This window comes from Ranitomeya variabilis, chromosome 4 (assembly GCF_051348905.1).
Source record: "Ranitomeya variabilis isolate aRanVar5 chromosome 4, aRanVar5.hap1, whole genome shotgun sequence".
Classification (NCBI taxonomy): Eukaryota; Metazoa; Chordata; class Amphibia; order Anura; family Dendrobatidae; genus Ranitomeya; species Ranitomeya variabilis.
The window spans coordinates 672,498,058-672,570,146 of record NC_135235.1 but is presented as its reverse complement, the minus strand read 5'-3'; the positions used below and the strand labels follow the sequence as shown (position 1 = coordinate 672,570,146).

At 44.9% G+C, this 72,089-nt stretch overlaps 1 protein-coding gene across 2 annotated transcripts; it reads right to left on the bottom strand.

Moving 5' to 3' along the window:
- Positions 1-43,307: 43,307 nt before the first annotated feature.
- On the bottom strand, positions 43,308-71,057 carry LOC143766301 (uncharacterized). Of its 2 annotated transcripts, none has more exons than XM_077253869.1 (10): positions 71,002-71,057; positions 68,902-69,078; positions 65,663-65,811; positions 65,354-65,533; positions 65,147-65,270; positions 64,966-65,063; positions 64,677-64,767; positions 49,630-49,727; positions 49,380-49,431; positions 43,308-44,415 (listed from the first exon to the last, which is right to left on the bottom strand). In XM_077253869.1, the coding sequence occupies exons 3-10, from the start codon at positions 65,732-65,734 to the stop codon at positions 43,646-43,648; spliced, it is 1,485 nt and encodes a 494-aa protein (XP_077109984.1). In that variant the 5' UTR covers positions 65,735-65,811; positions 68,902-69,078; positions 71,002-71,057; the 3' UTR covers positions 43,308-43,645. The 2 variants fall into 2 exon arrangements, with proteins under 2 accessions (XP_077109984.1, XP_077109985.1); XM_077253870.1 differs by having other exon boundaries at positions 68,980-69,078.
- Between the last annotated feature and the right edge of the window lie 1,032 nt (positions 71,058-72,089).

Below are 72,089 nucleotides of genomic sequence, written 5' to 3'. Positions count from 1 at the left end.
CACATTGGCGAGGTGTTTGGCTCTGTGCAGCCAGCACTTCCGGACAGCAACTAGCGTTGTTGGAGCCCGGGCTCTGCAGGTGGAGCAGAGTGTAGGCCGAAGCCTAATTGAACCGATTTCAAAAGTCACCTTTAACCCCCCCTCAGGGGTTACAAAGTAGAAGAGCCACAGCTTATGCAGCAGCAGTGCTGCGCAAGTCAAAGGTTGCTCTTGTAATTTTTCTCCTTGCACACGCTGAATGGAACACGTATAACATTCAGCCCTTTATACAGTCAAACTGTGTAATGGAGGCGAGAGTTCCCTTTGTAATGAGACGCAGCACAGGTGTCAAGAATCCCACCTTGGTGCTGGGTGCAGCCTCCCGAGCGTTGTTATTTGCTGTACAGGAGTCTGCGCTGTCGTGTTATCCCCTGGCCTAGCGCCGTTAGCGCTGCCCATCTTCTGGCATCATGTAATGTCGGCCGGTGCGGTTCGCGATGCCCATGAATCCCAGCCCCGCAGTGTCTTAACATTGTTAAAACACTGCGGGGCTGGGATTCAGGGCCTGGCGCAGCACATATGTTGGCCTCTCACACTCGGGTCCTTACACCCGCTTCAGACTGTGCGGCGTCATCTGATCCCTTATCGCATGCCACGGCCATGAAGCCGCACAGTCCGAAGAAGGCGGAAGGAGAGGAGGGACAGGCGAACTGATGCACTGATCCTGCCCATCAATCACACCCTCGCAGTCCCAATAAATAAGACACCGAGGGGCGTTGTGTGGGTCAGGGCGGCCGCAGAGGCGCAGGCAGCCAAACAATGATGCCAGAAGACGGGCCGCGCTACCAAGGGGGTTGCAGCGTGTCATTACAAAGGAAAGTCACACCACCGGGACGGTTAAATGGTCACACAGAGGACACCTTTCAGACGTGTTTTCAGTTCCACATGTGCGAGGAGAATACGTTTCTGAGCCACCTTGCACACATGCAGCATTACCGCTGTACAAGGTGGCTGGATAACGTAAAAACGCCTGGGGGAGGGGGGACAGGTTCCCTTCAATTTCAGTTCTTGTGTCTGCGTGGCGGTCGCAGGACACGTTGCCGGCTGCACAGCAGGGGAACAGCTGGCGGTGCTGGACCCCACTGACACATTGGCTGGTGTTTTTCTCTGTGCAGCTAGCACATCTGGGCCCCAACTGGCGGTGTGTTAGAGCCCAGGGACAGCAGGAGGAGGAGCAGGAGGAGGAGGAGCAGGGGGAGGGGAGTGTAGGCCGAAGCCTGCACTGGCGGCAGCTTTGGGTCTGTTGTGTCTGCGTGGCTTTTGCAGGACACGTTGCCGGCTACACAGCAGGGGAACAGCTGGCGGTGCTGGACCCCACTGACACATTGGCGAGGTGTTTGGCTCTGTGCAGCCAGCACTTCCGGACAGCAACTAGCGTTGTTGGAGCCCGGGCTCTGCAGGTGGAGCAGAGTGTAGGCCGAAGCCTAATTGAACCGATTTCAAAAGTCACCTTTAACCCCCCCTCAGGGGTTACAAAGTAGAAGAGCCACAGCTTATGCAGCAGCAGTGCTGCGCAAGTCAAAGGTTGCTCTTGTAATTTTTCTCCTTGCACACGCTGAATGGAACACGTATAACATTCAGCCCTTTATACAGTCAAACTGTGTAATGGAGGCGAGAGTTCCCTTTGTAATGAGACGCAGCACAGGTGTCAAGAATCCCACCTTGGTGCTGGGTGCAGCCTCCCGAGCGTTGTTATTTGCTGTACAGGAGTCTGCGCTGTCGTGTTATCCCCTGGCCTAGCGCCGTTAGCGCTGCCCATCTTCTGGCATCATGTAATGTCGGCCGGTGCGGTTCGCGATGCCCATGAATCCCAGCCCCGCAGTGTCTTAACATTGTTAAAACACTGCGGGGCTGGGATTCAGGGCCTGGCGCAGCACATATGTTGGCCTCTCACACTCGGGTCCTTACACCCGCTTCAGACTGTGCGGCGTCATCTGATCCCTTATCGCATGCCACGGCCATGAAGCCGCACAGTCCGAAGAAGGCGGAAGGAGAGGAGGGACAGGCGAACTGATGCACTGATCCTGCCCATCAATCACACCCTCGCAGTCCCAATAAATAAGACACCGAGGGGCGTTGTGTGGGTCAGGGCGGCCGCAGAGGCGCAGGCAGCCAAACAATGATGCCAGAAGACGGGCCGCGCTACCAAGGGGGTTGCAGCGTGTCATTACAAAGGAAAGTCACACCACCGGGACGGTTAAATGGTCACACAGAGGACACCTTTCAGACGTGTTTTCAGTTCCACATGTGCGAGGAGAATACGTTTCTGAGCCACCTTGCACACATGCAGCATTACCGCTGTACAAGGTGGCTGGATAACGTAAAAACGCCTGGGGGAGGGGGGACAGGTTCCCTTCAATTTCAGTTCTTGTGTCTGCGTGGCGGTCGCAGGACACGTTGCCGGCTACACAGCAGGGGAACAGCTGGCGGTGCTGAACCCCACTGACACATTGGCTGGTGTTTTTCTCTGTGCAGCTAGCACATCTGGGCAAAAACTGGCGGTGTTAGAGCCCAGGGTCAGCAGGAGGAGCAGGGGGAGCGGAGTGTAGGCCGAAGCCTGCACTCGAGCAAGTTGAAAGGAAACCTTTAAACCCCCCCCCCCCCCAGGCGTTTGTAGCTGAAAGAGCCATTGTGTACAGCACTAATGCTGGAAAAGGTAAACTTAGCTCTTTTAATTATGGTCCTTGTACATGCGGAACCAAACATTTATGAAATGTGTCTCCTCACAGCGTTAAACCGTCCGGTAGGTGGAACTTTCCTTTGTCGTGTGACGCAGCACAGCCATCATTTTTACCCCCTTGGCGCCGTGCGCCCCCTCCTCAGCGTTGTTTGAATCTGTCCCGGAGCCTGCGCTGTTAGGTTAGCCCTTGGCCATGCACACATGTTGCGCTGCCCGTCTTCTGACCTCATTTGGTGTCAGGCTGGCTGCGCCTGTGCGGGTGCGCTGGCCGAGATCCCGCCTCGCAGTGTCGTCTAATGTAATCCCACCGCGGGCCTGTGATCCGTGCCCGTGCGCAGTGCATATCCTCTCCTCTCACTCCCCTCCCTACGGCTTTTTCAGACTGTGCGGTGTCACGGCCGTGGCATGCTATTAGGGACCAGCTGACATCGCACAGTCTGAAGAAGCCGTAGGGAGGGGAGTGAGAGGAGAGGATATGCACTGCGCACGGGCACGGATCACAGGCCCGCGGTGGGATTACATTAGACGACACTGCGAGGCGGGATCTCGACCAGCGCACCCGCACAGGCGCAGCCAGCCTGACACCAAATGAGGTCAGAAGACGGGCAGCGCAACATGTGTGCATGGCCAAGGGCTAACCTAACAGCGCAGGCTCCGGGACAGATTAAAACAACGCTGAGGAGGCGGCGCACGGCGCCAAGGGGGTAAAAATGATGGCTGTGCTGCGTCACACGACAAAGGAAAGTTCCACCTACCGGACGGTTTAACGCTGTGTGGGGACACATTTCATAAGTGTTTGGTTCAGCATGTGCAAGGAGCATCACGAAAAGAGGCACTTTTTCCCTTTGCATCATTACTGCTGCACAAGGTGGCTCCTTCAGTAACAAACGCCTGGGGGGGGGGGGGTCAGGTTCCCTTACATTTAACTTGTTGTGTCTGCGTGGCGGTCGCAGTACACGTTGCCGTATACACAGCAGGGGAACAGCTGGCGGTGCTGAACCCCACTAACACATTGGCGAGGTGTTTGGCTCTGTGCATACAGCACTTCTGGACGGCAACTAGCGGTGTTGGAGCCCAGGGACAGGTGGAGGAGGAGGAGGTTGGAGGAGGTTGGAGGAGGTAGGAGGGATTGCCACACACACAGCAGGGGAACAGCTGACGTTACTGAACCCCAATAACAGAGGAGGGACTGTTGACTGTGCGTACAGCACTTCTGGACGGCAACTGGCGGTGTTGGAGCCCAGGGACAGGTGGAGGAGGAGGAGGTTGGAGGAGGTTGGAGGAGGTAGGAGGGATTGCCACACACACAGCAGGGGAACAGCTGACGTTACTGAACCCCAATAACAGAGGAGGGACTGTTGACTGTGCGTACAGCACTTCTGGACGGCAACTGGCGGTGTTGGAGCCCAGGGACAGGTGGAGGAGGAGGAGGTTGGAGGAGGTAGGAGGGATTGCCACACACACAGCAGGGGAACAGCTGACGTTACTGAACCCCAATAACAGAGGAGCGACTGTTGACTGTGCGTACAGCACTTCTGGACGGCAACTGGCGGTGTTGGAGCCCAGGGACAGGTGGAGGAGGAGGAGGTTGGAGGAGGTAGGAGGGATTGCCACACACACAGCAGGGGAACAGCTGACGTTACTGAACCCCAATAACAGAGGAGGGACTGTTGACTGTGCGTACAGCACTTCTGGACGGCAACTGGCGGTGTTGGAGCCCAGGGACAGGTGGAGGAGGAGGAGGTTGGAGGAGGTAGGAGGGATTGCCACACACACAGCAGGGGAACAGCTGACGTTACTGAACCCCAATAACAGAGGAGCGACTGTTGACTGTGCGTACAGCACTTCTGGACGGCAACTGGCGGTGTTGGAGCCCAGGGACAGGTGGAGGAGGAGGAGGTTGGAGGAGGTAGGAGGGATTGCCACACACACAGCAGGGGAACAGCTGACGTTACTGAACCCCAATAACAGAGGAGGGACTGTTGACTGTGCGTACAGCACTTCTGGACGGCAACTGGCGGTGTTGGAGCCCAGGGACAGGTGGAGGAGGAGGAGGTTGGAGGAGGTTGGAGGAGGTAGGAGGGATTGCCACACACACAGCAGGGGAACAGCTGACGTTACTGAACCCCAATAACAGAGGAGGGACTGTTGACTGTGCGTACAGCACTTCTGGACGGCAACTGGCGGTGTTGGAGCCCAGGGACAGGTGGAGGAGGAGGAGGTTGGAGGAGGTAGGAGGGATTGCCACACACACAGCAGGGGAACAGCTGACGTTACTGAACCCCAATAACAGAGGAGGGACTGTTGACTGTGCGTACAGCACTTCTGGACGGCAACTGGCGGTGTTGGAGCCCAGGGACAGGTGGAGGAGGAGGAGGTTGGAGGAGGTAGGAGGGATTGCCACACACACAGCAGGGGAACAGCTGACGTTACTGAACCCCAATAACAGAGGAGCGACTGTTGACTGTGCGTACAGCACTTCTGGACGGCAACTGGCGGTGTTGGAGCCCAGGGACAGGTGGAGGAGGAGGAGGTTGGAGGAGGTAGGAGGGATTGCCACACACACAGCAGGGGAACAGCTGACGTTACTGAACCCCAATAACAGAGGAGGGACTGTTGACTGTGCGTACAGCACTTCTGGACGGCAACTGGCGGTGTTGGAGCCCAGGGACAGGTGGAGGAGGAGGAGGTTGGAGGAGGTTGGAGGAGGTAGGAGGGATTGCCACACACACAGCAGGGGAACAGCTGACGTTACTGAACCCCAATAACAGAGGAGGGACTGTTGACTGTGCGTACAGCACTTCTGGACGGCAACTGGCGGTGTTGGAGCCCAGGGACAGGTGGAGGAGGAGGAGGTTGGAGGAGGTTGGAGGAGGTAGGAGGGATTGCCACACACACAGCAGGGGAACAGCTGACGTTACTGAACCCCAATAACAGAGGAGGGACTGTTGACTGTGCGTACAGCACTTCTGGACGGCAACTGGCGGTGTTGGAGCCCAGGGACAGGTGGAGGAGGAGGAGGTTGGAGGAGGTAGGAGGGATTGCCACACACACAGCAGGGGAACAGCTGACGTTACTGAACCCCAATAACAGAGGAGGGACTGTTGACTGTGCGTACAGCACTTCTGGACGGCAACTGGCGGTGTTGGAGCCCAGGGACAGGTGGAGGAGGAGGAGGTTGGAGGAGGTTGGAGGAGGTAGGAGGGATTGCCACACACACAGCAGGGGAACAGCTGACGTTACTGAACCCCAATAACAGAGGAGGGACTGTTGACTGTGCGTACAGCACTTCTGGACGGCAACTGGCGGTGTTGGAGCCCAGGGACAGGTGGAGGAGGAGGAGGTTGGAGGAGGTAGGAGGGATTGCCACACACACAGCAGGGGAACAGCTGACGTTACTGAACCCCAATAACAGAGGAGGGACTGTTGACTGTGCGTACAGCACTTCTGGACGGCAACTGGCGGTGTTGGAGCCCAGGGACAGGTGGAGGAGGAGGAGGTTGGAGGAGGTTGGAGGAGGTAGGAGGGATTGCCACACACACAGCAGGGGAACAGCTGACGTTACTGAACCCCAATAACAGAGGAGGGACTGTTGACTGTGCGTACAGCACTTCTGGACGGCAACTGGCGGTGTTGGAGCCCAGGGACAGGTGGAGGAGGAGGAGGTTGGAGGAGGTAGGAGGGATTGCCACACACACAGCAGGGGAACAGCTGACGTTACTGAACCCCAATAACAGAGGAGGGACTGTTGACTGTGCGTACAGCACTTCTGGACGGCAACTGGCGGTGTTGGAGCCCAGGGACAGGTGGAGGAGGAGGAGGTTGGAGGAGGTTGGAGGAGGTAGGAGGGATTGCCACACACACAGCAGGGGAACAGCTGACGTTACTGAACCCCAATAACAGAGGAGGGACTGTTGACTGTGCGTACAGCACTTCTGGACGGCAACTGGCGGTGTTGGAGCCCAGGGACAGGTGGAGGAGGAGGAGGTTGGAGGAGGTTGGAGGAGGTAGGAGGGATTGCCACACACACAGCAGGGGAACAGCTGACGTTACTGAACCCCAATAACAGAGGAGGGACTGTTGACTGTGCGTACAGCACTTCTGGACGGCAACTGGCGGTGTTGGAGCCCAGGGACAGGTGGAGGAGGAGGAGGTTGGAGGAGGTAGGAGGGATTGCCACACACACAGCAGGGGAACAGCTGACGTTACTGAACCCCAATAACAGAGGAGCGACTGTTGACTGTGCGTACAGCACTTCTGGACAGCAACTGGCGGTGTTGGAGCCCAGGGACAGGTGGAGGAGGAGGAGGTTGGAGGAGGTAGGAGGGATTGCCACACACACAGCAGGGGAACAGCTGACGTTACTGAACCCCAATAACAGAGGAGGGACTGTTGACTGTGCGTACAGCACTTCTGGACGGCAACTGGCGGTGTTGGAGCCCAGGGACAGGTGGAGGAGGAGGAGGTTGGAGGAGGTAGGAGGGATTGCCACACACACAGCAGGGGAACAGCTGACGTTACTGAACCCCAATAACAGAGGAGCGACTGTTGACTGTGCGTACAGCACTTCTGGACGGCAACTAGCGGTGTTGGAGCCCAGGGGCAGGTGGAAAAGCAGAGGAACACAATGTAGGCCGAAGCCTGAGAAAGTCGAAAGGGAACCTTTAACCCCCCCCCCCAAGGCGTTTGTAGCTGAAAGAGCCAGCTTGTGCAGCACAAAAGATGCAAAAGGAAAAGGTGGCTCTTTTCATCATGCTCCTTGCAAACACAGAACTAAACACTTATAAAATGTGTCCCCTGAAGCCGTGAAACCGTCCCGGAGGTGGGACTTTCCTTCGTAATATGACGCAGCACAGCCATCATTACTACCCCCACGCCGCCGTGCCCCGGCTCCTCAGCGTTGTTTGATTCCGTCCCGGAGCCTGCGCTGTTATGTTATCCCGTGGCCAGGCACACTTAGCGCTGCCCATCTTCTGACATCATTTGGTGTCAGGCTGGCTGCGCCTGTGCGGCCGCGCTGGCCGAGAGCCCGCCTCACAGTGTCTTCTGATGTAATCCCACTGGGGGCCTGGGATCCATGGCCATGCGCAGTGCATATCCTCGCCTCTCACTCCCCTCCCTACGGCTTCTTTTCCAGACTGTGCGGTGTCACGGCCGTGGCATGCTATTAGGGACCAGCTGACACCGAGCAGTCTGAAGAAGCCATAGGGAGATGAGTGAGAGGTGGAGGTTCAGATATGCACTGCGCATGTCCATAGATCCCAGGCCCCCAGTGGGATTAAATCAGAAGACACTGCGAGGCGGGCTCTCGGCCAGCGTGGCCGCACAGGCGCAGCCAGCCTGACACCAAATGATGCCAGAAGACGGGCAGCGCTAAGTGTGCCTGGCCACGGGATAACATAACAGCGCAGGCTCCGGGACGGAATCAAACAACGCTGAGGAGCCGGGGCGCGGCGCCGGGGGGGTAGGAATGACGGCTGTGCTGCGTCATATTACGAAGGAAAGTCCCACCTCCGGGACGGTTTTACGGTATCAGTGGACACATTTTATAAGTGTTAAGTTTTGCGTGTGCAAGGAGCAAAACCAAAATAGCTACCTTTTTCCTTGTGCAGCATTACTGCTGCACAAGGTGGCTCTTTCAGTAACAAACGCCTTGGGGGGGGGGGGGACAGATTCCCTTACATTTCAGTTGTTGTGTCAGCGTGGCGGTCGCATGACACATTGCCGGCTACACAGCTGGGGATCAGCTGACGTTACTGAAACCCAATAACACTGGGTCGTATGTTTTGACTGTGCAGACGGCACGTCTGAGCCTCAACTGGCGGTGTTGGAGCCCAGGAATTTAAGTTCAGGTGGTAGAAAGATGAACACAACAGGAGACCTGGATAACGTATACAGTGACCTAATTATTTAATCAGGAGGAGGAGTGGCAAATTCCTGCGAGATCCAGGCCTTGTTCATTTTCAGGAAAGTAAGCCGGTCAACGTTATCGGAGGATAGTCGCATGCGACGGTCAGTTAGTACACCACCTGCAGCACTAAAGACACGTTCCGATAATACACTGGCCGCAGGGCAAGACAGCACCTCCAATGCATACTGGCTTAGCTCTGGCCATGTATCCAGCTTTGAGACCCAAAACTTGAAAGGGGAAGAGCCGTCTGGGAGTACAGCAAGAGGGCAAGACATGTAGTCTGTCACCATCTGACGGAACCGTTGCCTCCTGCTGACTGGAGCCGTCTGTGATGGTGTAGACTTTTGTGGGGGGCACACAAAACTGTGCCACAGTTGGGCCATACTGGTCTTGCCTTGGGCAGAGGCACTGCTTCTGCTCCCTCTTTGTGCAGAGCCTCCACCACTGCCTGGACGCACTGAGCTGCTTTGGAATGCAGTAGCAGCACTTCTCTCAGTTGGAATGGAGAAGATGATGGAACTGACCAGTGTGTCTTGGTACTCCCGCATTTTTCGCTCCCGGTTCAACGGTGTGATGAGGCTTTCTACGTTGTCCCGGTAGCGAGGATCGAGGAGGGTGAACACCCAATAATCAGACATGTTGAGAATGTGGTCGATGCGGCGGTCGTTTCTCAGGCACTGCAGCATGTAATCCACCATGTGCTGCAGACTGCCAACTGCCCAAGAAACGCTGTCCCCAGCTGGAGGCGTGATCTCTGCCCGCTCGTCATCACCCCACCCTCGCTGTACACACTGAGTACTGGACAATTCGGGAACTCCCTCCTCTGGACGGATGTCTTCCTCCTCCATTGACTCCTCCTCATCCTCCTCACAAACTGTCCCCTGCCTACGCGTTTGTGAGGAACCACGTGGCGCTGACTGTCCAGAAGATGATGGAAGTGGTGAATCCTCATCCTCCACCTCTTCCACAACATCATCCCTTAGCGCTTGCAGTGATTTTTCAAGCAGGCAGATAAGGGGGACAGTCATGCTGACTAGTGCATCATCTGCACTCGCCATCCGCGTGGAATAATCAAAGGGACGCAAAACCTGGCAGACATCCTTCATAGTGGCCCACTCTGTGGTTGTGAAGTCTGTACGGCGCTGACTGCGACTTTTTTGCGCCTGATACAGCTGGTACTCCATTACAGCTTGCTGCTGCTCACACAACCGCTCCAACATATGTAACGTGGAATTCCACCTGGTAGGTAGGTCACATATGATGCGATGTTCCGGCAGGCGGTGTCGGCGCTGCAGAGCCGCAATGCGCGCTTTTGCCGTGCTGGAACGCCGCAAGTGAGCACACTCTAGGCGGACCTTGTGCAGCAGTGCATCAAGATCCGGATAGTCCCTCAAAAAACTCTGCACGACCAAATTGAGCACATGTGCCAGACATGGGATGTGAGTGAGGTTGCCGAGGCCCAGGGCTGCCACCAGATTTCGGCCATTATCACACACTACCATGCCTGGCTGGAGATTCGCTGGCTCAAACCACACATCGCTCTCCTGCTTGATGGCATTCCAGAGCTCCTGCGCTGTGTGGCTACGATTCCCCAAAAAAATTAATTTCAAGACGGCCTGTTGACGTTTGGCCACGGCTGTGCTCATGTCGGTCGTAACAGGTACACGTTCATCACGGGTCCATGTGGAGGTGGACTGTGACGGCTCCTGCAGCGATGATTCTGAGGAACTGGTGTAAGAGGAGGAGTCAATGCGTACAGAATGGATTCCTGCAATCCTTGGAGTGGGCAGGACACGTCCTGCGCCACTCGCACGGTCTGTACCCGGCTCAACTACATTAACCCAATGGGCAGTGAGGGAAAGGTATCGCCCCTGTCCATGTTGACTGGTCCACGCATCGGTGGTGAGGTGGACCTTGCTACTGACGGCGTTCAGTAGCGCGTGTTTTATGTGTCCCTCAACATGCTTGTGCAGGGCAGGGATGGCTTGCCTGCTGAAGTAAAAGCGGCTGGGCACACTGTACTGTGGGACTGCCAATGACATCAAGTCACGGAAGCTGTCAGTCTCCACCAGCCTGAATGACAGCATTTCCAGTGACAGAAGTTTGGCAATGCCTGCAGTCAGAGCCTGTGCTCGTGGGTGGTTTGACGAGAAAGGCCGCCTTTTCTCCCATGCCTGTACTACCGATGGCTGTAGACTGGGCTGGGAGTGTGTGGTTGACTGGGAAAGTGGTGCTGCGGGTGGAATGACAGCGGGTCTCTGGACAACAGGGCCAGAGGTTCTTCCACGGCGATCCTGGGAGGAAGCCGAACCAGCTGCGTGTGAGCTAGAGGAAGAGGCAACACGAGCTGAAGAGGTGGTAGCTGCCGCTGTTGGTTGGCCTAGCTCTTCAGTGTGTTTGTCTAACTCCGCCGGGTGCCTGTTGCGCACATGTTTCCACATGTTGGAGGTATTGAGGTTGGCGACTTTTTGACCTCTTTTGATTTTTTGATGACACACCTTGCATCTGACATAGCAAATGTCATCTGCAACTGTGTCAAAAAAGGACCAGGCACTGCAAGTCTTGGGAGCCCCCCTTTTGACTTTTGGAAGAGACATGCTCCTTACGGGTGCCAAAGCGGAGGCTGCAGGATCCGCAGTCTTCCCCCTCCCTCTCCCTCTTTGGGCCGTACGGGGAATCTCTTCCTCAGAGCTGCTCCCACCACCTTCCTGTCCCTGACGCCAAGATGGGTCAAGGACCTCATCATCTACACTACCCTCTGCCCCCAACTGCTCCTCCTGGGTAGTCTCAGCAGCAGAGCACGCACCAGTAAGTGGCACCTGAGTGTCATCATCAGCTGATGCGGCCTGCGAGGTGGTGACCGGAGCCACTGGCCCACCCGCCTCTTCAGAGGAAGACAGAAAAAGCGGTTGGGCATCACTGCACCCTGCCTCTTCTTCCATTTCTCCAATGCTGCTTGGCTGGCCCCCTGTTTCCAAGCCAAGAGATGATTCAGAGAACAGAAGTAGAGACTGCTCCTGTCCTGGGATCTCTGTCTGCCTGGGCAATTTTGCAGGTGGTGAAGAGACAGATGGCTGCTCTCCAGTGCTCTGTGTCTGAGAGGATGTGGCACTAATGGAAGTTGATGCATTAGCTGCCATCCATCCCACAACGGCTTCAATTTGGTCTTGACGCAGCAGCGGTGTACGGCGCTCGGCGACAAAGCTGCGCATGAACGACTGTTCCCTTGTGAAAGTGGGTGCTGATGACTCACCGGTGCCCGCAGCAGGCACAGAATCCCCACGTCCCCTCCCTGCTCCGCGCCCACGCCCACGCCCACGTGCCTTACTCACTGCCTTCTTCATCTTGGTTGACTGATAAAGATAAGCAGAAAAGTACTAACGGCTTTGTGTGCTTATTCCTGAGCAACTCCTCCTAACAGGTATAAGACACACTAATTTTCTAAAGTGTGGACTAGACTTGAATATGAGCTAATGTGGCCTACACAAATGTAAAGTGGTGTAACTGGTGTGTTTGGTGAACTTTATTATTTATTTATTTTTTTGGGGCTGAACTGACAACGGATAGAGCTGCAGTCACACGGAGACCGTGCAGACAGACGTAAACGGCGCTGCAAGGCCCAAAAACCCTCCTCTACTTTATCCTATGTAGTGTTTTTCCACAAATTAGCTGGAGACAGGTGGAAAGACACTAATAGGATTTTTTTAAATTAATTAGCAGCAGACTACACTACTTGAAAACAAAATGAAAATTGATTTGGCGGTATGACGCAGTGAACAACCCTGAGCTGGAGACAACCAAGCTACGGCTGCTCACAGACTACAGGGCGAGCTGCAGTCACACGGAGACCGTGCAGACAGCCGTAAACGGCGCTGCAAGGCCCAAAAACCCTCCTCTACTTTATCCTATGTAGTGTTTTTCCACAAATTAGCTGGAGACGGGTGGAAAGACACTAATAGGATTTTTTTAAATTAATTAGCAGCAGACTACACTACTTGAAAACAAAATGAAAATTGATTTGGCGGTATGACGCAGTGAACAACCCTGAGCTGGAGACAACCAAGCTACGGCTGCTCACAGACTACAGGGCGAGCTGCAGTCACACGGAGACCGTGCAGACAGCCGTAAACGGCGCTGCAAGGCCAAAAAACCCTCCTCTACTTTATCCTATGTAGTGTTTTTCCACAAATTAGCTGGAGACGGGTGGAAAGACACTAATAGGATTTTTTTAAATTAATTAGCAGCAGACTACACTACTTGAAAACAAAATGAAAATTGATTTGGCGGTATGACGCAGTGAACAACCCTGAGCTGGAGACAACCAAGCTACGGCTGCTCACAGACTACAGGGCGAGCTGCAGTCACACGGAGACCGTGCAGACAGCCGTAAACGGCGCTGCAAGGCCCAAAAACCCTCCTCTACTTTATCCTATGTAGTGTTTTTCCACAAATTAGCTGGAGACGGGTGGAAAGACACTAATAGGAATTTTTGGAAAAAATGTGCAGCAGCCTGCACTACTTCAAAAAAAAAAAAAAAAAGGACAGTATGAGGCAATGAACCACCCTCCCTGAACTGAATACAACCAGCTATGGATGGCCTATGTGGCTGCACTCAGACTAGAGAGTGGGCTGCACTCACACACACACACAGAGAGACCTTGCAGATCGCTGTGAAAACAGCGCTACAAGGCAAAAGGAAGGTGATTAGTAGGTGAACACAGCGGTTGCTAAATTAGCCTTTGGAAAGCACAAAGAAGCAAATCGCTATCTCTAAACTGTCCCTCAGTCAGCAAACAGCGTCCTGTCACTAACTGAATTCACAGCAGAGTGATCGCAAAATGGCGCCAGCGACTTTTAAACTGCATCATGACATCATTTAAGCAGCCAATCACAGCCTTGCCAGTAGTTTCATGCCCTCCATGCTAAACAGGATGTGCCCACACTTGGAATCTTTCTCATTGGCTGAATTTCTGAATTTTGAATCATGGAACTTCCGATTCCGGTATCCGATACGCGCCAAGTATCGGAATCCCGGTATCGGAATTCCGATACCGCAAGTATCGGCCGATACCCGATACTTGCGGTATCGGAATGCTCAACACTAGTGGTGAGCTATTTCTCCTGAGTACAGCAATTCCCCATATGTGGTCAAAATCTACTTTTGAGGCACAGTGCAAAGCTCAAAACTGGAGTTCAGATTTTGCTGGAATGGTTTGAGGGTGCCATGTTACATTGGCAGAGGCCCTGAGGTGCCAGAACAGCAGAAACCCTCCATATATGACCTCATTTTGGAAACTACACTCTCCAATAAATTAATCTAGAGATGCCGTGATTCTATTAAAACCCACATGTGCCTCACAGAATTTTACTATTTAATATTGGGCAGTGAAGAAAGAATATATAATTTTCTACCACTAAAATGTCTTAGCCCCAAATTTTAAATTTTTCTTAGGTCTAATAGGAAAAAATGGACCTCAGTTTGTTGTAAAAACTTTCTCCTGGAAAGCTCAGAAGGGAAGGAGTGCCATATTTTAGTGTAAATTTTACTGCTATGGTTTGCAGGTTCAATGACCCACTGGGAGAGCCCTTGAGGTGCCAGAACAGCAGAACTACTCATAATTGACCCCATTTTACAAAATACCCCCTTGATGAATTAAAATATAAGAAAAAAAGTTCATCAGCTCACCCTTGAATTGTCCACAGCAGGTGCAGTTATCCACGAAGGTGCATGGAATAGCGTTCAAGCCCGCATGCAAAGTTAATCCATAATGATCCAGCACATCTTCTTGATAATAAAAAACTTAACTTTATTCAAATCTTCTTAAAAACATTGATGGAGATCAAGACAGAATGGGATAGCTAGTCCCGCATGAGAATAAAACTTCACACATGGGTCGAAATGCGTAACGTTTTATTCTCATGTGGGACTAGCTATTCCATTCTGTCTTCATCTCCATCAATGTTTTTAAGAAGATTTGAATAAAGCTAAAAGTTTTTTTATTATCAAGAAGATGTGCTGGATCATTATGGATTAACCCTCTTGACGAATTAGTCTAGAGGTGCAGTGATTATATTGACATCACAGGTGTGTCACAGAATGTTATACCATTGGGCAGTAAAGAAAAAATAATTGCATTTTTATAACAAAAAAAAAATATTTTAGCCCCAGATTTTACATTTTCACAAAGAGAAATGGGCAAAAATGGCACCAAAATGTGTCCCAGAATTTATGCTTAATGTGGAAATACCCCATATATGGCTGTACAGTACTGCTTAGCCACACTGTAAGGGTATGTGCACACGTTGCGGATTCTGCTGCGGATTTTACATGGTACTGTAAACTTTAGGAAAACTGCTGCGGATCCGCAGCAAAATCCACAGCGTGTGCACATACCCTGAGACTCAGCAGGGACAGTGCACTATTTGCCTCTTGGAGGCAGATTTTCCTAAAATAGTTTGCGGATGTCAAGAGTGAGTCATATCCTCCTGGGAGATCTGGGGTTAGGCGATCTTTACATACTGTGATTTGCAGGTCTTCCATTTAGCCTGTGTGTTTTGTTCCTCATATTAAATGGGCTTTGTTTCCTTTGAAGGTGAAGAGGTTAATGCTTCTTTGTATGCAGGTTAGGCTACTTTCACACTAGCGTCGTGCACTGCACGTCGCTATGCGACGTTGCAGCGCACCGACGCATAGTGTGGAAGCGCCGCATAACGGGGGCAGCGGATGCTGTTTTTCCACGCATCCGCTGCCCCATTCTGAGCTCCGGAGACGAGGGGGCGGAGTTCCGGCCGCGCATGCGCGGTCGGAAATGCTGCACACAACGCACAAAAAAACGTTACATTTAACTTTTTTTGTGCCGACGGTCCGACGCAACCGTTGCACGACGGTTGCGACGTGTGGCAATGCGTCGCTAATTCATGTCTATGGAGAAAAAACGCATCCTGCAAGCAATTTTGCAGGATGCGTTTTTTCTACAGAACGACGCATAGCGATGTGCAGTGCTCGTGCAATGTAAAAGAGGCCTTAGAGACATGCAGCTCCAACTCCCAGCAGCTCCTGACCAGCGCTTTTCCTCTTTCTATAAAACCTAGCCAGACCGTCTCATCTCTGCCTATGGAGTTCGTAGTTGTTGCTGGAGATTGTTGTTTGCTGGTTTTGGGTGTATGCTTTCTCCATTATCCTATTCCCATTTGGTTTATGCCTTCCTATTCTTCCGTTTATTACTCTCTACCCTTGGTGAGTATTTTTGAATGTAAGTTGCTTTTTGTTATTCCTGTTTGTCTTAGGCTACTTTCACACTAGCGTCGTGCACTGCACGTCGCTACCGACGCATAGTGTGGAAGCGCCGCACAACGGGGGCAGCGGATGCTGTTTTTCAACGCATCCGCTGCCCCATTGTGAGGTGCGGGGAGGCGGGGGCGGAGTTCCGGCCGTGCATGCACGGTCGGAAATGCTGCAGACGACGCACCAAAAAACGTTACATGCAACGTTTTTTGGTGGCGACGGTCCGACGCAACACAATGCAACCGACAGTTGTGACGTGTTGCAATGCATCGCACTGCGTCGCTAATGCAAGTCAATGGAGAAAAAACGCATCCTGCAAGCACTTTTGCAGGATGCGTTTTTTCTTCAAAACGACGCATAGTGACGTGCAGTGCACGACGCTAGTGTGAAAGTAGCCTAACATGTATATCTGTCCCAGGCCTCCTGGGACAGCTTACGACTTTATCAAGAGCATAGTAAGGTCGGAGACTCGAGCCTCTCTACCTTTAAGAGTACCCCCCCGGATCAGGGTTAGTTATGGTCCCATTTCCAAGGACAGTTTGAGGCCCCCCTTCCTTACCAAAGACTATCACAGCGTGACAGCGGACTTCATGTACAGAGCCCCTAAATGATAGAAGAACAGAATTCCCCCTTCAAGTGACCCCATTTCGGAAATTATACCCCTTTGGGAATTTATCTACAGGTGTAGTAATGATTTTGACTCCATGTATGTTTTCCAGAAACAGACAGCAAAGTATGTTACTAAGTAAATTGCAAACTGCTGCTATAGTGACCAGTATATTATGCCCAGCTCTTGCATCTGGAGGCATGCATCCATAAGTTAGGTGGGCTTTCATCGCTAGAGAAATGCCAAACATGTGGACGTTAAATGTGGTTTAGGCACACTGTGGGGCTCAGAGGGGAGGCATTTGAATTTGGGAGCGCAGAATTTGCAGAATTTCTTTTGGAGTGTGAAGAGTCATTTCACTTTCCAGAGCCTTTGTTCTACCAGTAACGTGGAAGCCCCCTATATTTCCATTATCAGATGACAGACCTGAGTCAGGGTTTGCTTTTTATCGTGAATTGAGTTGAAGCTTTTACTAGGAACATTTTACATAAAGTTTGGGATCACATTTATCCGGCGCTCTATGCTGAGCACTTACCGAACTTTGGAATTTCCATCAAAATCTATGAGTGATGTGATTCAGATGAAAGCCCCGAGGGATCCATTCACAATAATGAGGCAGCAGAGTTACTGTGGACTCCGTCTGGCATCTGTTCAGCAGTTTCCTTCTTTAGAGAAGTGCACAAAACTGTGGTGGAAGAAGCTTTTATGCATGCCTAAAAATACAGACACTGTCGGATCATAAACGGCCAGACAATGTCCACAGTGCCTCCATCTGACTCATTATAGGGAATCTTACACTGTGGTTCCACCTGATTCACGTATTTCAGAGATTTACATGGATACCCCGAGCAAGTACTCAGCACAAAGTGCAGGATAAAAGTGCGCCGAGCCTTATTGCAATCTTTGGGAGGCTGAATGAACAAACAGTAGAAGAATTGGTTTTATTTATTTTTTATGAAGGTCCTCGTGCGGTATAAATGATTAGCGATGCCAGATTTATATTGGGTTTTTATGTTTGGCTGCTGTCCAGTAGCATAGCTACCGGGGGGGCAGAGGGTAATTTATATATATTATAATATTTATATTTTACCTTTTTACTTTTTCCCACGATGGGACTTTCACTTTCAGCAGCCTGATCGCAGATATAATCCATTGCAATGCAGGAGCATTGCAATGGATTACAACTGTCAGTGCTGCATTGACACAAGTCCCGGAGACCGTGATCCGGGGCTTGCAGTAGCCTGGTGATCCGGATGTTGTCATCACGACCCTTTCCTGCTTTCTATAGCACCATAAACATTAGTCCATAAAGGGGTTTTCCCGCGAACAAAGTTCATTTTAATCACTTGATCTTGGAATAATAATAATTTCCACAATTGGATGTGTTTAAATAAATTGTTCCTTGTGCTGAGATAATCTTATAAATGTGCCCCTGCTGTGTAGTGTGTAATGGCTGTGTCTGACCATGCAGGAACATAGTCTGATCATACCACAGCTCCTGGGCAGGGGAGGAAGCAAAAGAGCATACAGGGAGCATAGCAGGTGATCGCTGCTGATTCTTTCTATGAGACAAAACATTTCCCTGCTTGTTTTAAAAAAATGTTTTATCTCACCAAAAGAATCAGCTGCGATCCCTTGCTGTAATGTCTGTATACTCTCTTTTGCTTCCTCCTCTGCCCAGGAGCTGTGGTATGATCAGACCTTGTTCCTGTAAGGTCAGACACGGCCATTGCAAGTACACACCAGGGGCACATTTATAAGATTCTCAGCACAGAAACATTATTTTAAGCACTTTTAATAGTGGTAATTATTTTTATTCCAAGATCTAGTGCTTAAAATCAACTTTAAAATTACCTTTGTTTGTGGGAAAACCTCTTTAACCCAATTACCCCCAAGGGTGATTTACACGTTAATGAGCGGGCCAATTTTTACAATTCAGACCACTGTCACTTTATGAGGTAATAACTCTGGAACGCTTCAACGGATCCCAGTGATTCTGAGACTGTTGTTTCGTGAGATATTGGACCTCGTGATTGTGGTAACATTTCTTCGGTATGACTTGTGTTTGCGGAAAAAATGGAAATTTGGCGAAAATTTCGCAATTTTCCAACTTTGAATTGTCATGCTCTTAACCCCTTCATGACCTTGGGATTTTCCGTTTTTCCGTGTTCGTTTTTCGCTCCCCTCCTTCACAGGGCCATAACTTTTTTATTTTTCCGTCAATATGGCCATATGAGGGCTTATTTTTTGCAGGACGGGTTGTACTTTTGAACAGCATCATTGGTTTTACCATGTCGTGTACTAGAAAACGGGAAAAAAATTCCAAGTGCAGTGAAATTGCAAAAAAAGTGCAGTCCCTCACTTGTTTTTTGTTTGGCTTTTTTGCTAGGTTCACTAAATGCTAAAACTGACCTGCCATTATGATTCTCCAGGTCATTACGAGTTCATAGACACCAAAGATGTCTAGGTTATTTTTTAATCTAAATGGTGAAAAAAAAATTCCAAACATTGCTAAAAAATTTTTTTTTTAAATTGCGCTATTTTCCGATACTCGTAGCGTCTCCATTTTTCATGACCTGGGGTCGGTTAAGGGCTTATTTTTTGCGTGCCGAGGTGGCGTATTAATGATACCATTTTGGTGCAGACATGTTTTTTTGATCGCCTGTTATTGCATTTTAATGCAATGTCGCGGTGACCAAAAAAAGGTAATTGTGGCGTTTTGATTTTTTTTCTCGTTACGCTGTTTAGCGATCAGGTCAATGCTTTTTTTTATTGATAGATCGGGTGATTCTCAACGCAGCGATACCAAATATGTGTAGGTTTGATTTTTTTTTTATTGATTTATTTTGAATGGGGCGAAAGGGGGGTGATTTAAACTTTTATATTTTTTTAATTTTTTTCACTTTTTTTTTTTTTACTTTTCCCATGCTTCAATAGCCTCCATAGGAGGCTAGAAGCTGGCACAACTGGATCGGCTCTGCTACATAGCAGCGATCATCAGATCGCTGCTATGCAGCAGAAATGCAGGTGTGCTATGAGCGCCAACCACAGGGTGGCGCTCACAGCTACCGGCGATCAGTAACCATAGAGGCCTCAAGGACTTCTATGGTTACTGTTCAGAAGCATCGCTGACCCCCGATCATGTGACGGGGGTCAGCGATGCGCTCATTTTCGGCCGCCCGGCCGGAAGCGCCGGTTAAATGCCACTGTCTGCGGCATTTAACTAGTTAATAGGCGAGGGCGGATCGCGATTTCATCCGCCGCTATTGCGGGCACATGTCAGCTGTTCAAAACAGCTGACATGTCCCGGCTTTGATGCGGGCTCACCGCCGGAGCCCGCATCAAAGCGGGGCTTCTGACCTCGGACGTACTATCCCGTCATTTCTTATTGTCACTTTTGAGAATCACTTGAATTTAGAAATAGCAAAAGTCGTCATTTAAATATTAAACAGTCTTTTGTCATAATCCTGGGGTCTTGATTGTAGACTTCATTCTCTAATCCAATACCAAATCTAGCAATTTTTCTAACCTCTAAAATCACAGCGTGCCATAGCAGTCAGTAATATCCCTAAAATTATTATCAGAGTATTAATATGATTGCTATTTAGAATAATAAAACACATATCAGATAATAATACATTATTAACCATGTCCTTCCTGTGATTTGACATCTTTTTGCATAGGGGTAAATATTTTTTCAACCCATAGGTGTCAGTGTGTTTTTGTTAGATTCTGTTTTGTTTTGACCATCCGCCATCTTGTTGTGGTTTTCTGGCTGCTGGTCTTTTTCCCTTGGTGCTGGGTTGTCTTAGGTCAGGTGATTGTATCACCCTTTATTACCCAGCACCTGCCTCCCATTCCTTGCTGGACAACAGTGTTAATCCAGTTCTGGCCAGGTGCTTTGATAGCTTTCTGTCTTGGATTTTTAGCGGTTCTGGGACCTCTGGTTCTGCTATCCTTAGTTTCTGTTTTTCAGTTGGTTTCTGCAGCCTTCTCTGTGTTTCCTACTAGAAGGTGACCTGTTTTTCATACCCAGTCCTTAGATCTTTTAGGGACCTCCTTCCCCCTATTTATAGGTCTTCGCTGAGATTATACTAGGATCGTCGGTGGGTCTATTCGCAAGGAATGGGTCACCCACTCCATCGTAGGGTTTCAGCCTAGTCTTAGTGCAGGATCAGCTTTCCCCCGTCTCTCCTAGTTCTGTGCTGCAGTTTCGTAACAGTTTTTAATGTAAAAAGTGTTTCCATCTTTATTATTCAAATTTTATTTAACCAATAATACCAAAATATAACCATGAATCAGAATTAATGAATACATGAGTGGATGAATGTTTGTATTTATTCGGGGATTTGAAACAATTTTTTTTTTTATAGTGGAATCACACCATAACTATATTTAAAGAAGAAATATTATTGTACTAAACATTACTTTATTAAGTTATTGATGTATTTCCTCAATTGAGATATTTAAAAAAAAAATTGGAATAAAAGAATAACCCCCCCCCCAAAAAAAAAAAGAATAATAAAAAAAAATTATTAAGGCCCTTGTGTTGGTGACAGATGCAAATTAGTAAGTAATGTTCTCAGTAACACATACCATTAATATTTCCATATTCTTTATGATTTAACCCCTTAATCCCATATGACGTACTATACCGTCGAGGTGGGGTGGGCCTTAATTCCCGGTGACGGGATAGTACGTCATACGCGATCGGCCGCGCTCACGGGGGGAGCGCGGCCGATCGCGGCCGGGTGTCGGCTGCATATCGCAGCTGACATCCGGCACTATGTGCCAGGAGCGGTCACGGACCGCCCCCGGCACATTAACCCCCGGCACACCGCGATCAAACATGATCGCGGTGTACCGGCGGTACAGGGAAGCATCGCGCAGGGAGGGGGCTCCCTGCGGGCTTCCCTGAGACGATCGGTACAAGGTGATGTACTCACCTCGTACCGAACGTCTTCTCCCTGCAGGCCCCGGATCCAAAATGGCCGAGGGGCTGTATCCGGGTCCTGCAGGGAGCACTTCCGGGTCGGAGCAGGCTGCAGATGAAAGCTGCAGCCTGCTCCGATGAAAGTATGATCGCGGATCTGAGTGCTGTACACACTATCAGATCTGCGATCTGTGATGTCCCCCCCTGGGACAAAGTAAAAAAGTAAAAAAAAAAATTTCCACATGTGTAAAAAAAAATAATAATAATTCCTAAATAAATAATAATAAAAAAAAAAATATTATTCCCATAAATACATTTCTTTATCTAAAAAAACAAACAAAAACAATAAAAGTACACATATTTAGTATCGCCGCGTCCGTAACGACCCAACCTATAAAACTGGCCCACTAGTTAACCCCTTCAGTAAACACCGTAAGAAAAAAAAAAAAAAAACGAGGCAAAAAACAACGCTTTATTACCATACCGCCGAACAAAAAGTGGAATAACACGCGATCAAAAAGACGGATATAAATAACCATGTTACCGCTGAAAACGTCATCTTGTCCCGCAAAAAACGAGCCGCCATACAGCATCATCAGCAAAAAAATAAAAAAGTTATAGTCCTCAGAATAAAGCGATGCCAAAATAATTATTTTTTCTATAAAATAGTTTTTATCGTATAAAAGCGTCAAAACATAAAAAATGATATAAATGAGGTATCGCTGTAATCGTACTGACCCGACGAATAAAACTGCTTTATCAATTTTACCAAGCGCAGAACGGTATAAACGCCTCTCCCAAAAGAAATTCATGAATAGCTGGTTTTTGGTTATTCTGCCTCACAAAAATCGGAATAAAAAGTGATAAAGAATGGTCACGTGTCCGAAAATGTTACCAATAAAAACGTCAACTCGTCCCGCAAAAAACAAGACCTCACATGACTCTGTGGACCAAAATGTGGAAAAATTATAGGTCTCAAAATGTGGAGACGCAAAAACTTTTTTGCTATAAAAAGCGTCTTTTAGTCTGGTTTCACACTTGCGTTTTTATCTGCATGCGTTTTTTAAAAAAACCGCATGTGTGAAAAAATGCATGTAAACGCGGTAAAACGCATGCGTTTTTATAGAAAAACACAAGAAAACAAGAAAAAAACAAAAAACCCTAACCCTACCCCTAACCCTACCCCTAACCTGAAATACGTGGCACTGAAATACGTGGCACTGAAATATACGTTTATATACGTATATACGTATATAAGTGCCACGATATTTCAGTGGCCACGTATATAAGTGCCACGTATTTAAGTGCCACGTATTTAAGTGCCACGTATTTACGTGCCACGTATTTACGTGCCACGTATTTTTCAGTGCCTGAAATACGTGGCACTGAAATACGTGGCACTGAAATATCGTGGCACTGAAATATCGTGGCACTGAAGTATTTACGTGCCACGTATTTTTCAGTGCCTGAAATACGTGGCACTGAAATACGTGGCACTGAAATATCGTGGCACTGAAATATCGTGGCACTGAAGTATTTACGTGCCACGTATTTTTCAGTGCCTGAAATACGTGGCACTGAAATATGTGGCACTGAAATACGTGGCACTGAAATATCGTGGCACTTAAATACGTGGCACTTAAATACGTGGCACTTAAATACGTGGCACTTAAATACGTGGCACTTATATACGTGGCACTTATATACGTGGCACTTATATACGTGGCACTTATGACTGTCAGAAAATGTTCAGTAAACGGTTAGGGGTAGGGTTTCAGGTAGAATTGGGGAGTTTCCACTGTTCAGGCACATCAGGGGCTCTCCAAACGCGACATGGCGTCCAATCTCAATTCTAGCCAATTCTGCGTTGAAAAAGTAAAACAGTGCTCCTTCCCTTCCGAGCTCTCCCGTGCGTCCAAAAAGGGGTTTACCCCAACATATGGGGTATCAGCGTACTAGGGACAAATTGAACAACAACTTCTGGGGTCCAAGTTCTCTTGTTATCCTTGGGAAAATAAAAATTTGGGGGGCTAAAAATCATTTTTGTGGGAAAAAAAATGTTTTATTTTCACGGCTCTGCGTTGTAAACTGTAGTGAAACACTTGGGGGTTCAAAGTTCTCACAACACATCTAGATAAGTTCCTTGGGAGGTCTAGTTTCCAATATGAGGTCACTTGTGGGGGGTTTGTACTATTTGGGTACATCAGGGGCTCTGCAAATGCAACGTGACGCCTGCAGACCAATCCATTTAAGTCTGCATTCCAAATGGCGCTCCTTCCCTTCCGAGCTCTGTCATGCGCCCAAACAGTGGTTCCCCCCCACATAGGGGGTATCAGCGTACTCAGGACAAATTGGACAACAACTTTTAGGGTCCAATTTATCCTGATACCCTTGTGAAAATACAAAACTGGGGGCTAAAAAATCATTTTTGTGAAAAAGAAAAATAATTTTTATTTTCACGGCTCTGCGTTGTAAACTGTAGTGAAACACTTGGGGGTTCAAAGTTCTCACAACACATCTAGATAAGTTCCTTGGGGGTCTAGTTTCCAATATGGGGTCACTTGTGGGGGGTTTGTACTGTTTGGGTACATCAGGGGCTCTGCAAATGCAACGTGACGCCTGCAGACCAATCCATTTAAGTCTGAATTCCAAATGGCGCTCCTTCCCTTCCGAGCTCTGTCATGCGCCCAAACAGTGGTTCCCCCCCACATAGGGGGTATCAGCGTACTCAGGACAAATTGGACAACAACTTTTAGGGTCCAATTTATCCTGATACCCTTGTGAAAATACAAAACTGGGGGCTAAATTTCATTTTTGTGAAAAAAAAAAATTATTTTCACGGCTCTGCGTTATAAACTGTAGTGAAACACTTGGGGGTTCAAAGTTCTCACAACACATCTAGATAAGTTCCTTGGGGGGTCTAGTTTCCAATATGGGGTCACTTGTGGGGGGTTTGTACTGTTTGGGTACATCAGGGGCTCTGCAAATGCAACGTGATGCCTGCAGACCAATCCATTTAAGTCTGCATTCCAAATGGCGCTCCTTCCCTTCCGAGCTCTGTCATGTGCCCAAACAGTGGTCCCTCCCCACAAATGGGGTATCAGCGTACTCCAGACAAATTGGACAACAACTTTTGGGGTCCAATTTATCCTGATACCCTTGTGAAAATACAAAACTGGGGGCTAAAAAATCATTTTTGTGAAAAAAAAAAATAATTTTTATTTTCACGGCTCTGCGTTATAAACTGTAGTGAAACACTTGGGGGTTCAAAGCTCTCAAAACACATCTAGATAAGTTCCTTAGGGGGTCTACTTTCCAAAATGGTGTCACTTGTGGGGGGGTTTAATGTTTAGGCACATCAGGGGCTCTCCAAACGCAACATGGCATCCCATCTTAATTCCAGTCAATTTTGCATTGAAAAGTAAAATAGCGCTTCTTCCCTTCTGAGCTCTGCTATGCACCCAAACAATGGTTTACACCCACATATGGGGTATCGTCGTACTCAGGACAAATTGCACAACAACTTTTGTGGTCTAATTTCTTCTCTTACCCTTGGGGAAATAAAAAAATGGGGGTGAAAAGATCATTTTTGTGAAAAAATATGATTTTTTATTTTTACGGCTCTGCATTATAAACTTCTGTGAAGCACTTGTTGGGTCAAAGTGCTCAACACACATCTAGATAAGTTCCTTAAGGGGTCTACTTTCCAAAATGGTGTCACTCGTGGGGGGTTTCAATGTTTAGGCACATTAGGGGCTCTCCAAACGCAACATGGCGTCCCATCTCAATTCCAGTCAATTTTGCATTGAAAAGTCAAATGGCGCTCCTTCCCTTCCGAGCTCTGCCCTGCGCCCAAACAATGGTTTACACCCACATATGGGGTATCAACGTACTCAGGACAAATTGCACAACAATTTTTGGGGTCCAATTTCTTCTCTCACCCTTGGGAAAATAAAAAATTGGGGGTGAAAAAATAATTTTTGTGAAAAAATATGATTTTTTATTTTTACGGCTCTGCATTATAAACTTCTGTAAAGCACTTGTTGGGTCAAAGTGCTCACCACACATCTAGATAAGTTCCTTAGGGGGTCTACTTTCCAAAATGGTGTCACTTGTGGGGGGTTTCAATGTTTAGGCACATCAGGGGCTCTCCAAATGCAACATGGCGTCCCATCTCAATTCCAGTCAATTTTGCATTGAAAAGTCAAATGGCGCTCCTTTGCTTCCAAGCTCTGCCATGCGCCCAAACTGTGGTTTACCCCCACATATGGGGTATCAGCATACTCAGGACAAATTGTACAACAACTTTTGGGGTCTATTTTCTCCTGTTACCCTTGGTAAAATAAAACAAATTGGAGCTGAAATAAATTTTGTGTGAAAAAAAGTTAAATGTTCATTTTTATTTAAACATTCCAAAAATTCCTGTGAAACACCTGAAGGGTTAATAAACTTCTTGAAAGTGGTTTTGAGTACCTTGAGGGGTGCAGTTTTTAGAATGGTGTCACACTTGGGTATTTTCTATCATATAGACCCGTCAAAATGACTTCAAATGAGATGTGGTCCCTAAAAAAAAATGGTGTTGTAAAAATGAGAAATTGCTGGTCAACTTTTAACCCTTATAACTCCGTCACAAAAAAAAATTTTGGTTCCAAAATTGTGCTGATGTAAAGTAGACATGTGGGAAATGTTATTTATTAAGTATTTTGTGTGACATATGTCTGTGATTTAAGGGCATAAAAATTCAAAGTTGGAAAATTGCGAAATTTTCAAAATTTTCGCCAAATATTCGTTTTTTTCACAAATAAACGCAAGTTATATCGAAGAAATTTTACCACTAACATGAAGTACAATATGTCACGAGAAAACAATGTCAGAATCGCCAAGATCCGTTGAAGCGTTCCAGAGTTATAACCTCATAAAGGGACAGTGGTCAGAATTGTAAAAATTGGCCCGGTCATTAACGTGCAAACCACCCTCGGGGCTTAAGGGGTTAATATCTGTCGTCCCCTGGTATTACCAAACTGATAAAGTTATGCAACTTTGTATGTGATACCCTTTAGTATAAATAATGACTATTATAATATAGAATTTGATTATACCCGATTATCTTGTCAATGTACATTATAAATGTTTCTTCTTTACCAAAATGTGTGAAGAATAAGTGTTGATCAAATGTGATTATGTGATCAGGACCGTGAAAAGGGAAAAGCAATAACTTCCGCGGCAGCACATTTTCTTGACGTCCATAAGAGCAGCATTAAAGGTCTAAAAATTATGGGACTTGAAGGCATCAATGTCAATATCAGAGGTGGTAATGTCGCGAACCAATTATTGAGATGTGATTCCAAGTGGATCTATGACTAACGGAGTCTTGCTCCTTTGGGATTCACAGGCTATTATAAGCAACTTTGACAACATGATCCAGTGATCTCACTTCCCTATCAGAAACAAATTCCTTTGGATTGGATTTAATAATTTATCTGAGACTACTTTTGTCATTTTGTCTCATCTTTCATGTGTAGGCCATCGGTACCTAATCGACCTATGGAATCAAGTGTTACGCAATATCTCTATGGCTATATGTATTGTGCTGTATTCTGGCAATTAAGGGATTATGTGACTTTGAGATGACAAAAAATGCCTTACCAGAGTTTAATAGAAATTAAAATCTTTAACTATAATAGTAGAATTTATTTCCAATATTCCTAGTTTGACTGGTACCCAATATATAATAAGGCGGTCCTTTGGACCTGTAAGGTATCTTAGAGTGTTGTAATCATGTTACTACTGAATCAGGCATTATTCAAGGCCTTATGTGATTTACATTATATTTACAATTTTTGTAGGATGTGTTATAGTTTGATAATTGCCAGGACTTTGTGCCCTTTGATGTAATAACAAAAAATGCCATACTTGAATCTAATAATAAAAATGAAAATTGTTTTGGATTGAAATAGCCGATTGGGTCTACACTATATTAAGGTAGAATGCTGCCCAATATGAGAAATTGTTCCATAAGGTATCTTGAAGCTTGGTACAGGAGATAGGGGACAAAAAATGGGAAAATATTAGTTGCTTGATCATTGTGCACATAAAATCCTCTTTTTTTCTGAATCTATAATGTATATTTCTTTGTGGCGCAAGAAAAACATAGCGGTGGTTTATAGGCTTCATTATACTCTTGATTCCTTCCCCCCTCCCCTCTTTGTCTGGACTAATGTAATTAGTGAGTCTCTGCCTTTACCCAATTGCTGTGATGCAAAAAGATCTGTTACCCCCTTAAAGGGGTAACAAATCCCTCAAATTGGCAGGACATTTAAATGACTTTTTACCGGTCCGATGGGCGGCGTTTCTTCTTCATTTCTCCACCCCATCCTTCCCGGTTGTCTGCAATATGTTAGTGAATTAGAGTACGTGTGCTCCATAGTTGGCGCGTGCGCAATGCAATCTTCGGTGGCGCACTCGCAGTATGCTTTGCCCAACTCTGGACAAAGCCGAAAAGCATTACTTCGCATGCGCCTGCGCACTATGTCCCGGAAGTATTTTGCTGTGTTGCGGGACATAGTGCGCATGCGCCCACGCAGTAATGCTTTTTGGCTTTGCCTGCAGTTGGGCAAAGTATACTGCGCGTGCGCCACCGAAGATTGCATTGCGCATGTGCCAACTATGGAGCACAAGTACTCTAATTCACTAACATATTGCGGACAACAGGGACGGACAGGGTGGAGAAATGAAGATGAAACACCACCCATATGACAGATAAAAAGTTATTTAAATATCCCAACAATTTGAGTCCCTTTAAGCAGCATACAGCTTGGAGCTGCGCTCTGTTAGGCGTAAGTAAGGTAAGTATAAATTGCTTGGGACTTGTTCAATGGAGCGCTTGTCTCGATTGCGCATGCGCAGCTGCTCGGCTGTGCTCATTATCTTGACAACATGCATGCCTTCAATGAAGGACTTTTACGATGCAGTGTTCTATTCTGCGCACGTGCATAACAACGGACGCCATTCTATCTCTATAGTGATTTAGGCACATGCGTGGCAGGGGGTACTTCCGGTGCCTCGGTATTGATGGCGTGGTAGCGTGCGGCCCCGGTGGAGTCTGTCTGGCAGTTGTGATCAATCCTGTAATCCGTGAGTGTATAAATATAGAAATAATGACTAGTTAGCCATACTACTTGCCCCGATGAAGTCACTGTGGTGACGATACACGTTGGGTTTAACAGGAGCCGGTCTTTGCTCCTGCACCTCCATAACACTTACGACTGTACTCTGTGAGTATATCCATTATGGCGCAGTGGTTAGCACAGCAGCACAGCAGCCTTGCAGCGATGGAGTCCTGGGTTCAAACCCCACCAAGGACAACATTTGCACGGAGTTTGTATGTTCTCCCCGTGTTTGCGTGGGTTTCCTCTGGGTACTCCGGTTTCCTCCCACATTCCAAAGACATACTGATAGGGAAATTAGATTGTGAGCCCCATGGGGGACAGCGATGATAATGTGTTCAAACTGCGGAATATGTTAGCGCTATATAAAAATAAAGATTATTATATTATTATGGGTCCCTATTGAGCACTAAGGGAAATGGTTTCTTTGCCTGCTGAATTTGTATATGCTGGATATATTGGTTGATGGGTCCCTAGTGCATTAGCTTTACTAAATATACCCAGGGTTCTGTTAGGTTTGCTTTTAGTATATTTGTATTTTCCTTCATTTATATTGGGTACCAATCTTAGGCCACATGGAGTTAAGGTATTTGCATTATTAGAGGCAATGTTCACCAGTATATTGTATTTAGTATCTATATTACAATGATCAAGGAAATGTGATTGTGAGGTAACAGGTAGCGGACCGTGTCCTTGCCCCTTTTGGGCATGTTTGTATTCTTTTTGTGGTTTTAAATGTTTTTAAATAATTGTTGTGTGGTTAATTGACATTAATAAAATTTGTGATACTACATGTTGATCCCTGCTTTTATGCATGTCTCTTTGCTCTCCATTTTGTATTAATGATTAGGATTAGTGATGAGCGAATATACTCGTTACTCGAGATTTCTCGAGCATGCTCGGGGGTCCTCCGAGTATTTTTTAGTGCTCGGAGATTTAGTTTTTCTTGCAGCAGCTGAATGATTTACACCTGATAGCCAGCACAAGTACATGTGGGGATTGCCTGGTTGCTAGGGAATCCCCACATGTACTTATGCTGGCTATCAGATGTAAACCATTCAGCTGCGGCAAGAAAAACTAAAACTCCGAGCACTAAAAAATACTCGGAGGACCCCCAAGCATGCTCGAGAAATCTCGAGTAACGAGTATATTCGCTCATCACTAATCAGGATCAAAAACGTATTTCCCCCTTATACCGTGGAATATTAGGATGGAAATAATTCATATATCAAGACTAAAATTAAAAATAATTATTAGTAAATCTTCTAGTATAAATTTCATAAAAACTTTTATACCATATTCGTCTGAAGACCTGTGTATCTATGTAACTATTATTAAAAAAAATAGCTTGGGAGACTATAAAAAGGTGGGAAAAAAATATTCTAGAATGTGACTGTTAGGCTTGTCAGTACTCACGGACAAGCCATGAGGCTGGGTAGTCGAAAGCCAAGAGAGTACGTCATAGGGGTGAGACAAAGTCATAGTCAGGAAACAGTCCGAGGTCAGAATTTCAAAAAGTTTGCGGATCACGACAACAGGGCTTGGCAAATGGATGGTCTACTCTAGACAAATCCAAAATCAAGCAGCAAATATCAGAATACCAGACTAGGAGCACAGAGCAAACACACACCTTATGAGCAAAGCACAATTGGCAATGATCTAGTATTGTCAGCCAGTTAAATAGCCTGGCAATTATCAAGAAAAGAAAACATCTGAAGGAAACCCAAACACTACGCTGACAGCCCGACCTGCCCTTCCTATCTATAGGGCACAGGACACACGAGGTGAATAGGCAGGGCTATAACTATAATTAGTGCAGGAATTCCAATTGTACGTGACCCCTGAAACCTAAGAGACCCTAAAGAACTTCGTTGACTTGCAAAAGCTGAGGTCCTGTTTAAATTTTTTTCACTAGTGTCCAGGAGCTTCAAGTTACACAACTGAAAATAGGATATAGCATCCACCTAATTTAAGGCAAAGTTCAAATATCACATGTTGCGGCTGTTGAAATATGTCACGCTGTAAAATTAATTACCTATCTATGCAATGAAAACCTCTGCAAACCAACAAATATTTGCAAGGATTGCAAGTGTTCAAATTCACAAAAAATCTTAAAGGGGTTGTCCACTACTAGGACAACATCTTCTTGATCTAAATGTTTGGCTCCAATAAAATAAAAAAGCCTATGATGGCTACCTCCCATGCTGGCGCCGATCCAGCGGTGTCAGCACTCGCATTCCCTGTGTTCTCATAAGATTGTTAGGGCACGTGAGCCTGGCGCCCAGTCAGCACTGGCATCATTGTCCCAGTAGGTACACTTCAACTGTGAGAAACAGAATCTAAAAAGAAAAACCATAAAATTACAGTATTTTTCGCTGTATAAGACGCACACCAAATGTTGAGGAGAAAAATAGGAAAAAAAAAACATTTTTAATAAAATGGTGGTGCTTCTTATAATCCATGAATCTTATTGCTTACTGGGGGTGGTGGCTGTGGTGAAGCGGGGTCTCAGGGTTGCTGCTGGAGGAGGTGGGTGTTGCCGTCGCACTCTGTCCCATGCTGCCGCCATGCTGTGTCCCCGAAGCTTGCCATCGCACTCTGTCCCTTGCTGCTGGGTGCTCCCACCATGCATCGGGGATGCTTGCTGCCACACTCTTTTACTGGGTGCTGCTGCTGCGCTGTATCCCTCCCTGATACTTGCTGCTGCGCTCTTTTACCGGGTGATGCTGCCGTGCTGTGTCCCCATGTTCTGTCCGGTGCTGCCGCTGCTCTGTCCTGTGCTGCATGGGGGAACTCTGCAGTTCCATCCATGCTTTCCTGTGTGGTGGATTCCTTCCGAGAAAATGGCCACCAGGAGGTGGCGCATGCGCAGATGGAGATCTCGGCAACAAGATCTCGGGAGATGAGATTTCAGCGCTGAGATCTCATCTTCCGAGACCTCCCGGCGGCCATTTTCCCGGAAAGAATCCACCGCACAGGAAAGCATTGATGGAACTGCAGAACCCCCCACGCAGCACGGGATAGAGAGCGGCAGCAAGCACCAGTGACACAGCGCGTAGACAGCAGCACACGGCAGCACCGGGGACACAGCGCGGCAGCAGCAGCACACGGCAGCATCGGGGATAGTGTGGCGGCACGCATCGGACACCCGCAGCGGCAGCACCGATAAGGTATATCTGCATTGTAAGACGCACCCCAAATTTGGAGGGAAAAAAAGTGCGTTTTACAAAGCGGAAAATACAGTACATGATTTTTAAATAATGTAATTGCATTTTATTGCATGAAATAAGTATTTGATAACCCACCAAACAAAAAGACTATTGGCTCTCACAGTTGTGTTAGTTTTTCTTTACCTGTATTAATTGCACCTGTATAAAATTCACACTCCAACTTCTCCACCATAGCTGTCAGGGATACAATATTTGTCAGGAATTCCTTAATCCCACAAATCCCTGATAACACAGGCCGGGAAGGTCACGGGTACCACCCACTGTGATCTTTGGAGTGAACTGCTCTCTGCGGCCCCCTATCATCCAGACAATTACACGATTGGCCGACGACCAACGGAGAAGGCCGCAGCCTGTTCGAACCACTATGCCGGCTATCAGAAAATTAACAGTGAGCGTATGGCATATACACCTCTGGATTTCAACACATGGAAGAGATGTATACACCCCGGTACGGTCACAGCTAACTCTCCAATAACCCCAGACTACCTACTCGCCGCCACCACTAATCTGTTTTGGACTATTAGACACCATACTGTAGCTTTCACTTCGAGGTGTAGTTTACAGAACAGAACGATTACATTTTATATTTACTCCAAAGGGAGGGTCCCTGCATACATACATGATATGTAGCTCTCTGCATGAATGCTGATGATAATTGCGATTGATATTTTATCAGACCCTGAGTACCACCCCCCCCCACCCCCCGTGATGACCTCACAATGTTCCGGTTGTGGGGCTTTTTGCGAGGGGTTATATTTATGAGAAAAATATGGGTATTTTTACCTAATTATTCCAGTGCCAACAATGTATGTCTCATTAATATTGGATGTATAGAAAATACAGTACTCCATATATTCTCCCAGAGACATACTGTCTGGTCTCTCATTTTACTGTGACCATGGCTATTTGTAAAGGGTGTCATATCTTCTTTGATCCACTTACATCCTAATTACCTTTTCCTGTCTCTCTAAGTGGACAATACACATCATCTCCAGTCACCTGGACATAAAAGGGAATGCTCACATTTTAATTAATCTGCTTAACATCTCTGCCACTGACATTTTACATAAAGACATCCATTGTTTGTCTCTTCAAGACAACTGGTAGATGAAATAAAACAGTGAGGGGGGATATGAAGAACTTCAAGTATTTTTAATATTTTCTATGACAATGGCCAAGACCAAAGAGCTGTTTAAGGACACCGGGGACAAAATAGTATATCTGCACAAGGCTTTGATGGGCTACAAGACAATAGGCAAGCAGCCTGGTGAGAAGGCAACAACTGTTGGCACAATTATTAGAAAATGAAAGAAACGCAAGATGACTGTCAATCTTCCTCGGACTAGGGCTCCATGCAGGATTTTGCCTCGTAGGGTAAGGATGATTCTGAGAAAGGTCAGGAATCAGGCCAGAGCTACAGTGGAGGACCCGGTGAATAACCTGAAGAGAGCTGGGACCACAGTCTCAAATATTGTTAGTAAAACATTACGCCGTCATGGATTACAATCCTGCAGGGCATACAAGGTTCACCTGCTCACGCCAGCACATGTCTAGGCCTGGTTGACGTTCATCAGTGACCATCTGGATAATACAGAGGAGGCATGGGAGTAGGTCATGTGGTCAGATGAGACCAAAATAGCACCTTCTGGTATCAACTCCACTCGCTGTGAGGAAGAGGGAGAAGTACAACCCCAAGAACACTGTTCCAACCGTGAAGACGGGTGGTGGAAACATCATACTTTGGGGGTGCTTTTCTGCAAAGGGGACAGGATGACTGCACCAGATTGGAGAATGAGGTCATGTATAGTGAGATTATGGCTAGCATCCTCTTTCCCTCAGTAAAAACATTGAAGATGGGTCATGACTGGGTCTTCCAGCATGACAATAACCAGAAACACGCAACCAGGGCAACTAAGGAGTGGCTTTGTAAGAAGCATTTTAAGGTTCTGGAGTGGCATAGCCAGTTTCCAGACCGGAACCCAATAGAAAATCTTTGGAGGGAGCTGAAACTCAATGTTGCCCAGTGACAGCCCTGAAACCTGAAAGATCTGGAGATCTGTATGGAGTAGTGGGCCAAAATCCATGCTGCAGTGTGTGTGCAAACTTGGTCAAGAACTACAGGAAACATCTGACCTCTGTAATTGCAAACAAAAGTTTCTGTACTAAATATTAAGTTCTGTTTTTCTATTGCATCAAATACCTCTGGTCACTAGGCTGGTTCTCACGATCAGCTGATCGGCTGATTGTGAGAACCTCAGTGCAGGTGACCGCTGGAGAGTTATCTCCGGCAGTCATCTACAAGCTCTGCTTCATCTGGATGTCAGGCATCCAGATGTACCAGAGCTGGACTCATCGTGGGACACTCATTATTAAGGACTGCTTAAGAACAGGGAGTATTTGTGTTGGTTTATTTTTTTCAGGAGATCGAGGGATTCAGGGAATTGGCAGAACAACAAAGATGGGAAAACTGTGTGGTGTTTTATTTCATTAAAATACTTTGTTCTGGCTGTGTCCTTATTTAACCTGTAACAACTATAGGATTAGTAATGGATAGGTGTCTTATAGGCGCCTGTCCATTACTAAGCCGGCTTGATGTCACCTTTTACAATACAAAGGTGACATTAACCCCCAAACTATTACCCCACTTGCCACCGCTACAGGGCAAGTGGGTAGAGAGAGGCTAAGTGCTGGAATTGGACATCTTAAAGATGCGCCATTTCTGGGGCGGCTGTGAGCTGGTGTTTGTAGCCGGGGGGCAATATCCATGGTCCCTTCCTAGGCTATTAATATCAGCCTGCATCTGTCTGCCTAGCCTTTGCTGGTTATTAATTATAGGGAGACCCCATATTTTTTTGAGGAGTCCCCCTATTTTAATAGCCAGTAAACGCCAAGTATACAGCTGTGAGCTGATATTAATAGCCTGGGAAGCTCCATGGGTATTACTTCCTTACCAGGCTATAAACATTGGCCCCCAGTCACTGGCTTTCCCTTGGCTGGATTGGAAAATTGCGGGGGAGCCCACGCCATTTAAAAAAAAAAATAATTATTTATTTAGAAAAAAAAAAGGAACGGACATTATATATTCCTGTGTGGCCGGTGTCACACTTGCAAGTGTCATGTGAGTCTCTCGCATCAACACCCGGCACTCGGGACCGGAGTGTGCAGCTGCATGTATTTCTATGCAGCTACACACATCGGTCCGAGCGCTGTCGGCAGCGCCAGTTGTTGATGTGAGACACTCCCATGAGTTTCTCACATCACAATCGCAAGTGTAACACTGGCCCATCACGTACTTCCGGATGTGACACAAGATTCAACATATGTAAATTAGTAAACATGCGTAGTAAGCTGCGTTCCCGCAGTTACTATGCATCTGACCAATAATTAGATGCGGTTTTACCGCTAAGATGTGCTAAGATTGTATCCTTTCTGATTTTACACAATTAGCCATTTTCCATTTTCTTTCTTGATTCTGATGTTTTCTCGCAATATCAAGCAATTGCGCACATTCAAATAATCTCTTTGTGACACAAGAACACAAGTGACAGAATTCAAAAATCCAAACTTATTCACAAATGTCTTAATCATCGGTTGTGATTTGACATTTCCAATGTCTGTCCTACACAACTGGTCAAATATGAACATGAATGTAATTATACATTCTTTCCGACCAATTCTTACATTTTTAAGGACGTCCAAGTTCAGACAACTGTCATTTGTCGCACACCAGATCAATCTCTCAGTCTGTTGGTATCATTTAATCCTTCATGTGACTTGCGATCACAAGACTTTTTTAACACTAGGCATCTGGAAAGGGTTACAGGAAGACACATTTTAAATATCTGATTCTTCTCTTCATTGGTTAAATCTAACTTAACAAGAAAGCTCTCAAATATATCTGAATTTCTACACACATGGATTGATTCATCGTATGTCAGTATAATTTTACATAAATGTTACAATTTATTCCTAACTAATCTGGAGCTGGGCTGTTATTTTAACCTCCTTTCTTCTATTTCTAGTGACTTTCCTACATCAGTTCTTCCTACATCACTTCTTCCTATGTCACTTCCTAAGTCACCATACACAAGGTCACCTTCAGCAGAGACAACAGACACGTTTCCCATCATTTTGTTGAAATTCCACATTACAGAAAATATCACTATCATTACAATCAATATATATATATATATATATTTTTTTATTATTATTATTATTAATTTATATTATTATTTATTATTATAGCACCATTTATTCCATGGCGCTTTACATGTAAGGAGGGATATACATAATTAAAACAAGTGCAATAATCTTAAACAATACAGGTCACAACTGGTACAGGAGGAGAGAGGACCCTGCCCGCAAGGGCTCACAATCTACAAATATACCTATATCTACAAATTATATAGCGCCATTAATTCCATGGTGCTGTACATGAGAAGGGGTTACATACAAAGTTATAGATATTGTTTACAGTAAACAAATTTATGACAGACTGGTACAGAGGGGAGAAGACCCTGTCCTTGCGGACTTACATTCTACGGGATAATGGGGAAGAGAGAAATTGGGAGGCGGCAGTTCGGGTGGTGGTGAGGCAGCAGAATGGTTATTGTAGGCTGTAGGCTTTCCTGAAGAGATGGGTTTTCATGTTCCGTCTGAAGGATCAGAAGGTGGTAGATAATCGGACATGTTGAGGCGTGGAATTCCAGAGGATGGGGGATATGGGAGAGAAATTTTGGAGGCGGTTGTGTGAGGAATGAATAGGTGTGGTGCAGAGTAGGAGGTCTTGGGAGGATCGAAGATTACGTGAGGGAAGGTATCGGGAGATTAGTTCAGAGATATAGGGAGGGGACAGGTTGTGGATGGCTTTGTAGGTCAGTAGTTTGAACTGGATTCGTTGGGGAATTGGGAGCCAGTGGAGGGATTTGCAGAGGGGAGAAGCAGGGAAGTAGCGAGGAGAGAGGTGGATTAGTCGGGCAGCAGAGTTGAGGACAGACTGGAGTGGTGAAAGAGAGTTAGCGGGGAGGCCACAGAGGAGGGTGTTGCAGTAATCGAGGCGGGAGATGATGAGGGCATGCACAAGAGTTTTAGTAGATTGAGGGCTGAGGAAGGGATGGATTCTGGAAATATTTTTGAGTTGGAGGCGACAGGAGGTGACAAGAGTTTGGACGTGCGGTTTGAAGGACAGGGCAGAGTCGAGAGTTAGCCCGAGGCAGCGGATTTCAGGTGTGGGAGAGAGCGTGATGCCGTTTACCATAATAGATAGATCGGGTACTAATATCATTAGTATACTTTGAAAAGATGCAATCTGACACAAATTTATAAATTATTTTAACCCCTTACAGACAGAGCCAAATTTTAAAAATCTGACCAGTGTCACTTTATGTGGTAATAACTCTGGAACACTGACAAATTCCAGTGATTTTGAGATTGTTTTAAAAAATATCAGAAATTTTACAAAAATGTAAAAAAATTAGCAATTTTCAAACTTTCAATGATTATCCCATTAATTCAGATTGTCATACTATAGCAAAACATTCATAAATACCATTTCCCACATGTTTACTTTACATCAGCACCATTTGTAAAATGTTATTTTATTTTGTTTGCATTTTAGGATGTTTACAAATGTAGCAGTAATTTTTCATTTTTTCAAGGAAATTTACAAAATTATTTTTTTTAGGGGCCTAACCAGGTTTGAAGTGTCTATAGGGGTCCTATATATTGGAAACCCCCCAAAACTGGTACCATTTTAAAAACAGCACCCCCTGACATACTGAAAACTGCTGACAGGTATTTTATTAACCCTTCAGGTGTTTTTCAGGCATTAATACAAAGTGGCATGATAGGAATGAAAAAGTTGATTTTTACCACATGTCACTGACTTTTTTAAAGGTCAGTGTAGCCGGCAGACTCTAAGGCCGCTATTTGCTCGTGAACTGCCATGGCAAACATCAGGACCACACAATCACGATCTCAGGGTGCTGATGGGGATAAATAGGGAGAGGCCACACTCTTTTAAACATTTATATGACATAGTCATTATTGACAGCAGCATCTAAGGGGTTAAACAGATATGGACGGTGACCACTCTGATCATGGCTGGTGCAGCAAGTTGTCAGCTATAGTGTACAGTGGAAAGCTGCTGGATTGTCACCTGTATGAGGATGCTATTCTCTTATATCTCAGGTCAGTTAAGACGTATCAGCTGTCATTAAGGGGTTAAAATATTTTTCTATTTCTCTTTTAAAAGGCACCAGCTTAGAATCTAACTTTAGATTTTCCATTTCGCATTCTTCATATAAGCTAAGCCATAAAACTTCTAAGTTAGACTTGTCTAAAGACGTAAATCTTAGTCTACTTTGGTTAGAAAAAAAATGATAACATCCATTTTTCTTACCTTGAGATAACTCAGCTTGTAGCTCCTCTCTTATACTAGGCTGGGCTTGATCATCAGCACTTCTCAACACGTCTGGCACTTGTAGTCCTCAGCAGAAGATTCTAGGTCTACCCGATAACGTAGAAGCTTGATTCCTTTTGAACTCAGCTCATCACTACCCCCTTCATGCTTCGAGATTGAATCGGGTATCATAGCAGCTCACCATTGTTAAATATACATTTTCTGCGTATATTTACTTACTCAGGACTTCTTACCAGGTGCAATACTTCAGAGAAAATGTCACAATTATTCTTGTAAAAAATGTAGTGGTTTATTGAATTGTCCACCATAAAGAATTATTGTAGCAAAATGCAGAATATGTGAAGTAGTTACAAAGTAATAGTCAATTTGTCCATGGTTAGTTCTTTATTTTAGTTGAGACTATATTATCCTTTTTCTGTGTGGAAGCTTCGTGTTAGCTTCTTTATCCATGCACGTCAGTGTCCAAGATTAAACAGGGCAGAAGCACATGTCAGCCTCAGAGTGTTGACCCCAAGGGAAGAGATCCCTCTTGTATGTCATGTGGTACATGTATGTCCTGAACTCAGCACCTTTTACTATGCATGGCGTTATCCATATCATGAGCTAGATGTACAGAAATATCTTGTGTAAATGTCAGCAGAGATACATTGCTCAAAAAAATAAAGGAACACTAAACTATCACATCTTAGGCTGGTTTCACACTTGCGTTTTGATCTGCAGCGTTTGTAAAAAAAACGCAGGTGGTGAAAAAACGCATGTAAACGCGTGCAAACTCTGCGTTTTTTAGACGCATGTGTTTTTGCATGCAGAAAAAAAACGCGGCGTTTTGACGCGTTTACATGCGTTTTTTTCCTGTGTTTGCGTTTTTGAAACGCATGCTGAGAAGTGTGTGACAGCTGCCAATCATCAAAATCAACTAGAAAACCCACTATTAATAGATCTAGCTAGGGTTAGGGTCCCTAGGGTTAGGGGTAGCTTTTTATTAGAAGAATGTCCTGGTCACCAGGTCACTGATAAGCCACCCCCCACCATCAAGGTGATAAAGGGATCCAAACCCTAACCGTAACCCTAGGGATCCAAACCCTAACCCTAACCCTACCCCTAACCCTAGGGATCCAAACTCTAACCCTAACCCTAGGGATCCAAACCCTAACCCTAACCCAAGGGATCCTAGGGATCCATAGGGATTGGCTATTATGTTGACCTGGAGACCAGGAAATTCTTCTAATAAAAAGCTTTGTTCAATGTGGACACCCCAAGATATACGGTATTGCTATAGAGTACTAAAAATATAAACTCGGAGAGTATTCACTGTCATATTGTTAGGGTTAGGGGTAGGGTTAAGGTTAGGGTTTGGATCCCTAGGGTTAAGGTTAGGGTTAGGGGTAGAGTTAGGATCCCTTTATCATCCTGATGGTGAAGGGTGGCTTATCAGGGTGTATTCTTGTTTTTTTCTATAAAAACGCATGCGTTTAAAACGCAAGCAAACGCATGTACGCAAAAACGCATGCGTTTCCATAGACATCAATGTATTTTTTGACGCAAATCAAACGCAAATGAACGCATGCGTTTTTTTGCGGCAAAAAAACGCCTCTGAAAATTACTACATGTTGCATTTCTGCAAAAGAACGCATGCAGCAAAAAAACGCATGCGTCGTAAAACGCGGCCAAACGCGTACAAAAAAAGCATGCGTTTTTAATGTTAAACATAGGAAAAAAAACGCATGCGTTTTTTTCGGTAAAAACTCTGCAGATCAAAACGCAAGTGTGAAACCAGCCTTAGATATAACTGAGTGAAATATTACAGCTGTAAATCTTTATTCATTACATAGTGGAATGTGGTGAGAACAATAAAACAAAAAATATCAATGTAAATCAAAATTAATATCCCACAGAGGTCTAAATTTGGAATGATGCTCAAAATCAAAGTGGAAAATAAAATTACAGGCCGATCCAACTTCAGTGGAAATGCCATCAGACAAGGAAATTATGCTCAGTAGCGTGTGTGACCTCCACATGCCTGTATGACCTCCTACAAAGCCTTGGCATAATTCTGATGAGGTGGCGGATGTTCTCCTGAGGGATCTCCTTTCAGACCTAGATTAAAGCATTAATAAACTCCAGGACAGTCTGTGGTGCAATGTGGCATTGGTTTATGGATCGAGACGTGATGTCTTAGATGTGCTCAATTGGATTCAAGTCTGGGTAATGGGCGGACCAGTTCATAGCATCAATGCCTTCATCATGCAGGAACTGCTGACACACTTCGGCCACATGATGCCTAGCTGTCATGATCCAATCCAGGGTTTAGTCCTGTACGCTCTTTTTCCGGGCGAATCATGTCAAGGCTTAACTTTGCTCTGCCTCATTCTGAGCTCAGGTTTGCTATTTAGCTTCCAGGCATCCTGCTGGTGGTGTCAGCTATAGTTCTGCCTTCGGCATGTGAACCCGACTCTGGTAAATCTTGATTTGTCCTGCTGTGATCCCTGACTTGTCCCATGTCTGTTGACTCCCTCCATCTGCCCTTCTCCCAGTGTTTCTCTGTTTGATTCTCTGGTTCCTGACTTGGCTCGTATTCGGACTCGTTCTGCTTTCTGACTTTGTCTTATCCGCTTCTGACCGCAGCTGAACCTCCTGGCTTGTTTTCTGAGCACGTTTACTGCTTATCCCTTTTTTGTACTTCTGCCTCTGATTGTATTTTGACTCAGCTTGTCTGACCACTCTCTCGCCACTTGGTGGCGCCTGTGCTGCTGCTCTGTGGTGCTTCTCTGTGTACGCAGTCTCACTTCCCTCTCAAGCTCCCTCTGGTGGAGGTTGCGTTATAGTGCACTGCAGCAGCATGACACTAGCATTGTCATGCATCATTAGAAACACAGGGCCCATTGCGCCTGCACATGGTCTGACAATGAGTCTCAGGATCTCATCCTAGTACTTAATGGCAGTCAGGCTACCTCTGGCGAGCACATGGACGGCTGTGCGACCCTCCAAAGAAATACCTCCCCACAGCATTACTGACCCACTGCCAAGCTGGTCATGCTGGAGGATGTTGCAGGCAGCAAAACGTTCTCCACGACATCTCTAGACTGTCACTTCTGCCGTATTTGCTCAGTGTGAACCTGCTCTCATCCATCCAAGAAGAGCACAGGGCGCCAATGTCAAATATTCCAATATTGGTGCTCTCCGGCAAATGTCAATTGCCCTGTAAGTGCAGGAGTAGGCACAATCAGATGCTGCAGTCTTCTGGCTCCTCTCTGTCACAGTAACCCCATGACAAACAGAAACATGTCACCACTTCTGCATTTATCTCCCACTCCTGGTTTTGGCTTACAAATACTGATGTAAAATACTGACGAAATACTGAGCGGGTGAGACTAAAACTATTATAATGTCTCATTGTGGTCAATAATTTAATTCCAGAGCATAAAAAAACATTAAAAAACAAACAAACAAAAATATAAATTTGGGCTTAAGAGTATAAATGTGAAATTGGTAAAAAAGACAAGTGGCACAACCTCATTAAGACATGGTTATCATGTTTACACTAGTTACAATGGAGGAAATAAGTATTTGATCCCTTGCTGATTTTGTAAGTTTGCCCACTGACAAAGACATGAACAGTCTATAATTTTAAGGATAGGTTAATTTTAACATTCAGAGATAGAATATCAAAAATAAAATCCAGAAAATCACATTGTATTAATTACATAAATTTATTTGCATTTTGTAGTGCGAAATAAGTATTTGATCACCTACCAATCATTAGGAGTTCTGGCTCCTACAGACCAGTTAGACGCTGCTAATCAACTCGTTACCTGCATTAAAGACAGCTGTCTTACATAGTCACCTTTATTAAAGACTCCTGTTCACAGATTCAATCAGTTAGACTCTAACCTTTACAACATGGGCAAGACCAAAGAGCTTTCATAGACCTGCACAAAGCTGGAATGGGCAACAAAACCATAAGTAAGACGCCGGGTGAGAAAGACAACTGTTGGTGCAATAGTAAGAAAATGAATGAAATACAAAATGACTGGGGTATCCTTGATCATGAGGAAGGTAAGAGATCAGCCTAAAACTACACGGGGGGAACTTGTTAATGATCTCAAGGCAGCTGGGACCACTGTCACCAAGAAAACCATTGCTAACACATTATGCAGTAAAGGTTTAAAATCCTGCAGTGCCTGCAAGGTCCCCCTGCTCGAGAAGGCATATGTGCAGGCCGGTCTGAAGTTTGCCATTGAACACCTGGATGATTCTGTGAGTGACTGGGAGAAGGTGCTGTGGTCAGATGAGACAAAAATTGAGCTCTTTGGCATTAACTCAACTCGCCGTGTTTGGAGGAAGAGAAATGATGTCTATGACTCAAAGAACACCGTCCTCACTGTCAAGCATGGAGGTGGAAACATTAATGTTTTGGGGGTGTTTCTCTACTAAGGGCACAGGACTACTTCACTGCATCAATGGGAGAATGGATGGAGCTATGTACCGTAAAATCCTGAGTGAATCTCCTTCCCTCCGCCAGGACATTAAAAATGGGTCGTGGCTGGGTCTTCCAGCAAGACAATGATCCAAAACATACAGCCAAGGCAACAAAGGAGTGGCTAAAAAAGAAGCACACCAAGGTAATGGAGTGGTCTAGCTAATTTTCAGACCTTAATCCTATAGAAATCTTATGGAGGGAGTTGAAGCTTCAAGTTTCCAAGCAACAGCCTCAAAATTGTAATGATTTAGAGATCATCTGCAAAGAGGAGTGGACCAAAATTCCTCCTGACATAAGTGCAAACCTCATCAACTACAAAAAACATCTGACTGCTGTGCTTGCCAACAAGAGTTTTGCCACCAAGTATTAAGTCTTGTTTGCCAGAGGGATCAAATACTTATTTCTCACTGCAAAATGCTAATTTATATAATTTATGCAATGTCATTTTCTGGATTTTATTTTTCATATTCTATCTCTCAATGTTAAAATTAACCTACCCTTAAAATTATAGACTGTTCATGCCTTTGTCAGTTGGCAAACTTACAAAATCAGCAAGGGATCGAATACTTATTTCCACCACTGTATATCAGAGTCATTTGATGTCTAAGAAGTGATTTGTGGTTAAAACAATTCTGACATTCTGTGTTTTACACTGTGAGACCTTTGCTGCACTATTAGATTTCAGTTGTGGTTGAAGCGCTTTCCACATGTGTCACATAAAAAAAAAAGCTTCTTCCTCTGATTTTTATTCTAAATTGATTTGTGAGAACAAGATTTCCCACATTCAGAACATGAATATGGCTTCTCTTTTGTGAGAAATTTCTGATGTGTACTGACATGTGATATCTTGTATATGTAAAATATCTTCCACATTCTGAGCACAAAAAGGTCTTCTACCCCGTGTGACTTTTTTGATGTGCATATAAGTTTTCCTTCCGTTTAAAAGATTTATTACATTGTGAACATGAAAGTAGTTTTGTTCCTGTGTGAGTCCTTTGATGTCTAACAAGATTTGATTTCTGGCTAAAACATTTCTCACATTCAGAGCATGAAAATGGCTTCTCCCCTGTGTGACTTCTTTGATGTGCCACTAAATGGATCTTCTGTTTATAAGATTTACCACATTGTGAACATGCAAATGGTTTCTCACCTATGTGAAGTCTGTGATGTCTATATAGATCTGATTTCTGGAAAAAACATTTCCCACATACTGAACATAAATAAGGCTTCAGCCCTGTGTGACTTCTTTGATGTACCACTAAAACTCTCTTCAGTTTAAAAGATATCCCACATTCTGAACATGAATATGGCTTCTCCGTTGTGTGAATTTGCTGATGTGTCGCAAGATTCGATTCATTTTTGAAGCATGTCCCACATTCTGAACATGAAAATGGCTTCTTATCTGTGTGAATTCTCTGATGCGATACAAGTTGGGATTTATGGTTGAAGCATTTTCCACAATCTGAACATGAATAGGGCATAATTCCTGCATTAACTCTTTGATTTTGCTTCACAATCTGTGGAGAATAAATATTGCTGTGAAGGGCTGAGTTTTCATACGGGTTAATGGCGCGCTGTTCATGTGCATCTTGTGTAATTCCTTGATCACTTGCTTTAAAATTTGAAGATTTATTATATTGTTCTTGGCTCCAAGCATAGTCATCTGCTAAGAATAAACTAATTTTTATAAAGGTTTTTCATAAGAAATGCAAGTCATTTAGTCAGGTGTCTATTTATTAACTGATGAAGGCAGTTTGACATCACAATTTAACAGAATTTTTGACTTCTTCATTGTATTGAAGAAGGAAAGTTTCAATCTGCTTATCACCACCGCTTTCTAGTAAAATGCTCAGTAGAACATCATAAAGTCACCTATCGGTCAGTGCTATTATGCAGTGTATGTCCGGTTCACACCTTTCTAGACACAATGAAAAGGAACTGATTGGATAGAAAAATTTTAAGAAAACCACAACCTAAAGTCCATTTCATCAAAAGAGGATGTAACCCAGAAAGAAAGATCAATTTACTACTATTAAAAGGTGTACAATATACCTTATAGATAGAAATAACCTTCAGACAGTGCAAATGATACTTTAATCCATCCAACGATTTGATGTGCCCATTTTTCGATTCCAACTAAGGGAATCACTGGGTTGAGACATGGTTATGCCAGATATAATTAAACCACTCTGTCATGCAACTCCAACAAGGAGGATTGACTTGGATATTGAGTGTCTACCAACTTAATGCCAACATGCCCAATATAAGAAATCCACTTAATCTAGATTGACTGGAATATTGACTGTTTAACAACCTCATACTGACGAGTCCACCTAATCTTTTCAAACTAGGAGGATTGACTAGAATATTGAAGTTTACCAACTTGCTGATGATGAGCCCACCTAACAACTCCAAACTAGAAATATTGACTGGGAAATTGATGGTTCATCAACGTAACACGGAAAAGTCCATTTTACAACACAAGGCTAGACGGATTGACTTGGCTTACAATGGTTTTGTTTGATTTACTGTTGGTAAACCATCAATAACCCATTCAATCCTCCTAGTTTGGAGCTGTTATATGGTTATAGTTGTGTTATGTCTGCATTGACTAAGACATACAGTGTGGAAAAGAAGTATTCAACTGCTGATTTGTTTTTTTCACCTTCAAAGAATAGAGAGGTCTGTAATTTTTTTGCAGGTACACTCCAACTATGATAGAATCTAAAAAAAATTCAGAAAATCACATTGTATGATTTTTACATAATTAATTTGCATTGCAAAAACAGAACTTAATATTTGGTACAGAAACCTTTGATTGCAATCACAGAGGTCAGACATTTCCTGTAGTTCTTCACACACTGCAGGAGAGATTTTTGGCCCACTCCTCCATTCAGATCTTCTCCAGATCGTTCAAGTTTCAGGGCTGTCTCTGGGCAACATCGAGTTTCAGCTCCCTCCAAAGATTTTCTATTGGGTTCAGGTCGGTCTGGAGAAAGGCTAGGCAACTCCACAACCTTGAGCTGCTTCTTACGGAGCCACTCCTTAGTTGCCCTGGCTGTGTGTTTCGAGTCATTGGCATGCTGGAAGACCCAGCCACAACCCATCTTCAATGCTCTTATTGAGGGAAGGAGGCTGCTGGTCCAAATCTCTAGATACAATAGTGTTTAAAATAATAGAAGTGTGTTCAAAAACATGAGTTAATCACAAAATTTTGACATTAGTTTTTATTTCCATGCATTGGAAACATTGCACACTGTTTTCTAGCTCAAAACATGAAGAGAAATATATTGAATTTTTAACTACTTTACAGAAAATAACAAAAAATGAATATTGAGCTGTTCTAAAGAATAGCAGTGTCTGCATTTGTCTTTACAAACTCACAATATGTACTTTTTTGTGGATTTAGCATTCCTATGAATCACTAACCTTATATTTAGTTGTATAAACTCAGTTTTTTAGCACTGCTTCACAACTATTTTGCATAGAGTCAACCAACTTCTGTTACCTGTCAACTGTTATTCCAGCCCAGAATGCTTGGACAACAACCCACAATTTTTTGGCATATCTTGGCTTTGCTTCAGAAAAGTCATTTTTAATGTCACCCCACAAGTGTTCTATCAGATTAAGTCCGGGGATTGGGCCGGCCGCTCCATAAACTCAATTTTGTTGCACTGAAACCAAGATTTTGCTCATTTAATGGTGTGTTTAGGGTCGTTGCCTTGTTGAAACACCCATTTCAAGGGCATATCCTCTTTACCGTAAAGCAACATGACCTCTTCAAGCATTTTAAATATATGCAAACTGGTCCATGATCCCTGGTGTGTGGTAAATAGGTCCGGCACCACAGTAAGAGAAACATGCCCATATCATGATGCTTGCACCGCCATGCTTCACTGTCTTCAGGGTGTACTGTGGCTTGAACGTAGAGTTTTGAGGTCATCTGACAAACAGTCTGCGGCCACCGGACCGAAAAAGAACAATTTTACTTTCATCAGTTCACAAAATGTTTCTCCATTTCTCTTTAGGCCAGTTGATGTGTTCTTTGGCAAATTGTATCTGCTTCAGTACATGTGTTTTTTTTGTTTGTTTTTTTTAACAGTGGGACTTTGTGGGGACTTTTGACTAAAGGTACCTTCACACGAAGCGACGCTGCAGCGATAGCGACAACGATGCCGATCGCTGCAGCGTCGCTGTTTGATCGCTGGAGAGCTGTCACACAGACCGCTCTCCAGCGACCAACGATGCCGAAGTCCCCTGGTAACCAGGGTAAACATCGGGTTGCTAAGCGCAGGGCCGCGCTTAGTAACCCGATGTTTACCCTGGTTACCAGCGTAAAAGTAAAAAAAACAAACAGTACATGCTCACCTGCGCGTCCCCCAGCGTCTGCTTCCTGACACTGACTGAGCTCCGGCCCTAACAGCACAGCGGTGACGTCACCGCTGTGCTTTCACTTTCACTTTAGGGCCGGCGCTCAGTCAGTGTCAGGAAGCAGACGCTGGGGGACGCGCAGGTGAGTATGTACTGTTTGTTTTTTTTACTTTTACGCTGGTAACCAGGGTAAACATCGGGTTACTAAGCGCGGCCCTGCGCTTAGTAACCCGATGTTTACCCTGGTTACCAGTGTAAAACATCGCTGGTATCGTTGCTTTTGCTTTCAAACACAACGATACACAGCGATCGGACGACCAAATAAAGTTCTGGACTTTATTCAGCGACCAGCGACATCACAGCAGGATCCTGATCGCTGCTGCGTGTCAAACTAAACGATATCGCTAGCGAGGACGCTGCAACGTCACGGATCGCTAGCGATATCGTTATAAAGTCGTTTCGTGTGAAGGTACCTTAAGAGATTAGCTTCACACAGGCGTCTTCTAACTGTCACAATTATCACTGGTAACTTGAGACTATCTTTGATCATCCTGGAGCTGATCATTGTCTGAATCTTTGCCATTCTGTCTATTCTTCCATGCATTCGAAAGGCAGTCTTCCATTTTCTTCCAAGGAGAAATGCATGTATAACATGTCCTGGCTTCACCCTTTAATAAAGGCCACCTGATTCACATCTGTTTCTTCACAGAATGATTGACCTCACTAATTGAACTCCACACTGCTACTATGTTGAACACATCCCCTTTCAATTAATTATTCTACTACACAGACTCAAAAACATGTAGATCATGTAAAATGTTTGACATCTGGTAATATAATTTATACCAAAAACAGTGTTTAATCTGGTTAGTCATATTGTACTGCTATTATTCTGAACACTACTGTATATCCATGCTCACTTTAATACAGTGCAGTTGTCCTGTCACCTTTGCAGAAAAGCAGCCCCAAAGTATGATGTTTCCCCCACCATGCTTCATGGTTGTGACTGTGTTCTTCAGCGAGTGGAGTTGATACCAAAAAGTTATATTTTGGTTTCTTCTGACATCTTGACCTTCTCCCATGCCTCCCCTGGATCATTCAGATGGTCATTGGCATACTTCAAATGGGCCTGAACATGTGCTGGACCTTGCGTACTCTGCAGGATTTTAATCCAAGATGGTGTAGTGCGTTACCGACAGTAATGTTTTAGACCATGATCCTAGCTCTCTTCAGGAAATTGACCACATCCTCCCATGTCATTCTGGGCTGATTCCGGACCTTTCTCAGAATCATACTTACCCCACGATGGATTTTGTATGGAGCCCCAGACCGAGGAAGATTCACAGTCATCTTGCGTTGCTTCCATTTTCTAATTGTGCCAACAGTTGTTGCCGTCTCACCAGACTGTTTGCCTATTGTACTGTAGCCCATCGCAGCCTTGAGCAGGGCTACCTGGCGTCCTTAGACAGTTCTTTGGTCTTGGCCACTGTAGAGAGGTTGTAGTGTAATTGATTGAGTGTGTGGACAGGTGTCTTTTATAGAGGTAACGAGCTCAGACAGGTGCAATAAATACAGGTAATGAGCGCAGAGTAGAAGAGCTTCTTAAAGAGCCAGGTCTGTGAGAGTCAGAATTTTTGCTGATTGGTAGGTGATAAAATACTTATTTCATGCAATAAAATACAATTTAATTATTTAAAAATTATACAATGTGATTTTCTGTTTTTTTAGTTTTAGATTCTGTCTTTCACAGTTGAAGCATACCTACGATAAAAATTGCAGACCTCTCCATTCTTTGTAGGTGGGAAATCGGCAGTGTATCAAATATTTATTTTCTCCACTGTAGATTTACCGACCTAATGCCAACCAATCCATTTTACAAAACCAGACTAAGAGGAATGACTGAACATCCAATTGTTTCATCTGATTTACAGCAACATGCACATCCAGTGAAGAGGAAAAGAGTGACTTTTTTTGAGGATTTCCCACACTTCCTGAAGGCACACATATTACCAAAGCTAGAACTGACTGTACACCTTCATTAACATGTTATAGAACCACTACAGACTATAATATAATCTAGAATTCAACCTTCACTAAACTGAGAGGCACCAGGCTGCAAACAGAAACTATATATGAGTCTGATAAGAGCTAATAAATATCTAGTCATAAAAGTGGTCAAAACAACTCAGCAGATGGTGAAGAAATATGCCTCATTCATGTAGAAAAATGTTATGTCCATATTCCATTTCTACTCACCTGCGCTGCTATCGGTAGGAAGCTCCTCTTTAATATGGATCAGATCTTCACCCTGAAACAAATATGGTAAAAGTCACATACAGATGGAGAAGTCACATCTATGATCAGCTCTAATCCTGCCATCTCCACCGTTCTCATTACACAAGTATAAAACATATAATACTGGTGGATAAAACAAGACTGAGCACAAGACCTTCACAGCCGCCTACACATCATAGGGGAGATCTCATGACACCTTCTCTCCATCTACCTGATGATCCTGAGGAACATTGGGATCTTCTTGATTACAGTCCTGTAGAAGAAGGGGACGGGGACATCTCTCTGGTGTTGTCCTCTTACTGGATAGATCTGGAGGAAACATACAGGGACTGAATTCATTCTTTACATACAGATAATTATAGGCTGTGTTATTATTAGTCCTGTCTGTTACCTGGTGATGTGAGGGGTTGTGAAACCTCCACCATGACGCCCTTGTCAGATCTCAGTAATACATTTAAAAATCAATTAAGGACTCTATTGAGGAAATATGTGGAAAAAGGCATACTCTAAAAAAACTTGCTGAAAAATTGTTGCCTGAATTTCCTAAAAAAACCATATTGGTATTAGATCCCAAAAATCCATAAATCATCTATTATCCCTCCCGGTCGTCCAATTATTTCAGGAGTAGGTTCTCTTAGGCTACTTTCACACTAGCGTCGGGCTCGGCCCGTCGCTGTGCGTCGGGCCGACGTTCCCGATGCTAGCGTTGTCTCCGCCGCACAACGGGGGCAGCGGATGCATTTTTCCAGCGCATCCGCTGCCCCATTGTGAGGTGCGGGGAAGTGGGGGCGGAGTTCCGGCCGCGCATGCGCGGTTGGAAAAAGCGGACCGTCGTGAGCAAAAAACGTTACATGTAGCGTTTTTTGCTCCCGACGGTCCGCCACTGCACGACGCATCCGTCGCACGACGGGTGCGACGTGTGGCAATGCGTCGCTTCATGTTAATCAATGGTGAAAAAACGCATCCTGCAAACACTTTTGCAGGATGCGTTTTTTCGGCAAAACGACGCATTGTGACGGAATGCAGTTAACGCTAGTGTGAAAGTAGTCTTACTGAACCTCTGTCAGAATATTTAGACTGGCTTTTGAAACGCATTTTGAATAATATTCCATCTTACATAAAAGACACGGGTGCTTTTTGGATGGCAATTTCTTTAGCTTCCATTGATGTAGTCAATCTGTACCCGAATCCCGCATCATTTGGGGATTGAGGCGATTCTACATATCTTGAAAAAAACGGACAAAAAGTGTGAACTACATAAATGTTGTCACTGAAGCTTTGAATTTTGTATGATCACACAATGCCTTTCAATATATGAATATATGGTATTTGCAATACGTGGGAACCGCGATGGGTACACCTTCAGCTTGTGTTTTCGCTAATCTTTTTTTAGCATTTTTTTTTAAACCAAGTATATTACAACGGTAGCAAATCCATACATCAAAGCTTATCTGCATTATGTGGATGATGTCTTTTTGGTGTGGTCCGGTAGTGCAGAGCACCTTTCTGAATTTGTTGATTATTTAAATCATTTAAATACCGAGAATATCAAATTTACCGCTGAGTTTGGTGACAAAAATGTGAATTTTTTGGATTTTAAAGTAATGGTTAAAAATGGAAAATTGGTAACAGAGACTTATAAAAACCTCCATCCACGAATTCTCTACTCCACTACAATATAGTGCTCATCTCCGACATGTGAAAACAGGATTACCTTACAGTCAATACCCAAGATTAAGGAAAATTAACAATACAGATGCTTCCTTTTTGAGACAATCAGAGGGATTGACTAGTAATTTCAGAGAAAGAGGTTATCCAAAAATTTTTTTTAAAATGCCTTTAATAGAGGTAAAAACCACACACTGTGGTTTATTTGGTAGTAAACCAGGCAAAAACAAGGGCACTAGTGAGAGATTTGTGTTCAATTTTAAACACAGCCCTATTGATATTAGTTTGAGATAAACGGGCGCAATGATGTCACTGCCGGCGCCCGCGGTCCGGAGGTGAGCGGAAGCAGCGCAGGAACCAGGAAGAAGAGAGGTGAGTATTTCTTTTTTATGGGTGCTGCCTTATTACAGGGTCTGCCTATTGGGGTGCTGCATTATACTACATGGTCTGCCTATGGGGGTGCTGCCTTATTATAGAGTCTGACTATGGGGGCAGATGCCTTATTACAGGGTATGCCTATGGGGTGCTGCATTATATTACATGGTCTGCCTATAGGGGTGCTGCCTTATTACAGAGTCTGCCTATAGGGGTGCTGCCTTATTACAGGGTCTGCCTATGCGGGTACTGCCTTACTACAGGGTCTGCCTATAGGGGTGCTGCCTTACTACAGGGTCTTCCTATAGGGGTGCTGCCCTATTACAGGGTCTGCCTATTGGAGTGCTGCCTTACTACAGGGTCTGACTGTGGGGGTGCTGCCTTATTACAGGGTCTGCCTATTGAAGTGCTGCCTTACTACAGGGTCTGACTGTGGGGGTGCTGCCTTATTACAGGGTCTGCCTATGGGGGTGCAGCCTTATTACATGGCCTGCCTATTGGGGTGCTGCCTTATGCTATAGAGTCTGCCCATGGGGAGTGCATTATACTGTATGGAGGACTATGGGGAGTGAATTATAATATATTGTGGACTACTTGGTGCATTATGCTAAATGGCGGCTATCTAGGGAGCCATCATACAGTGTGGAGATTACAGTGAGGAGGTCATCATACAGTGTTGGAGCCATCAAACAGTTTGGGGGTTACTAAGAAGTCAGTATAGTGTGTGGGTGGTACTATACAGTGAGGGGCCATTATACTGTATATAAGAGAGCATCATGCTGTGTATAGGGGAGCTGTACAGGGGGAGACTCGGGACATTATTAAATGTAAAGTGGGCACTTATTGCTTTAGGGGAACTCAGGTTACTGTGACTATCAAAGGGGCACACAGAGCATTATTACTTTCTAGGGGTCAAAATATGGGCACTGTTTTCTAGGGCACTTGGCATTACTGTATTGTAGAAGGGTGCTTTAGAATTTACAAGGCACAGAGAACCACAAAGCAGGTGCAGTAACAGGGACACATACGGCAGCAGCGGCTCAGTATTGGGGTATCAGGTGCAGTAATAGTGACACATACGGCAGCAGCGGCTCAGTATTGGGGTATCAGCAGGATGAGGAATTTGTGCAGGTTGTGAATAGATGGTGATGGCTGGAAAATGAGAAGTGAAATGTGTCTTTGTTGTATTCTCAGCAGACGAGTCGTGGCTGGAAGAAGTTGTCATGTCGGTCTGGGCCAGATGGAAAAGACGGGAAAAATGAATGACTCCATCAGAAAGAACGTCAGCGGTAAGACATTATCTGTAACTGTGCTGTGATTTCTTATATGTTCTGTAGGACTGGTATCTACCACTGACCATATGGCGGTAATATCAATATTGGTCTTTATATAGAGATTATCTTCAGTAACAGTGCGGTCATCTGCTGAGGTTCTCCTCCACTATTAGGGTGCGTCACCGAGTTGTAGTCAAGGTTACCCGGTTAGGGGCCCACTCAGAAGTTTTGCCCCCCCCCCCCCCCCGAACCAAAACCCTAGCTAGCCTCTGATTTATTGTATATGTTATTTTTTGCCCTTGCAGTTACTTTTCTATAGGCAAAACAATTTGTCCTTTATTTATCCATTGGGGCTGAATGACAGGTCTGATTTGTCTAAGTTTTTATAAAAAAAATTATGTTATGTCTTTATGTCAGTTGATTGCATTATGATGTCAACCACATGTGCACCTGGTATAAGGGAGGTGGTTGTTCGTCTCAGTATGTTTGGACCCGCAGAAGCGCTGGGATAGGTGCGAAAAGGCTGTTGTCCTCCTTCACTTTCCCGCTCCCCCTGCATGTTACAGGATTGTTCTGCCACATGGAATAAAGAACATTAACCTTTTTTAAGAAGCAATAGTGATTGCCGTTTCCTTTTCTCAATATTGAATGCACTTGGCCTTCAACACATTTTTCATGCACCACCTAGCTCATTATCAGGTGGTGTGCTTTATACTAAGGACTGATTCAGACTGCAGTCAACAGATTGGTGCCGTTCTCTTTTTGCAATATATATATATATATATATATATATATATATATATATATATATATATATATATATAAAATGAATCAATAATGTACTTACAAATTCAATTTCCATATAAAAATCAGACATTATTCATAAAATTCTAACAATAAATTATGATAATGTGTTCTCTACCGGGATCCTGCTTGTCCTCTTCTTGCCTTCCCATTAGGTGACCGCGATGGGGGCAGCAGTAATCTGGGGGGGGGGGGGGGATTTCACAGGGAGTCCAGTGCTGTGCATGGTGAGCACTGAGCACCACTTGTTTATCTATCATATTGATACACACAGGGCGTTTTATTTGTTATTCTTTAATTAATGCAGTGCCCTCCCATTAATGGGTTAACACCGTTTTTTTATATGCAAACAAGAATTTATATGCAACCAAGAATAAGAGAAAACAAATGACTGTTGTGTTCAGGGCTCCTTTGTCTGTTGATACATCAGAGAACTACACGTCCTTTTATATATGGACCAATAATAAAATAATAAAGCCGATAGTCCCCTCCGCCGTGTCAGCACTTGTGGTCCCGGGGTTCTCGTGTGGTTGTTGTGTGACACATGATGCCGGCGCTCAATCAGCGCTGGCGTAACTGTCCCCGCCTTCGGGCAAATCGAACATGAAAAGGAAGTCCGGGCTCCAGCTGATCTCAGACTTCCTCTTCATGCTCAATTCGATAGGAAGCGGGGACAGTTACGCAAACGCTGATTGGGTGCTGAGGTCACGTGTCACAACACCGCATAACGAGCCATGGGGAGAGCAAGTGCCGACACCGCGGGAACGGCACCAGCAAGGGAGGCAAGTATAAGCTTTATTATTTTTGGGGGGCCAAGCGAGCGGAATGAGAAGAAGTTGTCCAAGTAGTGGACAACTTCTTTATGAAATTAATTTGTGTTTCACTTATAAGATGCACCAATCCTCCCCTTTGCTCCCCGCAGCTGCAAAAAAATTTGTGGTGATGCTGATGGTTGGACTCTTGTGCTCAACTGTTTGTTTTGAAGAGTGGCTGGGTTTTGCTTCGTTTTCTCTATACATATTATTTGTGAACTTTAATATTTGGGTATTTTGAAGGACTAATATTCACAACTAGAATGTAAACTAATCAAAAAAAGAGGACAAGCAGTCACCAAGTCCAAACAACAATCTTTATTGTATCAAACATATAAAATCCAGACAGGCGATACAAAACGGGGCTAAAAAGATGACAATGGGAATTACCCGCAGCATGCAAAGCCCAAGGCAGGGTGTACACCTAACAAACAACAATAGTATATGCATACAGGGTACGGCACAGAGTATGTGGAAATATTATATGGTGGCCTCACACGTATCCAAAAAAATCATTATATCCACAGCACTTAAGTACTCCGTACTAACGATTAGTATCTAGGCTAAAAAAAGCCATATACGTTACCCGATGGTCAATAAAGTAGGGGACACCCTACTACATCATGTAGTCATGATGTGTAGATTTGTCTATGGAAGTGGGTGTGGGTGCAGTGCGGATTCATTTAAGATTGATTCATATATTTATTTTATTAATGTGCCAGCGTGATTAGACAAACTGCACCTTGCCTTATTATTTTTGGCAGGCTCTTTGTCTCCAGGTTCATATTTGCGTGCAATTTGTCATTAATGAGTACTTTTTCTTTTCTTCTCTTCCCCTCACCCATTCCCTGTATAGTTTCCTTTTTTTAAGATATATATTATGTAAAGCTGTCATCTACTAATTATTGAGTAGCACACACTATCTGTTATGACTCACTTTAGGGACTTTATTGTAACGTCACTAGATATTATTTGGCATGTAGTGATGTTTATGCAATTCTCAAGAACTATATGATTGGTAAAAAAAAAACACATGTGGGTATCTATTCTTGATTTAAAGGTTTTTTTTTGTCAAAATAGATAAGTCTGCATTCACTCTCTGAATCCCCCCAGCGTGTGCACTGTGCGCTGTGGGGATTCTCTGGTTTCAGACCTGGGACCGCAATGTATGCATGAGTTATACATACCCCGCCCAGTGGGCGTGGCCTCTCTCCATACACTTGTCTAGTGAAGTAGACGGACAGTGGTCGTGATCGACTGGGGGGCACCGTATGGAGCGAGGCCAGGAGTATATATAACATATACATACCCTTCGGTCCCGGGTCTGAAACACACACAGTAACCGCGGTGGGGGGGATTCATAAGTCTGCAGTTACACAGAGTGACTGCAGACTTATCGGTTTTCATCAGGCAACCCCGTTAAATACAAAATTTGGGGAGACAAGTGCAATGTATAGATTTGCAAGTAGGGTGCAGTATACGTCTCACCAAAAAAACTAATACCATAAAAATAATTTTTATTAAACTGCTTTTTTAAAAAATATAACCAATGACCTAAAAACAAACCACACCAAGCAATAATTAATCCACTATACTAGACAACACTCATGGGTGGGCTGGGGGATGGGTATCCCTGTTACACCCTAATAATCCCTACCTGTACCCTACCTGTCTGCGGAGGTTGGCACCCTCTTGGACGCAATGTGGCGCCCCCGCTCCTCGGCGGCTCGCCCTTATCTCCCTCGCAGATCCCTAGTATATACACCAATAGGGTATTCACGAAAAATGCCACTACACAGGGATACAGCACACAATGACTTATCTAGATTATAACCGAAAAAAGGGGAGTAGGACAAAAAAAAAACACAAAACCAACCAAAAAACTAGTGCAGTGAATAAAACCAATCTGATATTCTGGGAGCATAAATATAGAGATATCTTGCCTACCAGATCCCTAGAGTAATCCCTGCCTGTCAGCGGAGGTTGGCACCCTCTTGGACGCAATATGGCGCCCCCGCTCCTCGGCGGCTCTCCCTCGTGTCCCTAAAAGTCTCCTGGGTTATAGATAATAAAAAAAATATACACCAGAAACTGGGCAATCATAAGCCATCAGTCTTCTGCATTCAACATTAGAGACAACTCTCAGGGATCTCCAGCTCAAAAATATAAAAACACAGTGAAAAGGATATTTAAGGCTGCAAGAAAACCACACTCATCAATACTTCACTGAAGTCCCAATGATATAGTATCCCCAGTGACTTTAACACTGAGTTTAAACCATTTGCAGCCCAACCCTGAAACCAATTGAAAATAGCATGCTTATTTCCAGTGTTATCTAAGCATGCTTTTTGTATCCCATTTCAGTATAATAAGTATGGGGTCCTTTAATATATTCAGTAATAATACCATTTATCCTTTATATTCCCTCTCCAAAGGCATCATAACACATCCGTTATTAGTTTTTGTATACAAAAAGTTTTTTTTTCCGGATGTCATAAAGCGTCTTCAATGCCCCAACAACTACATCATACCCATTCCTATTAGTGGTTCAGGGTTTAATATATGTATATACAGCACAAGCACCTATTGCATCGTGCCCTGGACACAAAGTCCGCACCTATTGCACTGTGCCCCAAACGGTTACTCAAAAACCAGCAAGACAATTTATGGCAATCATGGTTGGTCCACCTTATCTGTATACAGGTTTCACCTTAAGGTTTCAACAAATGTATATACAAGAAAAAACACCTATTGCACTGTGCCCCAGAAAAATCAACAGCCGACACAATGAAAATATCAATTCATGTCGGTCTAGCTTATCTGTACTCAGACTTCGCCTCGACGCGTTTCCCTCCCATGATAGAGTTCATCAGGAGGCTTATGGGAATGTCTGTGTCATTCTGACATCAGGATCAGATCTGGCTCCTGGTTGGAGGAGTCCAGGGTGCAGTATAGTGCGCTTCAGTGTGTGATTGAATCTCGTAACCATAGCATTCGACGTGTCACTGTAACATCGCAGACCCCGCTCCCTGCTCTGACGTGGGATTGTGGGTAGGTGACGTCAGACGCTATGACTGGGGCCAGCGACACTCATTACATCCACTGCACCTGAAGTAATTTAGGACCCATTTACAAGACTGACCACCTTAGTCACTCTATACCCCTTCAAAAGAAGCCCAAGTGAAACGTGCGTCAGGGGGACTTGCAACGTGTTGGACCTGTACTTAAGAGTGGTAATTATTGATGCCTAGTTATAAAATATGGATATGGTGGAAAAGCTAGATCTAATTATGCTATCAGGGATTTCAGTGGAGTAGAATTATTCTAGAAGGATTTTTGACAAATTGCAGTCTGCCTTTTAATAATTATCATAACTAGGTGGCAACATAATGTTGGAAAGGTCTTCTGTATTATGAATTAAAATGTACTAATGCATATAAAGTATCATTGTGATTAACCCACTAATGTTATTTATCACACATGGCTCCTTATCCTTGCCATTAACCCATTATTTTGTTAACTTTTTGTAGGCTATTCCACTATTCAAAATTCATCTTTTGTCTTGGGATCCTTTATCCCTTGTCAGGCTGATCATCTCAGACCCAGATTCATAAATATGTATGAACAGATATGATATGGAACTAATTTAAAAAAAAAAAATTGTGCCCTATGCAGATTGTTATTTTGTGTCAATTATGTATGGTCTAGCCACGTGAGGCTTCATTACGCAACACAATTTTTTTTAATCAAAACTTTAAAAAATCATCTAGAATTCGATTGTCACCATGCTGAATAGCACAAGTCTGCAAACCAAAAGTTAAAGAATTGGTGAGGTAGAAATAAACAGGTCACGACCATGGACCAGGTCATGAAGCATGGGGTCAATCACATCAAGAGGCAGTAGTCCAGAACTAGATGGAGAAACATTGGGCCACATAAGGCCACGAGCTAGCAGTCTAAACTAAATCAGACCATAAGGCCAAAACCTATTCAAGCCATGAGGCTATAAGCTAACTTAAAGTTAAAAAGTCAAAAGCTAACAAAGGCCATGAGGCAAAGGGCTAAACTAAGCCAAGCGAAAACAAGATAAAGAATAAAAATAATATATAGCGCCAACATATTCTGCAGCACTTTACATTTTAGAGGAGACTTGTACCGACAATAAAATACATTACAGAATAACAATAATCACATAAATCTACAGATACCAAGAGGGGTGAGGGTCCTGCTGCTCGCACGCTTACAATCTATGAGGACATAGGGGAGACACGAAAGGTGGATGGTAACAATTGCTTTCATTGTACGGTCCAGCCATCAATGTAATAAATAGGATGTTCATGTAATACTGAATGAAACGTTAACCAACCAGTATGTGTAAAAAGTACAGATACAGAGGGCTAATAATTGCATGAAGGGTGTGATAACAGATGATACGAGTGTCCTGATTTGGAAGGAAATTTTGTATGAGAAAAACAGGGATAGTTACATAAGTGAGATGAGGCGGTAAGCCAGCCGGAAGAAATGCATTTTTAGGGCACACTTAAAGCTGTAGGTACTGGGGATTAATAGAAGTGTCCTGGATAGTGAGTTCCGAAGAATTGACGCAGCACAAGAGAAGTCTGGGAGACGGATGTGGGAGGTTCGGATTATTGAGGATGTTAATCTTAGGTCATTAGCAGAACGGAGGGCAGGGTGGGGTGCTAGACTGAGATAAGGGAGGAGATGTAAGGTGCTGAAGCATGGAGCACCCGTATTAGAGGATTGGGAGAAAATTTCATGTCGGATATGGTCGATTTTTTTCTTTGAAATAATTGACCAAATTGTCAGCGCTGAGGTCGGTGGTCGGGGCCTTCACTCTTTTTTTTTTTTTTTTTTATTCGTTTATTAGTAACAAAATCATTGTTGCGTTACATACAGTGTATATTCAAGTTATGAAACATAGCATATAAAATATACACGTTAAACATGCAATAAAAGGTATTTTCTACCTATAATCAGTATTATCTTGTATTTGTTATGGATAATGAGTTTATTGTAACATATGTACTACATAGTTGAGAAAAAAAACCTGAAAAAAATAAAACTCTTAAATTGAGCCTATACCTACTCTAATTACTAACTACTTTGCCGCGTAACCTCGTGCTCGCCCCTCCATGCAATGTCCCCGGCCACCCCCAATGAAGAGACCATCATGACATATCTAAAGAGTAACATGAGAAGAGTTCCAACGGCCCCAAATTTTGTCAAATTTTCCCGGACAGCCTCTATTCTGATATAGCGTACGTTCATACGGAATAACGGAATTGACTAGGTCTATCCAGACTCTCCTAGATGGACAAGAGTTTCCCATCCATCTCAACGCTAGTACCTTACGCGCCATAAAAAGCGTTTCACACAAGAAGATACTGATGTAGTGATCCCAAGTCTCCTCCTCCCACACTCCAAATATACAGACTAGCGGGTCAAGGGGAACAGGAATCTGCAGCACTGATGTTAGTAGTAGTGTTACCTCTTTCCAGTATTGAAAAATAATAGAACACCTCCATACCATATGTACAAAGTCCGCATCTGACGAGTGACACCGCATACATTCTGACATCTGGAACCGACCCATTTTAAAAAGACGTATCGGGGTTAGGTATGATTGATGTATTATATACAACTGGGTCATCCTATTATTAACTGAGGGGGATACTTTAATCGGAGATTCCAGGATATCTTCCCATTCCTCCCCTGCATATTAGAAAGCAATTCCCCCCATTTCTCTTTAATGGATTTGACAGTAGCTGCAGCTCCCGAAGATAGCATATAGGTGTATAAGGTGGAGATAAGACCCTGGGGGCCTTGCGATTTAAGGATTCCTATCAAGGGTAAAGAAGATATAGCACGACCTGTACCGGCGTGTCTCATGTATGTTTGAACGGCTGATCTTAGCTGTAAGTAACGAAAAAATTGGGATCTCGGTATATCATGTTTATTTAGCAATTGTTCAGAAGACGTAAAGACCCCTCCATCATACAAATCCCCTATTGAGGAAACCCCATGTCTTGCCCAGAAATCTGCCGATGGGTGATTCAATAGAGTGGAGAAATAACTATTGTTCCACAAGGGCATCTCTGCTATAATATCTACATATCCCATAGTTTTTTTGGTTTGTCTCCAGACTAAACGTGCCAGACGGAGTAGAGGTAGCAGTCGGGGAACACAAATCCTCTCCGCCTCCAAAAAATTTAGTGGGCAATCAACTCGAGCCGAATGGATTAAATGATTTTCCGAGTTGGGGAGGTGATTATTGGGCATCCATCTATTAAGAGCTTTTGCCTGACCGGCAGGGCCTTCACTCTTGGATTGAGGAGGGAATAAAAAGTGTCAAAGAGATGCTTAGGATTGTTGGATTGTGAGGGAATGAAAGTGTTGAAGTAGGTTTGCTTGGAGAGGTGAAGGGCAGAGTTGTATGTTTTAAGCATAAACTTTTATAATGGATTAAATCTTCAGCCAGATTTGATTTTCTCAACAGACATTCGGCGCACCTGGAACACCGCTGGAGAAAACATATTTGCAGCATGTGCCAGGGTTGTCGCCATCTGTGTCGAATTGTTCTAAGTATAGGAGGTGCAATTTCATCCAGGGCACTCTGCAATGTTTCATTATAATGCTTCAGTGTAGAGTCGGTGTGTGAGAGAGAGATTGGGGCCAATGATGAATATAGATTCTTCATAAGTTTCTGGGTGTTAATGTTACGTATATATTTCTATAAAAGTGTGGTAAATGGGGGTGTCCTGAGTGGGGTGAGTGTTCTTGACAGAGAATGAAAGAATGTTGTGGTCAGAGTGTGGGAGGAGAGTTTGTAAAGTCATGCACTGAACAGATCTGTCAGCAGATACGGGAGAAGATCCGGTCCAGCGTGTTTTCATCTATGTGAGTAGGAGAGTTCGTAAGCTGTGAAAAGCTGAAAGAGGAGGTTAGATATAGAAGGTGAGTGGAAGATGGGGAGAGGGGACTACTCATGGTGGTGTTGAAGTCCCCAATGAAGAGGGTGGGGATGTCACAGGATAGAAAGTGAGGAAGCCAAGTAGCAAAGTGATCCAAGAACTGACAGGAGGTGTCCGAGGGGCGATACACAACAGATAATTTTCAGAGGACACAATTCAAACAGACAGAAGGCATGCAAGTAATATCAATTAAATTTGCAGGGTTTCTGAGTGTAGCAGGGGAGGGGTTCAACTTTCTACTACAAGGGCTAGGGTTGGGAGAGATATCTCCTGTGACCAAGAGAAGGAGGATAGAGAGAGTGAGCAGATGGTTAAATGATTTGTGAGAACGTTTCTTGTGTTGTATGGAGGGAGTGAATAAATCTGCAGAATTTAATATGATGTATAAAGACTGTACCTTTCCATCTGCCACCATTGCACTCTAATAGCATGTCAATTTATCTATTCTTCCTACAGATACGTCATTCAGCTTTTCCATCCTGTTTTTCCCTACCCAGTCCCATTAATAGGAGCTCTACGGAACACTCGCTCTGTCTCCAACAAACTGGCCTTCCTTGGCATCACTGAAACCTGATTCCTCCCCTATGGCACAGCCTCTCCAGCTGCACTTTCTTATGGTGGATTCCATCTTTCTCACACACACCCCTCAACTGCAAACATGGCGGAGGAATTGTTTTTTTCTGTCAGACAACTGCTCCTTTACCCCAATTCCACTGCCACCTTCCGTTACCCTCCCCTCTTTTGAGGTGCACTCTGTGCGCATCTGCTCCTTCTACAACCTCCAACTGGCTATCATTTACCACCCCCCATGGCCAGCCACCATCTTCTTCGACCACTTCACCACCTGGCTACTTCATTTCCTCTCCACTGACATCCACACTATCATCATGGGTATGGTGACCTCAACATTCCCACTTCCATTGCAGAAATCTTAAGCACCTCGATCCACACTCACTCTCTGAATACTTTCTCCTTCTTACAGTCATAAGTTCCTTACACAATGCAGATGCTACTGCCGCTTTATAAAACACCACAATAGCTCCCCCTCACACATACCAAAGCTCACAAAGTCAACAGGCAACCCTGGAACACCAGCTTGACCAAAGAACTAAGGTGGGCTTCCAGGGTTGCTGAAGGGAGATGGATAAGATCCTACTCCAACAATCAGTTAAAGGGAATCTGTCACCTTATTTTTTGCATATAAGCTGTGGCCACCACCATTAGGGGCTTATCTACAGCATTCTATCGCCCCATGTCACTTCTCACCTATGCCTCAAAACTATTGGAACAACCCGTCCATCTTGAATTGTCCTTCCACCTCTCCTCCTACTCCCTCTTTGACGGCTTACAATCTGGCTTCCTACCGCATCACTCCACTGAATCTGCCCTGACTAAAGTCAATGACCTACTAACCAAAGCGACACTACTCTGTCCTCCTCCGTGCCCGTCCTCTGTTTTTGACACAGTGGACCATTCCCTATTACTACAGATTCTTTCATCTGTCATTTTTTCAATTAAAGAACTTTATTTTTGGTGTCTGTGTTTTCATACAGTGCGACTACGGGGTTAGTAATTGGGGGCGTCTTTTTGACGCCTCTCCATTACTAACCTTGGGCCTTGATGTCACCGGACAATACAAAGGTGACATCAACCCCCCAATTATCACTCCACTTGCCACCGCTACAGGGCAAGTGGGAAGGCAAAATGCCAGAATTGGTGCATCTAATAGATGTGCCTTTTCTGGGCAGCTGCGGGCTGCTATTTTTAGGCTGGGAGGGCAGTATCCATGGCCTCTTACCAGACTGAGAATACCAGCCCCCAGCTGTCTGCTTTAGCAAGGCTGGTTGTCAAAAATGGGGGGACCCCCATGTCCTTTTTTTTTAATTATTTATTTAAACAATTAAAAATTACCCCTCTAATCTTGATAACTAGCCTTGCTGAAGCTGACAGCTGAGGGTTGCGGCCTCAGCTGTGAGTTTTGCCTGGCTGGTTAACACAAATACAGGCGAACCCACGCCGGGTTTTTTTTTTAATTATTTATTTACAGCACAGGAGCAGCTGATGAATACTCCCATCCGCCGCTCCTGCTCTCGCTGTTATTAGTGGTGGCAGGTGTCGGATGATGGGAGTAGTTGTCCCATCAACTGACACCAGTGACCGGAGGTAAACTTTATACCTCCGAGCACCCCGCTGGCTTTTGACAGCATGGGAACCGCGGATCTCTGACGGGCGGGGATGGTTTCACCGCCGATCAGATGCGGTATTTGCTGCGCTGTCATGCACATGACAGAGCAGCAAACACTGGATGTTCGGGCTCCCCATTCAAGTGAATGGGGTCTGGGTTCAGGTTCGGGTACTGCTCTGGAACCGAAACTTTTTGTAACTGTTCGGCCGAACCCGCCGACCCGAACATCCAAGTGTCCCCCCATCTCTACTCATTACCACAGGTAGACTCTTTTCATCTACCTTCCATTACTACTTCTCCATACTCCTCACTAACAGATTGAGGATGTATTTAGCACGTATCAACTTTTTGTTCTAACATTATTATTTCACGCACGTGGGAAGACTGTGTAGTAGTATATACAGCTTTACGCACCATTATTAAGCAAATAACATATTTGTACATGTTGTGATGCAGTGACCCATGTTACAGCCAGGGGGCGCTGTATGTGGATACGCATGGAGGCGTATCTGTAATGGTGATGGTGAAACAGTGACCAGCAGGATTGTAAATGTGTCGCAGAGGGAGTCTGCGCTGTAAGCTGTAAGCCTGAAGTAAAGTTGTTCTAGGACCTGTAGTCCCACAAGTATTTGTGTTTGTTTACTTAAAAGGGAGGCTTGCAGGGTTAGTCAGAGAGCTGGGCGGGACTGGCTAACCACACAGTTTGTCCAGCTTCACTGGAACCAGGACTGACAGGAGTCAGTGTGTGGAGCAGGAGCTCCTGTAAGGTAACTCCAGATAAAGGGGGTTACGGGCAGAGAAGTATCTGCCATTGGAACAGACTGTTGGTGCTTGTTGTGTTCCGTGGACGTTAATGAACTGTTCGGCGAGTTAAAGTGCTATGGTCTATGAGTAGGCCTGTGATGTGCAACATGGCCTACGGTGTGGTTTATGATGCCTAAATAAAACAAATAAACTGTTTTTGTGAGAAACTGTGCCTGAGTGCTTTAATCCCGTTGCCAAGCAAGTGTCCCCCAACCCACTCAGGTAGCGCTATCTCACAATGTTTAATATCTATTTTGGCTGAAGTAGAAAAAAACATGCAATAGAACAGACCAAAAAGTGAATGAGAAAAATCTATGACTTCTCTGTATTTAGTTACTTCTCACCTGTGTGGTTTTCTGTACGAATCTCCTCTTTACATCGCTCATCACCCATCACGTATATCTTTGTAGTATTAATATGGGTCAGATCTTCACCCTGAAACAAATATTGTAGAAGTCACAGACAGATGGAGAAGTCACATCTATGATCAGCTCTAATCCTGCCATCTCCACCGTTCTCATTACAGAAGTATAAAACATATAATACTGGTGGATAAAACAAGACTGAACACAAGACCTTCACAGCCGTCTACACATCATAGGGGAGATCTCATGACACCTTCTCTCCATCTACCTGATGATCCTGAGGAACATTGGGATCTTCTTGTTTACAGTCCTGTGGAAGAAGCGGACGGGGACATCTCTCGGGTGTTGTCCTCTTACTGGATAGATCTGAAGAAAATACATACAGGGACTGAATTCATTCTTTACATACAGATAATTATAGGCCTTGTGTATTTAGTCCTGTCTATTACCTGGTGATGTGATGAGCTGGGGAACTTCCATCATGTCGTCCTTGTACAGATCTTTGTGTCCTTCTAAATACTCCCACTCCTCCATGGAGAAATAAACACTGACATCCTGACACCTTATAGGAACCTGACGCATACAATGATACTATCATCACACTGATTCCTACATAGCGTTACTGTATAATGTCCCAGCATTCCCAGCAGTGTCACCTCTCCAGTCAGCAGCTCAATCATCTTGTAGGTCAGTTCTAGGATCATCTGATCATTGATGTCCTCATGTATCAGGGGGTGAGGTGGAGGCCCCGTGATTGGGCTCAGGGGTCTTCCCCATCCCTCAGACACAGGGTCCTGACAGCGCTCACTAGAGGTCTTCTTCACTACTGTGTAATCCTGGTTATGGAGAGACACATTAATAAATCTCTCTACAGACATTTCCAGAGTCCTCACCTCTCCAGTTCTGTCCATCTGTTATTCCCATAGATAAGAATGATGTAATGTGACGTCATCAGAATCTCTCACCTCTCCAGTAAGCTGGAACAGGATCTCTAGGGTGAGGTGCAATTTTCTCTCCGCCTTGTTGTCCCGGTCCATATCATCCTTGCTGGGTCAAACAGGAAAATTAACTTCTACTGATGATCTCCACTGAGAGGATCGAATATTGTAAAGACCTAAATGGGAAAACGATAAGCCTGATAAGATGAGATAATGAGGGAGGCAAGATGTCACTTGTGCACATAATACCTGGCTCTGTCTAGTTCTGTGTGTCATGCCTCCCGCAAAGCAGAATAAAATAGAAACCTGGAGTAATTTGCATGGCAGAACTCAATTGTCTCTGCTCCTTGTACTGCAGCAGCTCTGCCTGAGGAAAACCCTACCATACTATACGACCTCAAAGCCATAACTGAATGTAGCTCCATACATACAAAATACATTTATTATAAGTGAACTTTAGTCTGCTGCATGCAGATGTCCATATCCTTTGAAAGGGGATGTCAGGTGTTAAGAACGAAGTCCTTGATATTGAGGATCTAGCTACACCACTCAAGGAAAGGGTTTAGGTTTTAAAATCTGCTTCTGCTGCTCAAAAGAATTTGATGGAGGATCTTGAAAACTGCCAGCATAGATCTAACTTCAGACTGATTGGGCTCCCAGAAGGTCTTGAGTGCAAGGATCCATGTGTGTTCTTGGAAGGTCTACTCAGCAATATTCATGAGGCTCATTCTTCCTCCCTTCTTTTCTGTACCTTTTGACTCCACCACCTGGTACTACTCCATGGGTGTGGAGGGCAATGAATATTCAATTCTCTTTAATGGCAGTATCTTGGTATGATTTTCCCCTAACCCCAGTCCTGGTATTCATGACCCCATCCTTATAATTGGCCCTATCCCCATCAGAAAACATTAAAAAAAAAACCCAAACCATTACACTTACCTACCCGGCGCTCCCTCGCAGCATCCTGCTCCGGTGCCAGCAAGTGCTTTATGCTTGTAAGCAGTGCATGGCAGGGACATCATGCGCTGCTCACAAGCAGACACTGTGCGCTACTGAAGAACAATGAATACTCACTGCTCTTTGCGCGTGCAGTCCCGGCAAGTATTCTAGCAGCTGTACTCTGCTTGTGAGCCGTGCATGATGTCCCTGCCATGCGCTGCTTACAATGATAAATGATAAAGCAGTTGCTGGCACCGGAGCAGAACACTGCGAGAGTGCTCCGGGTAGCTAAGTGCAATGATTCGTTGTTTTTAATGTTTTCTGATGGGGCCATGCAAACCAGGATGGGGTTAGGGTTGGGGGCCAATTATAAGGATGGGGTCATGCACAACAGGACTGGGGTTGGGGGGAAATCATAGGGATGGGGCCCTGCATACCAGGATAGGGATGAGGGGGCCATGCATACCAGGATAGCGATGAGGAGCCATGCATACTAGGATAAGATGGGGGGCCCTGCATACCAGGATGGGGTTATTAAGTACAGAATTTACATTTTTTGCTTCAATTTTTTTCCCCAAATTTACTCCTCTAAAACCAAGGTGCGTCTTATGGTCCGGCGGGTCTTATAGTCAGAAAACTACGGTATGTGTATTTTTTATTTACTTATTGTTTTATTTTTAATGGGGGGTGTTTTAAACTGTTATTTTTTAAAATTTTTATCAATTTTTTTTTTACCTTTTTACTTCCACTTGCTTCAATAGTCCCCTTAGCAGACTTGGAGCAGCGAACATCCGATAGCTTGTGCGTCACATAGCAGGGCTTCAGCATGCAGCCCTGCCATATGTAGCAAAAATCATCTTCTCCTATGAACACCACATGTCGGTGTATATAGGAAATCTGCAATGACAATCACAGGGGTCTTCTGCAGACCCCCGGTCGGTTGTCATGCCAACTCATTAGCGCCCCACGATAAAGGGACGGGTGGGGTGACACTCTTCCTGTAAGCTGTCACAAAGAACAGTTGTCATGTGCTGGAAAAGATGCGGGCTCAGCACCAGAGCCTGCCTCAAATGCCAAGACACAATCTATGACATACCTATACGACTATGGTTGTGATGGGGTTAATACGGTAGTTGATTTTACTTATGAGAAATTTCTCTATAAACTGGCATCATATCGTTGATCATGGAGACAAAAATTGGCCCTTGTTAGCTTATCTTTCTAGTAGGGACAACACTATAACCCTGTCATAGCTGTTGAGGACATGAATGATATCATAGTTCCTGAACTTTTGGATGTAAACTCAATTTTGGCTAAGTCTTACAAGTCATAATATATACCTGTAGACCAGGGGTCCCCAATATTTAGCTCGAGAGCCCCATGTGGCTGGCGGGCCTTTGATGTGTGGCTCACGGCTGTCTGCCAGCTTGGTGCTTTAGTGCCCTAGTGATTGTGGGTTTTCGAAACCCATTTCGCTGTTTATTATGGAGATTGTTGCTTAGAGGCCAAACTCCCATTCAAGATTCAACGATTGTAAAAAAACTTTATTAACACAATTGGCTAAAAACATGAAATAACAATGGACAGAGAAAAAAACTCAGCACCCAGGCTTCGAGCAGCAGACTTATGACAGTTATATTTAAGCAATCCAGGACAGAGCCACTGCATGTGCGAATGCGATCGCCTTCCCTTCTGCGCTCCACATACCGAACTATCACAAGTTTGACAAACGTCAAACATATACTGCAATTGGATTTCCTAAATAAAACTGTCTTAATTCTACTGCTCAAACCTTGCATGCCAAGACTTTTTTCTCTGTATGTAATTACAGACTGGATCCCTACTTGGGCACCGCTACTCCAGAGTGACGGATAGTACCATATGGTGTACAAAATAACAATGGATAGGATTAAAAATTTAAGTATGGGCTATGGGGGAGAATGGGGATGGGGTATGTGGAGCATGATCTAAAAATCAATTTAGATCACATTACACAATAATGTAAATCAGGAAGGGAGACCCAATAATAGCTGATGATAATTAAAGTCAAATAGTAAATAAATAAATATAAATATATATATATATATATATATATATATATATATATATATATATTTATATATATACACACATACAGTTGTGCTGAAAAGTTTACATACCCCGACAGAATTTTTGCTTTCTTGCCTTTTTTCAGAGAATAAACTTTTTCTCCACTCATGGTTAGCGATTGGGTGAAGCCATTTATTGTCAAACTACTGTGTTTTCTCTTTTCAAATCATAATGACAACCCGAAACACCCAAATGACCCTGATCAAAAGTTCACATACCTGGTGATTTTGGCCTGATAGCATGCACAGAAGTTCACACAAATGAGTTTGAATGGCTACTGAAGGTAACATCCACACCTGTTAGCTTTTATGCACACACACTGATTACAAGCAGAGTGAGTTTCTGGGATCCAGACAGACTCTTGCATCTTTCATCCAGCCACTGACGTTTCTTTCCTGGGGGTGAGAAGGAAGGTCTTTAGTGTGTGTGTGTGTGTGTGTGTGTGTGTGTGTGTGTGTGTGTGTGTGTGTGTGTGTGTGTGTGTGTGTGTGTGTGTATAGTGCAAAGTAATAATAGCAACATAAATGATTACCTTATATACTCGAGTATCACCCGACCAGAGTATGAGCACCTAAATTTGTTATGAAAAACTGGCAAAACTTATTGACTTGAGTATAAGCCGGGTATGCATTGTCCCCTCATCCCTATCCTGTTATGCATGGCTCCCCCTCTCTGTATGCATGGCTTCTTATCCCGGTCCTTGCATGTATGGCTCCTTATCCCCTATCCCTGTATGCATAGTTCCTATAAAAAAAAAAACACAAAAAAAACACACATCCTACTTACCTTCCCTGCGGGCCCTCGCTGCATCTCGTTCCGGCGCCAGCAGGTCTTCCAGCCGAGCGATCACCTGTCGCCGCTCAATAAGGTAATGAATATTCACTCCACGCCTATGGGAGTGGAGAGACGTGAATATTCATTACCTTAATGAGCGGGGGGACACGTGATCGCTGGGCTGGAAGACCTGCTGGCGCCGGAACGAGATGCAGCGAGGGCGAGCAGGTAAGGTACCGTAAGTAGGATGTGAGCTGGAAGCCGGGGGCTGCAGCTGTAACTGTGCGCTATAACTGTGCTCCTGCCTCCTGTGACCCGGTGCTCCATCACTCCCCCTCCATCTTTCTTGGACAATGACTCGTGTATAAGCCAAGGGGGGCGTTTTCAGCACAAAAGAATGTGCTGAAAAACTTAGCTTATACACGAGTATTATTATAACAATCCCTTATATGGTGATGTCGATGGAAAACTGTACGAATTGAACATGAAGAAAAAGCGAGAGCAACAGCAGCCCCTCCTCAATTTGCCCAAAGCCAGGAACGGCGCCGGCAAGGGAGGTGAGTGCACGCTTTATTATTTATCAGGGCCAAACATTTAGGGTATGTACACACGTTGCGGATTCCATTCCGGATTATCTGCGGATTTCACCAGTGTTTTTACACCTGCGGATTCCTATTATGGAATAGGTGTAAAACGCTGCGCAATCCGCACAAAGAATTGACATGCTGCAGAAAAGAAACCACGGAATTTTCCGTTACCTGCGGATTTGGTTTTCCATAGGTTTACATGGTACTGTACAACACATGGAAAACTGCTGCAGGGCAAAATCCTCAATGTGTGCACATACCCTTAGACTTCAAAATATCCCATGCATGTAGGATAGCTGCGGAGACACCATCACATGTTTCTCGACGCAAGCAGTGAATAGCCAGACCTTTCCCCGGGAAGGAACAACCACGGGAAGGGCAGCATCCAATAAAGGAAAACATCCAATAGAGGAAAACCACCTATGCCAAGCATGGTATCCATCCACAGACAGCTGTTTTGGGGTGTTTGCCCCTCATCAGTGTGGAGTAGGAATCTGGCTATTAGGAGCAGTGCCTAGTAAAAGGCTGTGAAGGAACAGATGATTGGCCTCGGGGAGACCAAAACATCCAACACCGCGGAGACACCATCACGTGTTTCTCAACGCAGTGATCCAGAACACTGCCCCCATCCCTTATGGGAAATATGCAAATGCATGTAGGATAGCTGCGGAGACACCATCACATGTTTCTCGATGCAAGCAGTGAATAGCCAGACCTTTCCCCATGTGATGGTGTCTCCGCAGCTATCCTACATGCATTTGCATATTTCCCATAAGGGATGGGGGCAGTGTTCTGGATCACTGCGTTGAGAAACACGTGATGGTGTCTCCGCGGTGTTGGATGTTTTGGTCTCCCCGAGGCCAATCATCTGTTCCTTCACTTCAAAATATCCCAGACCTGAGGGGGTGAATTACAATAAGAACCGACCCCCAAAAGTAACGGGGCTCCAGCACCTACCTCCACCTGCAGAGCCGCACACCACATATATGGCTGCTCTGTGCGCACAGAACCTGTGATGAGGTCACAGGAGGGGAGGAGTCAGGGGTCACATGATCAGGGGCATCAGTGTATGCAGGACTCTGCTGTGCTGGTTGTCATGGTGCTGGATGAGGGGAAGTTTATGTGTGGGGTCAGGAGGGGTTTATAGTGTGGATGAAGCAGAGCCGTGTGTGTACGAGGTGTACGGAGCGGAGCCGTGTGTGTACGAGGTGTACGGAGCAGGGCCGTGTGTGTACGAGGTGTACGGAGCGGAGCCGTGTGTGTGTGCGAGGTGTATGGAGTGGAGCTGTGTGTACGAGGTGTACGGAGCGAAGCCGCGTGTGTACGAGGAGTATGGAGTGGAGCCTTGTGTGTACGAAGTATACGGAGCGGAGCTGTGTGTGTACGAGGTGTATGGAGCGGAGCCGTGTGTGTACGAGGTGTACGGCGCAGAGCCGCGTGTGTGTACGAGGTGTACGGCGCAGAGCCGTGCATGTACGAGGTGTACGGAGCGAAGCCGCGTGTGTACGAGGAGCATGGAGTGGAGCAGTGTGTGTAGGAAGTATACGGAGCGGAGCCGTGTGTATGCGAGGTGTAAGGAGCAGAGCCGCGTGTGTGTGCGATTTGTATAGAGTGGAGCCGTGTGTGTACGATGTGTATGGAGCGGAGCCGTGTGTGTACGAGGTGTATGGAGCAGAGCCGCGTGTGTGTGCGAGGTGTAAGGAGCAGAGCCGCGTCTGTGTGCGATTTGTATGGAGCGGAGCCGTGTGTGTACGATGTGTATGGAGGGGAGCCGTGTGTGTACGAGGTGTATGGACCGGAGCCGCGTGTGTGTACGAGGTGTGTGGAGCGGAGCCGTGTGTGTACGGAGTGGAGCCATGTGTGTACAAGGTGTATGGAGCGGAGCCGTGTGTGTACGAGGTGTATGGAGGGGAGCCGTGTGTGTACAAGGTGTATGGAGAAGAGCCGCGTGTGTGTACGAGGTGTATAGAGTGGAGCCGTGTTTGTACAAGGTGTATGGACCGGAGCCGCATGTGTGTGCGATGTGTGTGGAGCGGAGCCGTGTG

Coding starts and splice junctions, on each gene's coding strand:
- LOC143766301 (XM_077253869.1), bottom strand. CDS start 65,734: ATGGACCGGGACAACAAGGCGGAGAGAAAATTGCACCTCACCCTAGAG. Junction 65,064..65,146: donor CCAGCTCATCACATCACCAG/GTAATAGACAGG, acceptor TATTTTCTTCAG/ATCTATCCAGTAAGAGGACA. Junction 44,416..49,379: donor TCCTACCGATAGCAGCGCAG/GTGAGTAGAAAT, acceptor TATTCTTAGCAG/ATGACTATGCTTGGAGCCAA.